The following is a 72,089-nucleotide window of genomic DNA, read 5'->3' on the forward strand; positions in this document are numbered from 1 at the left end:
AATCACACATGTGAATGTGAACAGGACTTTCTTTTTTATTTTAACTACATAGTTAACATTATTGACATATTTGATGGAAATTCAAAGGATCTTCCGATAATTTGATGGCAGTAATTTATCAATGTCAATTTCCTGATTTGATTAATGCATTACAGTTATATAGGAGAATGTTGTTATGGGACATATATACTAAAGTATCAAGGAATGACGAGGCAACAGATTAGACACTTATTCTGAAATGGTTCAGAATACAAGTTATTTTAATTTACTTGCACTTTTAGATTAAAATTATTTCAAATTAAAATGTATATTGTTTAAATCCAGTAAGTGACACATGGTATCATTGCACACACTTACTTTTCATTTTCTCATTAAAAGCCAGTTTGAGCCCAGCATGGTAGTGTGTGCCTGTAGTCCCAACTACTTAGGAGGCTGAGGCGCGAGAATGACTTGAGCCCAGCAGATTGAGGCAAGTCTGAGTAATAGTGAGACCCCATTTGGATTTAGTTTTATGTTTAAGAGTAATTTGTCTCTTTTCTGTGACCTTTCTCTTTCAAATTTTGTTTTATTTTCTTACCAGCCTTTGGTCTTTTTCTTCATCTATTTTCCTATTAGATATATTGGTGCATTTTCTGTGATACATTTGCTATAATCATTTCCTAGTTTGTCTTTGGATGTTATTTTTAGACATTTATTAAACTTATATTTAGTAGTATTTATCAATATTTTGACTTTCTGACTTTGAATTTTAGGAAATTTTGGACAGTATCAATTTTCTAGTTATAAGAAAATTTACTTAGGCTTTTCTTTATGTACTTACATGATTTTGGTTTTTGTATTTATATTTCTGATAAATCTTTAAGTTACTGTGACGTATCAGATATGAACACAATTTTATTTTTTTCTGAAAATAGATGTTCAGCTTTCCTCAGTATCATTTATTATAAGCTCATACTTTTGCACTGATTTCAAACATCACTTTTATAATACATAATAATTTAATATATGTCTAGATCTCCTTTCTCATCTTCTGTTCTGTTGCAACAGTACAGTATGTATTCCTGAGTCAACACCTCACTATGTTTAGTTATAAAGATTCATTGTTTTAATATTATGGGACTGGACCTCTCTGATATTTCTTTTTCTTTTATAAATTAGTCTTACTTGCTTATTAATATTTTTTCATATGGACTTCTGAATTAAATAATGTAGCTCTAGAAAAAACATACTGGTTTTTTTTATTAAAATGATGTCAGATTTACAAGTTAAGTTAGAGCTTTGTCATTTTATACTACTAAGTCTTCATATCTTAGAACATGGTATGCCTTTCCATTTACTTAAGTTCACTTTCGTGTCTTTCAATGATTAGGTTTCCTTCATGTAAATTTTAGAAATACTTTGCTGAGGCCTCAGTATTTGATGTTTTAATTGCTCTTGTTAATGAATTATTCTCTTTCAATGTATCTTCTGACTAGTTATTGTCTCAATAAATGCAGAATCTTAATGTCTGTGTATTAATTTTATAAATTGTTATTAAATATTAACTACGTTCCCTTTCAGCAGGTTTCTTTTTCTTATTGCTTGCTTTAGGCTTTTCATATAAATTATATCATTTTGTCAATAGAGATCATTTTATTTCTATATTCCAAAATATTATTTAAATTATTGCTTTCTCTAATCTAATTGCATTGGCTAATGGGAGACACTCCTCTGTATATCTCTTAGGCTCATACTCATCTTACCGATTGTGCTGCAAATGCATAGTCTTGACAGCTCATTACCTCGGCTTTCTCTTGGGACCTTTTTTGTGTTGCAGAAAGCAACTTGGAAAGATGGAAGTATCTTTTCCGAGGACAAAGAGTAGCCTTGCTTATCATTGCTATAAAAGTAGCCTATTCCCAAAGCAGCTCAGTTTTTCTTGCATACCCGCTGTGTACACAGCATTCATCTGGTCCACCCATGTCACCCTTCACCCCACTGTAAACTCAGAGGGCAAGGGGAATGGGTGTACTCATCATATCATGCAGGTTTCTGTGCTATAGTGACAAAATTCTCTGTCTTTAAATCAGAAGTCACGTATCTTTTCCCAACGTCCATGAAACAGAAGCGTATTAGCTCTTTTTTTTTTTTTTTTTTGAGACGGAGTCTTGCTCTGCCACCCAGGCTGGAGTGCAGTGGCCGGATCTCAGCTCACTGCAAGCTCCGCCTCCCGGGTTCACGCCATTCTCCTGCCTCAGCCTCCCGAGTAGCTGGGACTACAGGCGCCCGCCTCGTCGCCCGGCTAGTTTTTTGTATTTTTAAGTAGAGACAGGGTTTCACCGTGTTTGCCAGGATGGTCTCGATCTCCTGACCTCGTGATCCGCCCGTCTCGGCCTCCCAAAGTGTTGGGATTACAGGCTTGAGCCACCGCGCCCGGCCGCATATTAGCTTTTAAGTAGTATAAAATCAGATCTCAGACCCAATAGTTCTTTCCTCCAATGCAGTTTCAGATACTAGCAGTACCACAGACCATTTTATTTTACTGATTTTACTGGGAAAGCCTCATTAAGTATGATTTTTAACTGTTGTGTTGTACACATACACACAAACACAAACACAAATTAATCATACTATGGAATTATCTGCTGTCCATGTTCTTGAGCCTTTTTAAAACTCAGAATGTGCACTTTATTATACCTTTCAGAATCTGTGGCATTAATAATAAATTTTATTTTATTAGAAGTAATACAATAAATGACATTAAAATATTTCCTTGTTGAAGAAGCATTCTTGCATTTCTGAAGTACATTCCATTTGGTATGCTGTATCGCTTTTAAATGTACTGCTGAATTCTGTTTGCTAATATTTTATTTATGATTGTTGCATAGGTATTCATGAGTGAAATTGGTCTTTAGCTTTATTTTTAGTGCAATCTTTATCAGGCTTTAGTACCTTTAAAGACAGAGAAAATCACTTCATATAATGCAGAAAAATGTTTTAGACCTTTATAGAATATAGTGACTAAAAGTAAAGGTGGTAAGATTCAGAGAGTAAATTGTGAATAAAAAGATGAGACTTTGGAATATGCCTACTAAAACCGCATAATGTAACATCCCTTATTCAGAAATTTTTGTTAAAAATAGAAGTCACATCTCTCTAATTTAGGGCGGAAGTATATTTTAAAAGTTACTTCTTGAGATCATCCTAATATCTAAGATAATATAAGTTGAAATAATTGTCCCTGTGGACTGAAAAATGAGTCTTTGAGGCGGAAATCAGTACCATTTAAAAGCAAAATGCCAGTCCAAGGGCTGTGGCTCATGCTCTGTAATCCCATCACTTTAGGGAGGCCAAGGCAGGAGGATTGCTTGAGCCCAGGATTTCAAGACCATCCTGGGCAATATCTTTAGATTCCAACCTCTGTAGATCCCATCTCTACAAAACAAACAAACAAAACTGAAATAATACTAATAAAAGTACCTTAGACTTCAGGTCCTCAGGTTATTTTGTCAGAGCTAATATTGGGGTACCCATATAGCTTACACTTAGCATTCTATAAAAGCTCCATTTTTTTAACCAATTATTAATTATTTTCCAGATTAAAGAAAACGCCACAACTATATTTAAAACCTGCTTTCTATTTCCCTCCTATAGTTTCATCTCCCTTTTGTCCTGGATGTTTCTACTCTTCTGATGTTGTGAGTGCATTCTTCCCTGTTTTCACCTACTCTGTAACATGGCTTTACCTCAATCCTTCAAACCTTCCATTATGTCACAGAAGCTCATGACTCCTCCTCAGCCAAATCCCCTACACTCTCTATTCTTTCTGCGAACAGCTCGTTCACCTTATTGCTCTAACAATTCCCTGCCTCCCCTTTGAGTACATTGTTCTCCCACTAGAACTTTTCGGTAGAGGTACTCAGCATGATTAGTACAGACTGTTGTCCTCCTGACTTCTCAATACACTTTACAGGCCACTCCCACTCCTTCCAAAAACTGCTAGCTCTGAAGTTCATGTCCTCAAACCCTATCATCTGCTGTGCCTCTGCACTGTAGTCATTGATTCTCAATATTTCATTCCCTAAAAATGTTAATTTTGGCTGGGTACGGTGACTAACGTCTGTAATCCTAGCACTTTGGGAGGCTGTCCAGGAGGGGAGAACACCTGAGGTCAGGAGTTCAAGACCAGCCTGGCCAACATGGTGGAACCTTGTCTCTACTGAAAATACAATAATTAGCTGGGCATGGTGGCAGACACCTGTAACCCCAGCTACTGGGGAGGTTGAGGCAGGAGAATAGCTTGAACTCGGGAGGCAGAGGTTGCAGTGAGCTGAAATCACACCAGTGCACTCCAGCTGGGCAACAAAAGCAAGCAAAATTCAGTCTGAAAATAAAAAGAAAGACAGAAAATAAAATGTTAATGTCTATTTTATTTTATATTTTTACTTTTCAAATTAAAAAATATATTTGTACAAATTTGGGGTGTACACAAGCAATTTTGTTATATATATATATAATGATTAATTATCAAATCAGGGATGTTTACTATAATCCCCACTGGAGTACAATACATTTTTGTTAAGTGTAGTCACCCTACTCTGCTATCAAACATCGAGTTTATTCCCTTGATCTTACTTTATGTTTGTAGCCTTAAACCCACTCCTCTGCTTGTCTGCCAACCAACTCAGTCTTTACAGTCTCTGTCATCTATTTTTCACCCTATCTCCATGTGTTCAAATTTTTTAGCTTCCACATATCGGTGAGAATATGTGATAGCCCTTTTGCACGTGGTTTTTTTCACTTAACATAATGATCTCCAATTCCATCCATGTTGCTGCGAATTGCATGATTTCTTTTGTTGTGACTAAATAGTATTCCATTGACATGTGCGCCACGTTTTCTTTATTTATTCACACATTGATGAACACTTAGGTTGATTCCCTTTAACATTGCTCCAATCATAACTTTTGATGAAAATTTGATAATCTATCTGCCACCCAAGGCGACTTTGAGTTTCTCAACTTCCTTAATTTTTCTCCTGGCGACTCACTAACTCCCTAATTTGCCCCCAACGTTATATCCTAGAGTAATTTCATTACCAAAAACCTCATCTGACACAATTCCAAGCACTGTGTTCCCAGTCTACCACTTTATATGTTTTGAACACAACTCCAAATTGCTTCAATCTGTTAGGATTTCTAGTAAAATCATTCCTATTGAAGTTTCTTTGTTTCATCCCATGCATGCCCTCATTTTCTTTCCTTCCTTTTAGTCCAGTTTTCAGTCTATTTTGGTCACTCGTTTGCATACACAATCAACCACCTTGCTTCTCTCACCCTTTTTAATATTGGCCTAGAAACACCCCACCCTGGCTAAGTCCAACCTACCACCTCTGGAAGTCACTTGAATTGCCTATGCAACTGAAGGGACAAGGAATAAAATCATGTGGTCTCATTTCAAATTTCTGGTTACTTACCTTAATTGGTCTCTCAGTAGCCTAGCAATCCTACAACATTTCCTTAGTTTTTACATTTTCCCACTTTCCTAGATGGATTTTTCACACCTTGTCTTTACAGGAATACTTAACACCCCATATCTTTTCTCATTTTAGCTACTGACCTAGTTTCTTGTTTTATTGTGAAAAGAAATAGAAGATCATTTTCAAATACCCTCAAAGCACATACCTCCACTTACTTTTATCTGCACCCACCTACTCTATCTTTCTCTGTGCTATTATGAATGAACTGTCTGCAGCCTTTCATAGACAGATGTGGCTGCCTCTTCCCTTGTGAACTAAATCCTGCCCATTTTTATGTCCTCAATTATTTTACTTCAGCAGCTCTGTATTGTCATCTGTCTGGTCAGTTTCTTCCTCACTTCTTGATTGCTCTTATTATAATAAAACTACAATGTAACATCTTACTTATTTTTAAAAATCCCTTGATTCAACATTTCCCTCCAGTTAGTCCCTCCTTCATTCTTTTTTTTTTTTCTTTTTTCTTTTTATTATACTTTAAGTTCTAGGGTACATGTGCATAACGTGCAGGTTTGTTACATATGTATACTTGTGCCATGTTGGTGTGCTGCACCCATCAACTCGTCAGCACCCATTAATTCATCATTTATATCAGGTATAACTCCCAATGCAATCCCTCCTCCCTCCCCCCTCCCCATGATAGGCCCCGATGTGTGATGTTCCCCTTCCTGAGTCCAAGTGATGTCATTGTTCAGTTCCCACCTGTGAGTGAGAATGTGCGGTGTTTGGTTTTCTGTTCTTGTGATAGTTTGCTAAGAATGATGGTTTCCAGCTGCACATTCTTAACTCTTAAGAGCAAAGTTACTTAAGATAATTTTCTTTCTTTTTTTTTTTTTTAATACTTTATGTTCTAGGGTACATGTGCACAACGTGCAGGTTTGTTACATATGTATACATGTGCCATATTGGTGTGTTGCACCCATTAACTCGTCATTTACATTAGGTATATCTCCTAATGCTATCCCTCCCCAATCTCCCAACCCCACAACAGGCCCTGGTGTGTAATGTTCCCCTTCCTGTGTCCAAGTGTTTTCTATACTCACTGTCCCAAATTATATTTTCCTTGTCTCATTAACCTAGTCAAAACAAGCTTGTGTCCCCAGCAATGCACAAAAACAATCTCATCAATGACAACTATTTGTTTCTCTAAATTCAGTCTTACTTGACTTGTCAGTAATATTTGATAGTCTTGATCATTTTATTCATCTGGAATCATTTTCCTGACTTGACTTCTAGGGTGCCCCATCCCCTGGCTTTACTCCTGCCACACTGGCTGCTACTTCTTGTTTTTCCTTGCTAGTTTCTCCTCATCTCAGTTATTAACAAGTTTTAGAATGCCCTGTCTGGGCTCAGGACTTGGATCCTTCTCCATTGAAACTTGAATCCTCTTTGATCTCATTCAGTTGCATTGCTTTAAACATCATGTGTACACTGCTGCTTCCTCTATCAGGCAGAATTCAAAGAAGACTGCATCAAACATGCAATGAGTTAGGAGATAATAGATCTCCCTACATGCTGCTTCTGTAATCATTCCCAATCACAGTTAATGACAATTCTATTCTTTGCGTTGCAGTATGTATTGAATTCACTCATTTTCTCACTTCTCATATTCCATGTAGTAACAAATATTGTCAGTTCTACCTTCACAGTCTCTCCATAATATCAACACATCTCTTTATCTCCACTGTTACCACCCTAAGACAAGCTACTACTATCACTTGCCTGAGTCACTATGGTGGTTACTAATTAATCTCTCTTGTCTTCCTTCTATTAATTGCCCTCCTTCTTAACACCAGTGTGATAACTAAATTTCAAGTCAAATTATGCCATGCTGTGCTTACAATTCTTAAATAGCTTTCAATTTCTCTTCTAAAATGTCTTTGCTTTGGTGCGCAAGACTAAATGACATCCTATTTCACTTATCCCTCTGAAATTTTCTTCTTTTATATAAACTTCTGTTTTCAAGAACCATTATTGTTGATTCATTGAGAGATACTCCATTTGTTTTTAACTGCTGTAGAGTATATATTTTGTGAATATGCTTCATTACAGTTACCCATTTTCACAACTGGGATTTACATATTTCCAAATTTGTATCACAAATTATCAATATATTAGACTCTTCACTTTTTGAGGTATAACCATGGAAATGTATCTTACTAACTTTAAACACTGCTTTCAATTTTCGTAGGTGAAAAATTTCATTTTCCAGCCTTTTGTGAAATATGCAACAGATCCCATTACTTTCTGGTAACTTCAAACTGCTCTGGCCAATGTAAAGCTTTATACCCATATCCAGTTCAAAACTGGTAGTGTATCTACTTACTTTTGGCACTGCAGCAAATAAACATATTCTCAGTGGCTTTAAAGGACATACATTATTATCTTACAGTTTTAAAGGTCAAACTCCATATGGACTCTCTGCTTCCTCTGCTCTGGTTTTATAAGGTCAAAATCAAGGCATCAGCTGGCCATGGATTTTTTCTGGAGGCTCTAGGAGAGAATCCACTTCTGACATCACTCAGTTGTTGGCAGGATTCACCTCCTTACAACTGTTGTGCTGAGGTCCTGGTTTCCTTGCTGAAGACTCTTCTAGCTTTTTAAGGCCACCTGCATCTCTCATGACACTGCCCCTTCCATCTTCAAACCAGCAGCAGCATTTCAGGTCCTTTACACACTTCAAATGTCCCTGTCTTCCCCTTATGAAACATGTCTTCTCTAGCTGGAGAAAGTTATCTGTTTTCAAAGACTCACATGATTAGATTTGGTCCACCAAGGTAATCCATGATAATCTGCCTATTCCAACATCTGTGACCTTAATTTCTGCAAAAACCCCTTCACTATGCCATGTAACATATTCACAGGTTCCAGGGAGCTGGGTGTGGATTCTTTAGGAGGGTCTGTCATTCTCCTTACCACAGTCTTCCCTATATTGCCCAAAGGTTCATGTCTCTTCCAAATGCAAAATATCCCAAGTTCTCAAAGTTCTCATCCCATTATTGCATCAACTCAAAGTCTAAACTCCCATTTAAATTCATAAATTCAAAAGTCTCAAATCTCACCACCTAAATTATTGAAATCAGTGGAAACTGAGAATGTGAATATAATCTGTCCTGGAGCACAATTCCTCTTCATCATGGACTCATCATTCTAAAAAACAAGTTATCTTCTATCAAAACATGTCCTGATTTAATTTCTATTTTAAAAATATAATTGAATGCCACAATAAAGCTCAGACCCTCATGGCTGTGAGCTATATTAACTCATCAGCAATTCTAGTGCTCTGAGAGAAACAATAAATTTAAAAGGGTACTGGGAGACAAATACCCAGGGGTCGCTTGCATTTCTTCCTATATCTTGCAGTAGAGGCACTTTCATCCTTTGTTCCAGAGTATCTTTTCATGGATATTTGTATGTTCAACAGGTATGGAAGACACAGATAGTTTCTTTCTCTGAAGTAGAAAGCAGATTTGTTATCCAATGTAATATGTATATATGTAATGTCTCCATCCACTTGGGCAGATTTGCTTACACCCCTTTACAAAAGATCAGGGTTTCTTTATCTTGGGGCTCTTCAAATGTAATAAAATCTCACAGTGTATACAACATCCTCCTGAACCTGGCTTACCGTCACCTTCCTGGAACTTGGGGCAAGGGTAGGTTGGCAAGGAGAACCTAAGTGAATCTGAAGCTCATGCTGCCAGCTAGACTTTGTATTATAAAGTGCTGTTTTACTGACTAAGGAGTCGTGTATGTTTTGACAGCAAACTAACAATAGCTTGTAAGCAAATTCAAATCTCAGACCCTTACACTTCTTGTCAAATTTGACAGGGAGTTTGGATGCTTTCAGAGACAAGACTTTCTAGAACAGATGGACAAGAGCCATTTGTGAGCTTGGTGAGGGAATATGAGAAGGTGACCCAGGATCCTTTAGTAGAATCCTGTCCATGTGATGAACAAGGGATGGCAAGAGGTAAACGCCACTGGCCTGCCTATCAAAGGACTGTTTAGATGTTGAGGGGTGAGAGATGGGATTGAAACATGCAGTGAGATTGGTGCTTCAAATGCTGTGCACTCTCCTCCAGTGGCATGAAGAAAGGTTATGGAGTCACAAAAGTTGATGCAGAGCTTTGGATGAAATGAAAACATTAGAAGTTCATCTGGTTAAGTCAAGAGTGTCTATTTCACATCTCTTGAACTTGAAAGAGCCTTGCTTTCTGGAACAGAGATTCTCCCTCCCTCCATGGCTCTGATCCTTTCCTCCTGCTTTTCCTGCTTTTAGCTCTGTTTCAAGTTCCATTTGATTGAAAGTAACCAAAACCCACAGGGCTTATGAGAAAAGTAGAGTTCATTGATCCATAAAGTTTGTAAAGGATAAGGTTAAATACAGTGATACAATAATTTAGAACCAGATCCTGATAGCTTTACAATTATCTTCTTATCTCTCCTCTCTCATTTTAAATCCTAGATAATAGCTTCATTGTTTCATAATGGTTCGGCCATGATTATCAGTCCCACGTCTCACATCTTTAACATTTCACCATTAGAGCAATATTGAATTTTTAATTCTAGGTTGAGTTTGAAAATTTCAGGAAAATATTCATCAAGCCAATTTGCAACAAAGCTCAACCCACAGGATTAATCACCTTAGGTGAAGAGGCAAAAATATTATGATCATCACAGTTTTAGTTTTATAGCCATTCCTATGATCTGGGGCAGGACATCAAGCCATGATATTATAATAATATGCCAAGAACATTAGACATACAAAATGAATAGCCACTATTAATTGTTTCTTTAAATGATCTGCTTTATGGAATGTTAATTTTTAAAATGACAGAATAATCAAATATTGTATAAATATATATATTATGAAAGCATTATTATGAAGTAGACAAGTATTAAAATTGAAGTAAACTTGTTATAGAATTATTCTAAAATATAAGTAACTATTTGTATTCAAATACCAAAAGATTTATGATAAACTCTGATTTTCTTCTTCAAACATGAAAGTCAAATCACATATTAAAGGTAGTGTTAAAGAAGTATTTCCGTGTTTATAATGATCTGATCTTACTCTTTGTGTAACTATATAAATATCAATATTCAGCTACCTAGATAGTTATGCATCTAGTCTTTAAAAATGGAAATGGTGGGAATCTCTTCATTATTTAAAAATTACATATCAAAAGGCAAAATTATGAGTTGAACAATTTTCTTTTGTTTATTTTTTATTATACTTTAAGTTCTAGGGTACATGTGCACAACATGCAGGTTTGTTACATATGTATACATGTGCCATGTTGGTGTGCTGCATCCATTAACTCATTATTTACACTAGGTGTATCTCCTATTACTATCCCTCCCCTCTCCCTGCTCCCCACAATAGACCCCGGTGTGTGATGTTCCCCTTCCTGTGTCCAAGTGATCTCATTGAACAATTTTCTTACGCATGGGTTATCATTATGGTAGGGCAAATTATCAAAATACTTTAATCAGATAAATTTTTCACTCATGATTATCAAATACAATTTTCCTTGCTGCATATCCATAAGCCACAAGACCGAATACCATAATATCCACAGCAGTTTGGCTGCCAGTGGTACATACTAAGCTTTTCACATATTAATGTCTATTCCATGGGCATTATTCCAATAAAATGTTTAATAATTTAACCAATTTAAGTATCGTTTCTCCTCCCTCAGTATAGAAAATCCAGTTTGAAGGAGACATAAATTTATTTATCATAGAAAACAACATTCTATGGAATTAATAACTAAAGACATGAGAGAGTGTATGCATGCATATAGATATGTATGTAAAAATTAATGAGTGTTTGTAGACTCAAGAAAAATTAAACTTAACTTCAACTTTGTAGGCATAAGCATATGTCAGCATATGTCAATTTAAAAAATTATCCAATTTGAGTTAATACAATATGGGCCAAGGAAATAAAACAGAAAGGTCTAATATAGAATTAAGATAAATAAGAATTCTAAGACAGAAACCATCTTTTCAACCGCATTGCCCAGCAGCCATGCATGCCACAGCATGAGGCAAAATTGATTAGAATTGGTATTGAAGAACAAGAAAATCTATCCTCAACCATAATTTAAATAGACATCATGAAATAAGGAGAGTCTATAAAATAACATCCTTTTAAATTTTAATAGTTTACATGTATATGTATAATATATATGTGTATATATATGTCCATATATGCACACACACATATATGAGAGACAGAGAAAGAGAGATAAAGACACAGAGATATGGATATATCTTTTTTGAGAGAAACAAAACTCTTTTGTTTATAATAGAATCTAGAGGGTTAGGAAGTTCCGGGATCTGGGAGCAAGAGCTATTGAAATAATCATATAGTCAAAAAACAATCAATATGATTTTTCCAGCTTGAAGTAGCTTTGGTGTATTGTGTTCTTCAGTATTGTCTTTCATTAACTCAACTTGGAAAAGATACTTTAGCCATTTCAGAGTTTCTAGGGTTTTATATCTGTGTGTGTGTCTTGTGTATCTTACTATGCATGAACTGAAGAGTTTTTGGAATAAATAAGCTCTGAAATAAGATTGACTTTGTCATAACATATTGTCCTTACTTTCAGGGGACAAAGTTAAAGCTCCATATTTTGCCCCAAAGGTAAAAGTGTTAAAACTGACCTTTGAGTAAGCATAATGGCATTTAGATGATTATATTATGATTAAAATGAATTCTAATTTCAGAGGTATTATGATATCCTGACCTTTTTCTATATTGGCAATATAATGCCTTTAGAAAGGGAAAATAGTAGCTGTCTTGAGCTTGTAAATGACTATTCAATATGAGATGTCAATTGCTCACTCATTCTCTTTTCACCTGGGTGTGTAGCTGGTACCAGAGTCTTTATTGATCTCCTAGAAATGTAATAGATGTAAGCACATCAAATACCTACTTAGCATTCCACTTATCTTATAAAATTGGAATGAAGAATCATCTACAATGGTATATTTAATACTTGGAATACTATCTGCCTGATAGAATGTATCAGCTTTCATTAAAACAATCAATTAAGATGTACTTGTCCAAGCACATGCACATAAAATTAAAATGTTCCTGCTTGAGTAGTTTGTAGAAGCCAAATAGGATTCTTTACATACCATGCAGAACACTAACTGCTGTCTGATTTTAAGAAAACTTAGTAATTGCCCTAACATGCAAATTTTGAAAAGTGACCTCTTTATTAGGGCACAACCCTTCTAGGAGAGAATGTGTTGGAGACTAGCAGCAGGAGGTTGCTGTATATCCTCTTGCTCCCTTATCCCAGAGTCTCTGCTACTATAACAGAATAAGATCCTATAGCTGTTGGCTCTGTAACAATAATTTCCCAATCTGTTTCATGGGCCCTGTATCTTCTTTTCTGGGGTTTGCAGGATCCCAATAAATAACACCTCTCTATCTTTTTCTAGATTATGACATTGTTGTGACAAAAAATATTAAGTTTCAGGCAGGCATGAGAAAAACAAACATGTATTACTGATAAATGTGTTCTTGGAAGGTGTGGTTTTTTATCAGTAGACATTGCCTGTAGAGTTAGGACTCTGCCATACCATGCATAGAACAGGGCAAAATATATGTTCTTTACAGGTAGTCTTGCACCCAAAAGAGAGAGAAAAAGAGACCAAATACCCAAAATATGCATGCTCACTTCTCTTTGCAAAGTCACCAATCTGATGACGGAAGAGTGAAGAAGACAGAAAGAGGAGGGAGTGCTAGGCCAGATGAACTCCTTCCATGTGAAAGAAAAATTTCTTCCACTTGCCCCCTACCAAGAGAGTTTCCCAGTTTTCAATCCACTGTTCTTCTCCCTCCATGCTAGTTTTCTGGGGTGGTCAGGTCTGGACCCATAGTTTTGCCTATCATTGGTGTGCTTATAGCTATCAAACAATTACTTCCAAAGCTAGTTTCCACCATGAGTTTCAGATTCATCTATTTAAATGACAACATGATAAGCTGGTTTGGATTTTTTCATCAACATTTTAAACTAAATACATGCAGAATGACCATCCTGATGTGCCCTTAAAATATTCTGTCAAATTCCTCCAACTATTATTCCCCTAATTCTAAATCTCACTGCACAAAGCAGAAATTTGAATCAGTCTTGAGTCTTCCTTTTTCTCATGACACGCAGTGAACCATGTACAATTGGTTTCATAGCTCACATATTTGCTAATCTTTATCCTCTTTTTATTCCTACTATTTAAACCTTTTGCTTTTTGCTTAAAGGGAGCCAAGATAACTTTTGCACTTCTAGGCGTCATATGAAGGTGTCATGAACAGAGTCAGAAATGGCTTTTAGCCAGGAGCAGAACAGAATGAAAATCATAGACATGCAGTAGAATATGTAGACTCTATTCATGAATTGGTCACTCACTGATTAAATTTCCAAGCATTTTTTTGCTATTAAATAAAGTGGTTGGTTGAATAATATCTCAATTGCAGATTTAAGATGTTGGACTATCTGCAAGTAAAAGGCTTTGTAATTCCTGACAAAGTATAGTAGCAGGGGACAATGAAGTCAAAAATACAAGCAATGACTCCAGGAGCAACCAGAACATGTTTTCTCACCTTCTCCATTTTCTAACAGAACTATAGGATGACAACATTTAAAGGGAATTTAAAGTTCAGCCACCACAAGTACTTGGCAGTTCTACCAGATTCCTGACAAGAGGTCATTCATTCAACAAATGCCTAAGTCTCTAGTGATAAAAGACTTCAATATTTCCTCAGATGAATTAGAATCTTACTGCTCCCAGTTTCTATCTGATCGACTTATTTTGGGAACAACTTAGGAATCTTTCTTCTACATGCATAGTCACATAAATATTCCCACATTTTAATAAAAACAGTTATTACATATCTATATTGTTAGTTTTTTGAGGGACCTCTACATCATTTTCCAGAATGGCTGTGCTAATTTGCATTCACGCCAACAGTGTATAAGATTCCCTTTTCTCCACACCCTCACCAAAACTTATTACCTTTTGCGTTGTTGATAAAAGCCATTCTATCAGGTGTAATATGGTATCTCATTGTGGTCTTAATTTGCATTTCTCTGATGATTAGCAATGTTGAGGATTGTTTCATGTATCTGTCGGTCATTTGTATGTCTTCTTCTTGAGAATGTGTGGAATCAAAAATAATTTAACTAATAGAAGCAGAGAATAGAATGATGGTTATAGAGGCTGTGGGTGGGAGAATGGAGAGATGATGCTCAAGAGGTACAAAATCCTAGACAAGAAGAACAGGGGTTTTTTTCCCCCTTTTTGGAGGTTCTATTGCCCAACTTGGTGAATATAGTTAATAGTAAGAGTGCTGTAAATTTCAAAATTGATACAAGGGCAAATTTCAAATGTTCTCATCACAAAAATGTTACATATTTGAGGTGATGAATATATTAACTAGTTTGACTTTTAATTATTTCACATCTTATTAATTATTACCTCATTTTGTATGCCATAAAAATTATATAATTACAAATGGTCGATTTATAATAGGAACAAAGTATCAACTGGAATATCACAAAAAAATAATTTAAAATAAAAAGAGTTCAGGCCCCTCCTGGGACTTCTCTTTCTAACTTAAATGTCTCTTACTTTAAGATTTACACTTAGAGAATAACTTTATATTTTCAGAAATACAATTTTCTCTTTGAAAGTCTTTCATTTTATTTAGGTGTACATTAGGACATGACAAAAAGAAAAACTTAATAATTTACAATTCAGTTTGGTCTATCCATTCATCCATCCATCCATCCATCCATCCATCCATCCATCTATCTTTCATCTATCCACTCCATTCATGCACCTATCAAACTATTTTTGTAGTTTTTTTCGTTGTTCCACAAAATGTTTCAGCTGTGTTATTAGATAGGTAAGTAGGTAGGTAGGTAGATGATAGATGGATGGATAGATAGATAGATAGATAGACAGATTAAAAAAGAGAGCAGAACAGGAGTGTCAATTCCTTTGTTATTTCACATATTCTAAACAATAAATTTTATGCTATTACTTCTATTAATTATACACAGAAAAGTCTGTACAGAAACTAAATGTCAAATGCATTGTTCTTTGGCCACCTTCTTTAATAATCCAGCTCTCCCTGTTCAACTTGTCACAAATATAGGAGGAAAACAAATTCCAAATATATATATATACACATACACACATGCCTATTCATATCTATCACCTATAGTCCTATCACACTTTGTGGTAAAGCTCATTCAGTTAGTTTCGCTACACTTATGTGGACATACATTTGAGTCTATTACTCAGGTAATATTATGCTGACTTTAAAATTATGTTTTATTCTAAAATGTGTTTATTTTTAAAGCTAGCATTCATTGCAAATTTACTGTATACAAGATATAATCCACAGAAGTCATGTACCTTTTCAATGCTTACATAGTCTTTATGACACAGATCAGTATAACTGATGTCAGAAGCAGCATAGCATCATTGTTACCCTGAAATTTGGAGCCAGACTCCACTTTTCACTAACTATGTGACCCTGGGCAAATCATATATCATGTCTGTGCTTCCATTTGTTCACAGGTAAAATAGGAAAATACTTCAAATGTTTGAGAAGATTAAATTAGCTAGTATATCTAAAAATACTTCAAATGCTTATGAATATTAAATTAGCTACTATATCTAAATAAATATTATGAATTCTAATATTCATATTAAATAAATATTAAATTAGCTAGTATATCTAAACCCTGGCATATAGTTAGCTACATTAAAATAAATAAATGCTCTCAAGATTACACAATTATGAAGTAAGGGAGCTGGGAACCAGTTAAGATTAACTTATTTTTTAAATGTCAAAGATAAGGATAAATAAGGGAAGGGATTTCTAAAACAATTTTTAAAAAAAGTACCTTAAGCTAAATAATTAAACTTACCAACATGGTGATTTTTAGTATTGTCGAATTTGCAATCATACACATACTTTTTTTTTTTTTTTTTTTTTTGAGACGGAGTCTGGCTCTGGTCGCCGGGTGCGAGCTGGCAGTAGCCGGATCTGCAGCTCACTGCAAGCTCCGCCTCCCGGGGTTCACGCCCATTTTACCTGCCATCAGCCTCCAGCTCCGCCCGCGACGTGCTGGGACTACAGGCGCCTGCCACTCGCCGGCTAGTTTTTTGTATTTTTTAGTATGCACAATACTTTCCTTAAATCGGACTTTTCCCGCTGAAAGCCTTAGTATTTGATTAATTTATATTTTACTTTTTTTTTTTTTTTTTTTTTTCCAACTATAAATTCATTCTCAGTTGAAGGTAAGGCCGATCCTACCAAGGGCATTCCTCTTGTCCCAGCAGGGCTAGCATAATTCCGTACCTCAGCGTCTCAAATCTCACATGCCGGTGGAAATCTCCAGTTTCGTAGCTAAGTTTGGTGAAACACAGCCTTTCATCCAATCAGGTCCAGAGTAGTAACTTCACAATAAGATCAGTCCTAAACATCGTCCATTTCCTTTTACTCAATAAGAATATATGTGTGAATAATCTCTAGCTCCATATATTCGCACTGCCAAAGAAAACAAAACTACCTCCAAGTCACTTTAATTTGTGGAGCTGCATACACCAGAATGCATTGCAAAAGACTTTTTTTAGTTTTCTGAACATGAATTTATTCCCACGAAAGAGCCTGGCTCTTAGAAGGTAGTAATTTTGTTTAATAATCAATAAGAGGTTTTAATTCTAAAATTGGCTGGAGAAACTTGTTTGTAATGTTTAAGTCACTGACTGGGGGAAGGTGGGTCAACAGGTGGCAGGGTAGCATTCTGCCCTAACCCAGTTCTCTGCAGATTCGTCTGGGCTTTTCTACTCACTTTCACGAAGCTGGGCTGGCATTGTTTTCCAGGATGGGCATAGCATGGTGTTCCCAAATTGTTCTTCCTATCCGATCAACTGAAATTAGGTAAAAGATTTTCCTTCTTCTTTTTTTTCTTTTCATATATTTATGTTAGTTTTGAAACGGAACTCACTCTATTGTCCCAGGCTTGGAGTGCAGCGCACGATCTCGGCTCACTGCAAACTTCCCCTCCGGGTTCCCACACCATTCTCCTGGCCTCAGCCTCCCTGGGTAGCTGGGACTACAGGTACCCTCCTACCACTGCGCAGCTAAATTTTTGTTTTTTTTTTTCCTTTTTTTTCAGTAGAGATCGTGGTTTCACCCGTGGTAGCCAGGAATGGTCCTCAGGTCCTCCTGACTCGTGATCCACCCATCTCAGCCTCCCAAAGTGCTTGGATTACAGGCGCGAGCCACCCCACGACGGCCAAAAAGTTTTTAGCAATTGATGGTTGTAGGTGGTTTTTTTCCCCTAAATCGTTGGTTTTCCCATGTAGCTGTGATTTGATCACTTCACAGTCTGTACAGGTATTATTAGCGAGAAAGTCTGAAGAAGCTACCAAAGAAGGAACTTTCAATATGCATAATTCTAATTTAGAGATTAAGATGCTTTATTTTGACAAAAATAATAATATTCCGTCAGATTAATACCAACACCAGCTTATTTTGAGAATAGATGCTTATGCACTAAAAGCAACTTTAATCTGACATAACCAACAACATTAGATAATCCACTATTGATATGTTTAGGCAGACATTTTTGTCTAGTATAGAAATCAGAGCAAGCAGTAATATCAAAAAAATTTGGAAAAGAGTTCTTTTTTTTTTTTTTTTTTTTGAAGACGGAGTCTCGCTCTGCCGCCAGTGCTGGAGTAAGGTGGCCGGATCTCAGCTCACTGCAAGCTCCGGCCTCTCGGGTTCCCGCATTCTCCTGCCTCAGCCCTCCCGAGTAGCTGCGGACTACAGGCGTCCCACCACCACGCCGCGGCTAGTTTTTTGTAAATTTTTTAGTAGAAGACGGGTTTCACCGGGTCAGCCAGGATGATCTCGATCCTCCTGACCTCGTGATTCCGCCCATCTCGGCCCTCCCAAAGTGGCTTGGGATTACAGCTTGAGCATCCGTGCCGGCCTGGAAGAGTTCTAATAGTGAAATCATGGGACCTGCCATTTTTTTAAAAGATTATACTGGATTTTAATACGTTACACCGTTGAAAAAAATGAAAACAAGTAGTAACAAATACTTTCACACAGAAATTATGAAACACTGGCATTAAAACTAAAGGCACTCTTTCACATGCCTTCCAGGGTGTTCCAACCCCATGGGAAATTTCTGCATCTCAAAATAATAAGAACACCTTGGGTGAGAGGTTGCCATGACAGCACACAGGGCAGCAGGCGCCCCATTGTTCTCTCTCTACAAAGATTTCACAGCAGTTTCTATCTCTCACTTGAAAGCTACTGACCAGGATGCTGCCTGGTACAGGGGCTAATTCTTTGTTCAATTGCATTAGCACTAGAAATCCGGAGAGCAAATGGTCAGCCACTGGATCCACAAACACAATTGAATTTGATCCAAATAATGTTGGCAGAGCCCAGTCACAAACTGTGAAGAAAGTGACCAAAATTGCCACTTCACAATCTTGATGAATATTTACACAGAATACTTTTCTCACAATATTCAAATAAATGGCAACAGACACAGAGAGATTTCATTTGAAACATGGAAATATAAGGATTATCTTTATCTTTAAAAATTAACATAGACATTTCAAATTATTTTCAAGTTTATGTACACAGACATTTGAACTTGAACACAGTTTCTCTTCCTATGCCTTACCATCCAATACACTTTATCTTAACCTTTGACAGAACCAACTGTACTAGCCATTATTCATCAAAATAAAGTCCAGTGTTGAATTATTAGCAATGTGCCTAAATTGGGAGACATTAGGATAAAAAGGGAATATTAGATAAATAGGTAAATATTAGTTAATAAATTTAGCAAAAATGAAAGATTTATGAGGATGAGCATAGAGAGAGAAATAAATGACTACTATAAGAATAGAGGACTCTAGAATTCTGTATTATGCCAGTATTCTTTTTTTCTGCTCGCAAAAAAAGTGTTTTATCCTTGCATGGGTACTGTTATCATGTAGAGATTTTCAAATGATTTGGAAAGCAGACATATAAATTATTTAGAGGAGGAACCCTTTCAAATGATTTGGAAAGTGGACATATAAATTCTTTTTAGAGGGGGCCCCAGAGCTCCCATAGGAGTTATCATGAACAATAAGACCCTCACTCCAGCTCTCAGCATTTGTAAGTTAATGATAATTTGGAAAAATGAAAGTCTGCTTTAAAAATTTTGGAAGTAAGTCTTTACTTACTTTCTACTCACCTATAGGGCTCACTTATGGGGCTGTCTACTCACTTATACTAAAATCAGAAATAAATACTTAATATTCTGATTTCCCACATTCACTAACATTACCAGGAGAAACTGTGTTACATTATGGACATATGAGAATGAAATTGAGGTAGGTAGAAGAAGAGGAGTTTTTGGGTTCTTGCGTGGGTTTATATATATATGTAAGGGCAATGCTCTTTGATGAAGTTAAATTTCAAGTATATTCACAAAACTGCTGCAAATTATTTTGTGTTTCATATAAAGAGTCAATGCTTTGTTGAATCTTTCTGGGATCATGGATCTCTTTGCTAATGTCATAAAATTTATAGATTGTATTCTATAAGAAAAACAGAATCATCAAGCAATTTTATATGTAATTTCATGGTTTCATAGCCTATGAAGCTCATCCATAAATTTGCCCTGAATTCTGTGATACCAGGTTAAGATGTCCTATAATAGAGCACATTATAACAAATAATTTAGAATATTTTATTTGACCCACAAGTCCAACTCCGGGCAGCTGTTGTTGAGCCTACTCCCTGACTCTTGTCTTACAAACATGTCCTCAATTCTTTCTCAATAATAGGCCAGAAATAGAAAACTGTTTATTGCCAATTGAATATATAGTTTGGTCAAAATGTCTGCTACTGAGTCCCTGAGTCTTCCTTCAAATTCCACTGAGCAGCCTCTTCTCTGCACTTACCAGAAAGCCATGGTTGTATCAGCATCCTATTCTTGTGGCCAGAAGTATTTGGATTTTACCCAATTTGAGTAAGTTCAGCAATGTGAAGAGGAGCTAGAGGCAGAATCTCTCCTACCAAATAATTTTATCAGCTAGTAAATTACCCCTGAACCTTCTATGGACATTGACAAAAGACAAGAGACTACTGTCTCAGCCACACTAGACTCTCACTCAGGAAAAAACAGTAGCAAGAATATCAGCATAGATGCACGTGATTTTTGCGTCCCAACTCCCACCTGATGATGCAGTGTGTCAGGGGAGCCAATGTATGGACAGGGTTCACCACAGGAAAAACAAAACAAAACAAAAAACGGGTTTATGAAATCTACTGTAATACATTTCCTAAACATTAATGTGATACTAAGTGGTACGTTCTCCTAATGCATTATCTCACTTCTCAGGTTTCTATCTGCATAAACAAACCTGAAAAGTGGCTTGTATGAAAGAAGCTGAGGTCATAATTTTGCAATTTTTACACACTCAGAAAAAATGCATAGGAGTGTAAGAGGTTCATGGAAGATGCCTCTCAATAATACCATGAAACAAAAACTGCTAATAGTTTGAAAATTTTTTGACAGCTCAAGCAAACGTTTGTATTCTGTGAGAATACACACTATAGTGTCTTGGCCTCCCCATGGAGCATCTCAACAGCCCAACCTTTTCATGTAATCTTTGCAGGAAGGATATTGACTCTATGCAGCTTATTTTAAGAACTCAGGAATGGCATGACATTGATGACATTCCCCATTTCTCTAAGTTCTCAAGCCCTTACAGCTTCTCCCAACATTTGCAATACTCTGTGAACCAACATTCCTAAGTGACGAATGCGTACATAAAACAATCTATTCAAACTGCAAAATAGATCAATGAATTTTAATAGACCTGAGTTTAAAATATTACCATATATGTTTTCATATTACACATTAACTCTAAACTGTAAATAATTGCCACTTGTCTAGTTTTGCTGTGCATCATCAGCTATAATTATCTGATAAGGCTATTAAAATATTCCTCTCTTTCCCAACTATCTACTTGTGAGGAAAATTTTAAAAGACCTAAATAAATGAAAAAAATATATATTTCTGGGTTCAAAACCCAGTATTTTAAGATACACATTTTTTTTTTTTTCTTGAGACAAAGTCTCTCTTTGTCATCCAGGCTGGAGTTCAGTGATATGATCTCAGCACACTGAAACCTCTGCCTCTTGGGTTCAAGTAATTCCCATGCCTCAACCTCCTGAGTAGCTAGGATTACAGGTGTGCGCACCACCATGCTTGGTCGATTTTTGTATTTTTAGCAGAGACAGGGTTTTACCACATTAGCCAGGCTGATCTTGAACTCCTGACCTCAGGACATCCACCTACCTGAGCCTTCCAAAGTGTTAGGATTACAGGTGTGAGCCACTGTGCCTGGCTGATAAATTTTACTTATATATTCTTAACATATAAATAAGATAAAAATTTAACACAATTCCAATCAGAATTCTTATCAGACTTTTTAAATAAAAGCTGACAATCTAAATGGAATATTTCCATAGTAAAGCAAATCATCTAAAATAGTCAAAAAATTTGAATAAAGAAAAATCTAAAGAATCTACACTATCATATTAAAAGATGTATTATAAAATAAATAATTATGCTATAGTGGTACTAGCATAAACAACAGATCAATAAAAAAAGAGGACATAAATCAACACACATATGGTCAATAGATTTTTAATGAATATATCAAGCTAATTTTGTGAGAAAATGAGTCTTTTTAAAAAAATAAACAAAATGTTACAATTACTTCTAAAAGCATTTTGGAAGCTTTTTAAATGTGTAAATTTAAGCATGAATTAACCATGTACTCAAATTACATTGTCTCTACATTAAATATATACTAATCATTTGAACTACAAATTCAAGGTATTTACACAAGATACATAAAAACTTATAGCCAGACAAAACTTATACATAAATATTCATAGAAACTCTAGTAATATTTGCCAAAACAGGAAACTCCCCAAATATCCATCAATAGGTAAATAGATAAGCAAATTGTGATATATTCATATATTAGAATACTGTTGTGCCATCACTGCAGAGAGGGCACAGGGAAGAGGCGGAGCTGGGTCTGCACTCCACAGAGCCAGCGGGAGCCAGGGAACAGCAGGAGCCCTCCCTGAGGCTGCTGCCCTAGGGGCCGTTGCTATGGTGCTGAGTCCAGCAGCCTGAAGGCAGGGGAGCAGTGTGGTCAGGCACAGAAGGGTGGGCAGAGAGGGGCCCAGTAAGGACCAGGATCGCCACTCCAGGCTGCAAGGAGGTGCAGCTGGGGCTGCCTGCATGCTCCATGGAACGGGTGGAGCCTTGCCTTCCCAAGTGCAGGACCCAGGCATCTCTGCAATCTGCACCCTTGGGGCCTAGGAAGGCCCCCTTGCCCCTTCAGGCTCTGGAGTGTCTGCTGCTCCCACTGTCTCACCTCTCCCCACTGCTGGTGCCCACTCTGACCTTGGAGCAGGGTTGGGGCCAAGCCTGAACACACAGCACAGCTAGGTGTGCACACACTCAGGGCAGCACTGACACACCAGCCCCCTGCCACACTAGCCTGCTCCAGACTTTGAATGCCTACAAGCATTGGCAGGAAGTTGGGGAGGGGCTGAGGGCAACTCAGTGCTGGCCTGCAGGTGCCCCTTGGCATGAGCAGCCTGGGTATCATGGACAGCAGCAGGAGGCAGACAGGATCCTGTGCAGAAAAAGGTGGCTCCCAGTGAGGCCCCACCTTCGGGCCAGGGAGGGCCTCAAGGCAGGGGTCAGGCTGCCAGTCCAGCAGACTGGAGTGAGAACTTGCAGTGCCTTTCCCAGGTGCACCTATGACCACCCAGGGATCAGTCAGCGCACACTTCCTCCCCTTTGAAGCCCATAAAAGCCCTAGGCTCAGCCAGAACGGAATACTCACTGAGATGACCAGTTGCAGAGAGGAGCTACCCTCTCTGCTGGGAGCTGAACACCCTGCTGTGGAAAGGAGGTTCCACCTGCAGGTCTCCTCTGAGCTGTTCTATTGCTCCATAAAGCTTCACTTCATCTTGTTCACTCTTCATTTGCCTGCATACCTCATTTTTCCTGGTTGCAGGACAAGAACTCTAGATAAGCTGAATGGTGAGGTTAAAAGAGCTATAACACAAACAGGCCTGAAACATGCCCATTGTTCACCACATTGCAGGCAAAGAGAAGGAAAGAAGAGCTGTGGTCTTTTGGGGATCCCAGACATGGGACCTCCCTGAACCAGGGTTGAGACTCCCTGTTTGGGACGCCATGGTTCCTGGCATCGCCAGGCTTCTGGGCACCACCAGATTCCCCTGTGCCAGCTATAGAAACTGCTTTTGGTGTGCCTGGTCTAGCCACAGCCTCACAGAGAGCCAGTGCCTGTACCAGCACCTGGAGCTGCCTGCCTGGCCGCAGCAGCCAGCATGTCTGAGTGTGTTCAGTGTCTGAACCCCACACTCACTCACACACCCCTTTCCGCTCCACGCCTGACTCATCCTTGGCAGGCATGGGATCCAAGCCCTTGGCAGGTGTGGAATCCAGGCTGGTAGCGTTAGCTGAGCACAGCCTGCCAGGCAGAATGGGTGAAACAAGCCCAGTGGACCCAAGCTTTGCTTGGGCAAAGGTGCTAGTGGCCACAGAGGCTTCTGCCCAGAAAAGTGACACCTCAAGGATCTTGTAACAGTAAGTCATACATTAAGTCACAAAAATCAATAAACTACTAATGCAAGTAAAATCATGGGTAAATCTCAATAACATAGGTGACTGCTGACTTGGAGAAACTAGACCAAAACAGTATACACTCAGTGATTTCTTTGTATGACATTTTAAAAATGGCAGTGATTATCTGGGGTCAGCAATAGATGATAGTTTGGTGTGAATAACTGCAAATCTGCATGGGAAAACATTTGAGGTTGATAAAATGCTTCTTCACCTTGTGATTGTGCTTCCGTGGAGTTATGGACTGAATTATGTTTCCCAGAATTCTTATGTTAACTCAATAATCCACAATGTGACAGTATTTGGAGACAGGGCCATTAAAGCAGTAATTAAGATAAAATGAGGTCACAGGTGTGGGTCCTAAATACAATAGGACTGGTGTCCTTATAAGAAGAAAGAGACACACTAGGAGTGCAGTACACAGAGAAAGGGCTATGTGAGGATAGCAAGAAGGTGGTCATCTTAAATCCAGGAAAAGAACCTTCGGGGAAGCCAACCTTGCTCACAGCTTGACCTTAGACTTCCAATCTTGACTGTAGAAAACACATGTCTGCAGTGTAAGCCACCCAGTCTGTGCTCTTTTGTTATGGCAGCCCTAGCTGAATAACACGCACAGTTCTAAGCATCTGCCAAAACTCATCAAACTATACATTTAAGATGGGAGCATTTTATTGAATGCAAATTATACCCCAATAAAGTTGATTTATAAAACTTCCTTAAGGAACGACAAAAAGAGCACTACATTGAATGCTGTATACATTCAATTGCATTCCCTAAATTAGAAACAGGATACTTGTCCTCTCTTTAGGATTTCTACAGGATGACTATAAATTTTACAAAAGATATAGTACTCTCACAATGGCATAAATATCCTATATCTAGAGTGGAAAAATTACAGTGCGCAAGGACATCTGGCTTTGAAACGGTTTTGTTGGCAGCTTTGAAGTGTCAGCAGCAATAAGTGATATTTCTCTACAGCTCTGGAAGCAGAAGAAAATCACAAATGCCACTGTCATAATAGGTGCATTCCTTGTGTAAATATGATATACTCCCGGAGGATGCCTGAAGTAATTGAGAGAAATTAGAGGAAGATGTAGTTCTAGCAGGGTGAATACAGTTAGAGCCAGAGAAATAGAGACTTGATTTATTATCATTATTTTGACTTGATATATTTCCCCATATAATTGTGCCCTGGGAAAAATAAGCTAAGATAAAAATAGAGCTAGAGCTGGAGGTTAGAGACATATGCATATTAATACAGATAGGTTAATAGATAAATAATAGATGTAGATAATATATGGATATATATGAAGTTATGTTAATACATAGGATTATAAATGCATAGATGTATAAATATGTAGATATAAAGACAGACTCAACTGGTCATTTTGGGAGTGGATTTGTGAGCGATTTTTAGCTAAGTACTCATACTATACACACAATTAAACTATAATGCCGAGTGTTTCCTTATGGGAAACTTCAAAATTCAAAAAAAGGGTTTTAAGGGGGAGCCAAGATGACCAACTAGACGCAATCAGGAAGAGAATCTCACACTGAGAGAACAGATCATAAAGAAGACTGGCACACTCCAAGCCGATCTTCAGAAGGGAGGCATTGAGAATAATCAGAGGATGTAGACTCTGGGCTGAAGTGGGAGAAAGCTGGGAACTCTGCACAGGGCTGCTGAGCACTAGGACTAGCTCCTGGTCCCAAGTGGCTCCTGAGAAAGAGGTGAGTTAAGTAGGTGAGGAGTGGCCTACTCTGACCACAGACTTCTGAAATCCTAGCTGCAGGAGACTACACAACTACCCAAAGACATTTGAGCTGACAGGGAGAGCTGCAGGGAGAGGTGGCAGGCACAGGACTCCAATCTGAGCAGAGCCCAGAGGATTTGGCAGGGGAATAGCTGGGTGAAGCACAGCCAGAATGTCTGTCTCCTAAGGCTTGCCATGCTCCCCCAGGTGGTTTTGGGCTTTGATCTGTCAGACCTTGACAGGGCAGAACAGTCTTGGGAATATAATGGGGCTAGTCTTATCTGAGCACTGCCCTGTCTGTTGGCCTCTCCCAGAGTCCCTACCTGTCTGCACCTACTTGCAGTGCGGCCTCGGGTACCCAACCAGGGTACTTCCTGGCAGCTACCATCATAGCTCCTTTGCTGGCATACTACATTTGACCAAACAGGAGCTTCAGCCAGTCACCCCTCATCAGTGCATACCCATTAACCTGCAGCTTTCCCCCACCACAAATGCTACCCAACCATTTGCTGGTGCACACACATCTACAGCCCCCACCCCCACCACTTTGATAGTGTATGTACATAGCCAGACCTCACTGCCCTGCTTTCACTTGTGCAGACACAAACAACTCATCACTCTACTCCTGTCAGCATGAGCACATGTGGACACCAGCACTCCATCCCACCAACATGCATGAACCCCATCACCCCATCCCCACTGACATGTGTGTATCCTGCTGCACATTTCTGCTGCTCTCATGCATGTGTGAGCTTGGATCCCATTGCCACTGCCACAACAAAGTGCTGTGACTGGCAGCCTTCATCAGAGTATTGCTACCAGCAGATTAGGAACACCTCAGCCCTTCTAGCACAGCAGGTGCTTAATATCAGGGAAACAGGGAACAAAACTGTGAGCCTGATAGCAGACCCACAGGGTTAGAGCACACAGCACAGGTGTGTTGAGCTGAGACTTGCCCCCTGAAATCTTCCCTAAGTGAAATCAGTTGACCGAACCCACCTTATACCCCAGTCAAACCCTCAAGGGCATCAAAGAATATAAAAGCAAGGAAAAAAAATATCCAAAAGACAGCAATTTCAAACATTCAAATATTAAAGGAACATCATTAGATGAGAAAGAACTAGCTCAAGAACTCTAGCAACTCAGAAAACCAGACTGTTTTCATACCTCCAAATGGCCACACTCGCTCCCCAGAAATGGTTCTGAACCAGGCTGAAATGGCTGAAATAACAAACATATGATTTAGATTCTGGATAGGAACAAAGATCATCAAGATTCAGAAGAAAGTCAAAACATGTGCCAAAGTATCTCAGGAATCCAATAAAATGACACAGGAGCTGAAAGATAAAATAGCCATTTTAAGCAAGAACCAAACCATACTAACAGAGCTGAAAAAATGCACTATAAGAGTTTTGTAATACAATCAGAAATATGAAGAGCAGAATAGACCAAGATGATGAATGGATATCGGAACTCCAAGACAGGTCATTCAAATGAACTCACTCAGATAAAAATAAAGAAATAATAATTACAAGCATGAAAAAACTTCTAAGGAATATGAGACTGTGAAAAGAGACCAAACCTATGAATCATTGGCATCCTTGAAACAGGAGGAAGGAGCAAGCAATTGGAAAACATTTGAGGATATTGTTCACGAACATTTCTCCAATCTCACTAGAGAGGTCAGCATTCAAATTTAGGAAATGCAGAGAAGCCCTAAGAAATTATATATAAGACAAGCATTGCCAAGTTACCTAGTCATTAGATTCTCTAAGGACAATGTGAAAGAAAAGATATTAAAGGAAACTAGAGAGAAAGGGCAGAATACCTACAAAGGGAATCCCAATAGGCTAACAGCAGACCTTTCGGTAGAAACCCTACAAGCCAGAAGAGATTGAAGGCCTATTTTTAACATTCTTAAAGAAAAGAATTTCCAAACAAGAATTTCATATCCAGCTAAACTAAATGAAGGGAAAATAAGATCCTTTACAGACAAGAAAATGCTAACAGAATTTGTTACCACAAGACCTAACTTACAAGTAGTTTTTAATGGAGTGCTAAATGTGGAAATGAAAGGCCATTATCAGCCACCAAAGGAAAACACACACACACACTTATGCACATAGATCATTGTGATGGTTAATACTGTCAACTTGATTGGATTGAAGGATGCAAAGTATTGTTCCTGGGTATGTCTGTGTGGGTGTTACCATGTTACCAAAGGAGATTAACATTTGAGTCAGTGGATTGGGAGAGGCAGACCCACCCTCAATCTGGGTGGACACCATCAAATCAGCTTCCAATGTGGTTATAATAAAGCAGGCAGAAGTTGGAAAGAACAGACCTGCTGAGTTTCCTGGCCTTCAATTTTCTCCTGTGTTGGATGCTTCCTGCCCTCCAACATCAGACTCCAAGTTCTTCAGCTTTCAGACCTTTGGACTTACACCAGTGGTTTGCCATGGGCTCTCCGGCCTTCAGCCACAGACTGAAGGCTGCACTGCTGGCTTCCTTACTTTTGAGGTTTTGGGACTCAGACTGGCTTCCTTGCTCCTCAGCTTACAGATGGCCTATTATGGGAATTCACCTTATGATCGTGTGAGTCAATACTCTTTAATAAACTCCCTTTTATATATACATATATATCCTATTATTTCTATCCATCTGGAGAACCCTTAGTAGTACAACCATTGACACTATAAAGCAATTACACAATCAGGTCTGCAAAATAACCACCTAACAACACAAAGATAGGACCAAATCTGAACATATCAATATTAACCTTGAAAGTAGATGAGCTAAATGCCCCACTTAAAAGACACAGCATGGGAAAAAGATGTAGGCTGGGAGGCTAGGCCCATCTCTCTTTTCATGTTTTCTGCCTGTTTTATATCTGCAGGCAGCTGATTAGATTGTGCCCACCAGATTAAGGGTGGATCTGCCTTCCCCAGGCCACTGACTCAAATGTTAATCTCTTTTGGTCAAAACCCACATAGACACACCCAGGATTAACACTCTATACCTTCCATCCAATCAAATTCACAGTATTAACCATGCAAGTCCACCTCTGCATCTCCTGAGATCATATGTAATCTTCAAATAAAGACAATATTGAGGTCATAATTATGCTTAACATAATGTAACTATCCTTCATACAAGGGAAAATGCACCAATCCCCAACCCAAATACTATTACATAAAGTTAACAATACTTAAATGCTGATATGACATCAATAAATCTTATGTCACATGATAAAGGGAAAGGAAATAACATGAAGATATTTCCTTAGTACAAGTGTACACATGCACAAACATGTTTTTAACACAGGAAGGAGGAAATACTCATGACAATTACAGTCCTCGTTTCTGCAACTGGTCATGTGGTTGTAGCTGGTACTGATGACTACCTTCTTCTACTGCCCATTCTGTATTCCCTTTGCCTTCAGGAAGCACCTCAGCAGGTGGTGGTTTTCTTCCTGGTGGAGTGACCCAAACCTTAATTCCTGAAGGGTCTGGATCATTTGTAGTCCTGTCTGGATTTGGCTGTTGTACTTTCCCATTGACTTCAATATCCATTCCCATGCCTGTTCTCTAGATTGCTGTTTATATAAATTAGAGAACTCAAACAGTTCTTTTTGAGTGTAGGGCATCTCCTCATGGGTCACACTCTCAACCCCACCTCTGGGGGCCCACCAAGACTTTAGACTAGTTACAGCTCTAGAAGCAAACAGAGGTGTTGGGTGTGACTTCTCAGGAGAATCAACATTATCTTCCTGGCAATTGCCTTTGGAGAGGCCATTACTGTTGCCTCAGACAGTGTAGGGTATTTTTCCTCAAACAAAGGTGGAAAGGCTGATGGCAGCATGAGTCAGAGAGAGGATGTTGCCACTACTGGGGATGGGAAAGATGTTCCTTCTGGCAAAGAAGATTCATCAGAGTTTGCAAAGTTAGTATCCGCAGCTTCATCAGGGTCCTCCCACACATCCCCATTCCAAGTTGCAAGGTCTCATTCTTTTCCAATGAATGCCCTCACTTTAACAGTAGACACCTGGCGAGGCTGTGCATGCATCTTTAATTCAGGTCAGCCACTCTCATGGTAAAAGCTTGTCTCTTTTTCCATAAATCCAGCTCTTTCTCTACAGTAGATAACACTCTCACTCAGGGCAATCTTAGCAGATTTGAGGCTCAGTATCTGCTTCTGAAACCTTGAGACAGAATCCTTGAGTTCATCATTTGCTTTCACCACTTTTTCACTGAAATTAGAAGCAACCAACCAGCTTCATTATGTCCCTTTATTCTCCACAAATGGTCAAAGGTATTATGTACAGAGTCACTGAATTCTTTGCCTTTCATGAGCAGTGAATCAGGAGTGTCAAATGCATTTATTTTGCATAACTCTCCAAACAGTTCATTCCAAGGACTATCAGTGTTCTCTATAATATTAGAAGTAGAGTTGTTAGTATTTTTGGGTCCAATCATATTAAGCAGTCAACACCAGAAACCCCAAAACCAATGAAAGAACTCCGTCCTTAATATTCTGTTCATTTAGAACCACTCCTGGTACCAAAATCTGTATCATTCAGGGTTCTCTTAGAGGGACAGAGCTAATAGGATATTTATATGGATATATCCTGTGTGTGTGTGTGTATGTGTGTGCGTGTGTGTGTGTGGCTATATATGTGGATATATATATATATAGAGAGAGAGAGAGAGAGTTTATTAAGTATTAACTTACATTATCATAAGGTCCTAAAATAGGCATTCAGAATTCAGAATTCAGAATCAGAATAGTCATTGACTTAATGGTCAGAATATTATGCTTTGTTGTTTAGACATGTGAAATATGGGAATAACTGCTAGAATGAGAATGGAGGATACAAGGGCCAATAAGCCTCCTGATTTGTTAGGGATGGATCACAGGTCTGTGTAGGCAAACAAAAAGTACCACTCTGGCTTAATGTGGGGTGAGCTGTTGAGGGGGTTGGCTTAAGTGTGTTGTCTGGGTCGCTCAGGAGGTGAGGCAAAAATAGTACTAGAGTTATTAGAAGGAGGAGGAGAAAGATTAAACCTATAATATCTTTACTTGTATGGTAGAGGTGGAAGGTAATTTTGTCAGGGTCAGATTAAGCCCCTGAAGGGTTGTTAAAACCTGTTTCATATACGAATAAAAGGTGAACAGCTGTTAGAGCTGTAATGATGAAGAGTCAGATGAAATGGTAGGTGAAAAATCGTGTAAGGGTGGCTTTGTCAACTAAGAATCCACCTCAGATTCATTGTACAACGTCAGTTTCCACATATGGAATTACTGATAGTAGATTTGTAATTACTTTTGCACCTCAGAATGGTATCTGGCCTCATGGGAGCACGCAGCCTATGAATGCTGTTGCTATAGTTGTATTAGTTGCAAGCTGAGGAGCAAGGAGAGCCAGTCTGAGTCGCAAAACTGAAGATCTTGGAGTTCAATGTTCAATGGCAGGAAGCATCCAGCATGGGAGAAAGATGTAAACTGGGAGGCTAAGCTCATCTCTCTTTTTCACGTTTTACTGCCTGCTTTATATTAACTAGCAACTGATTAGATTGTGCCCAGCAGATTAAGGGTGGATTTGCCTTCCCCAGCCCACTGACTCAAATGTTAATCTCTTTTGAGCAGCACCCACATAGACACAACCAGGATTAATACTCTGTATCCCTCAATCCAATGAAGTTGACACTAGATATTAACCATCACAGCAGGGGTTGCCTTTCTAATTTCAGATAAAACAGACTTTAAAGCAACAATGATGAAAAAAGACAAAGAAGGTCATTACTTAATGGCAAAGAGCTGAATTCAACAAGGGGACTTAACCATTCTAAATATATGTGCACCCAACACTGAAACATCCAGATTCATAAATCAAGTTATTAGAGACCTATGAAGAAACCTAGATAACCACACAGTAATAGTGGGAGACTGATATGGTTTGAATCTGTGTCCCCACCCAAATCTCATGTCAAATTGAGGGAAGGGCCTGGTGGGAGGAGGTGATTGGATCAGATTTTCCCCTTGCTTTTCTCATGATAGTGAGTTCTCATGAGATCTGATGGTTTGAAAGTGTGGGGCACTTCCCTCCCGCTTACTCCTTCTTCTGTCACCATGTGAAGAAGGTTCTTGCTTTCTCTTCACCTTCCACCATGATTATAACTTTACTCAGGCCTCCCCAGTCTTGCTTCCTGTTAAGCCTGAAGAACCGTGAGTCAATTAAACCTCTTTTCTGCATAAATTACCCAATTTCAGGTAGTTCTTGGACTAATGCAGGAACCTCAACACCCCACTGACAGTACTAGACAGATCATTGAGACAGAAAGCTAAAAAGATATTCAGGACCTGAGCTCAACATTTGACCAAATGGACCTAACAGACATTTACAAAACAGTCCACCCAACAACAACAGAATAAACATTCTGAATAATATCCTGAAGCATATTTTCCAAATTGCTTGCTCTTTTTTCCATGTTTCAAGAATGCCAATGATGTGTTAGTTTGGTCTCTTTTTACATTCAGAATATACAATATTCTCATCTGCACATGGTACATACTCTTAAATCAACCACACAATTAGCCACAAAACAATTATCAAAATTTTTAAAAATTAAATTATGCCAACCGCAATCTCAGAAGACAGTGCAATAAAAATAGAAATCAGTACTTAGAAGATCTCCCAAAGCGATACAACTAGATCTTCTAAGTACCGATTTCTCCTGAATGAGAAATTTCTCCTGAATGACCTTTGGGTAAACAGTGAAATTAAGGAATTATGAATAACAAAATCAAGAAATTCTTTAACAATAATGAGAACAAAGATACAATATATCAAAATTTCAAGAACACAACTAAAGCTGGATTATGAAGAATATTTATAGCACTAAATGCCCACATCAAAAAGTTAGAAAAGTATTAAATTAACAAACTAATATCACACCTAAAGGAATTAGAAAAAGAAGAGTAAACCAGCAAACCAACTCCAAAGCTAGCAGAAGAAAATAACCAAATTGTAGCTGGATTTAAAGAAATTGAGATGTGAAAAAACACGTAAAAGAAAAATGAAACTAAAAGTTGCTTCTTTGAAAGAAAAAATTGATGGGCCATTGGTTAAACTAACAAAGAAAAAAAGAAAGAAAATCCAAACAAACACAACCAGAAACGACAAAAGGGACATTATCACCAACATTACAGAAATACAAAAGAAAACAACACCTCAGAGACTATTATGAACATCTCTATGCACAGAAACTAGAAAACTTGGAGGAAATGAGTAAATTCCTGGAAACACACAACCTCCCAAGATTGAACCAGAAAGAAATTGAAACTCTAAACAGACCAATAATTAGCTCCAAAATTGAATAAGTAATAACCCCCCCCCAAAAAAAAACCCTGTACTAGACAGATTCAAACTGAATTTCACCAAGCACATGAAGAAGAATTAGTACCAATAATATTGAAACTATTCCGAAAAATTGAAGAGTAGAGACTGCCTTAACTCGTTCTCTGAGTACAGCATTATTCAGATACCAAAGTCTGGCAGAAAAACGACAGCAACAACAAAACTTCAGGCCGACATACCTCATGAAAATGGATGCAAAAATCCTCAACAAAATACTAGCAACCCAAATCCAGGAGCATAGCAAAAAGCTAATCCTTCACAATCAAATAGGCTGTAATCCTGGGATGCAAGATTGATTCAACATAAACAGAACTAAAAACAAACATCACATAATTATATCAACAGATGCAGAAAAGACTTCTAATAAAATTCAATATCTTCATGCTAAGCACCCTTGGTAAAGTAGGTATTGAAGGAATATACCACAAAATAATAAGAGCCATCTATGACAAACCCACAATCAGTATCATACCAAACATGCAAAAGGAGCAAGCATTCCTCTTGAGAACTGGAACATGACAAGGATCCACACTGTTACCAGTCTTATTCAACATAGTACTGGAAGTCCTTCTCAGAGCACTTAGGCAAGAGGAAGAAATAAAAGGCAATCAAATAGAAAGAGAAAGAGAGAAAGTCAAAATGTATCTCTTGGCAGGTAACATAATCTCTGGAATACCTAAAAACCCCATATTCTCTGCTCAAAAGCTTCTAAATCTGTTAAACTATTTCAGTAAAGATTCAGGATACAAAATCAATGTATAAATATCAGAAGCATTTCTATACACTGACCACATCTTATCTGAGAACCAAATCAGTAATGCAATCTCACTTAGAATAGACCCCCAAAACATAAAATACCTGGAAATACAGCAAAACAGGCAACGAAAGAGCTCTACAACAAAATGTATAAAATACTACAGAAAGAAATCAAAGACAACACAAACAAATCAAAAAATATTCCATGCTCACAGATAAGAAGAATCAACATTGTTTAATGGCTGCGGTGTCCAAAGCAATTTATAGCCCTTACATGATATTTCCCTCAAACTACCAATGACATTTTACAGAGAATAAGAAAAAACTGTTCTAATTTTCATATGCAACCAAAAAATAGCCCCAAGACCCAAAGCAATCCTAAGTAAAAAGAACAAAACCAAAGGCATCACATGACCCAACTTCAAACTCTACTCCAAGGCTACAGTAACCAAAACAGCATGGTACTGGTATAAAATATAAATAAAAATAGACACATAGATAAATGGAATAGATTAGATAACCCAGCAATAAAGCCACATATCTGCAACCACCTGATCTTTGATGAAATCAACAAAAACAAGTAATGAGGAAAGGACTCCCTATTCAGTAAATGGTGGTGAGATAACTCACTAGCTATATGCAGAAGACTGAAACTGAAACCTTTATTTTCACCATATACAAAAATCAACTCAAGATGGATTAAAGACAAATGTAAATCTGAAATTATAAAAACTCTAGAAGATAACATAGGAAATACCATTCTGGACATAGGCCCTGATGAAAATTTTATGACAAAGACACCAAAAGTAATTGCAACAAAAACAAAAATTGACTAATGGGATCTAATTAAACTAAGGAGCTTCTGCACAACAAAAGAAACTATCAACCTACAGAATGAGAGAATATATTTGCAAACTATGCATCTGGCAAAGGTCTAATATCTAGAATTTATATAAACATAAATCAACAAGCAAATAGTGAACAGCTCCATTAAAAAATGAACAAAAGACATGAACAGATATTTCGTGAAGGAAGATATACATACCACCAACAAGCATATGAAAAAATGTTCAGCATCACTAATCATTAGAGAAATACAAATCAAAACCACAACAAAATACCATCTCACACCACTCAGGGTGGTTACTATTAAAAAGTAAAACAATAGCAGATACTGGTGAGACTTTGAAGGAAATGGAACGTTTATACATTGCTTCTGGAATGTAAACCAGTTCAGCCACTGTGGAATGCAGTTTGGAGATTTCTCAAAGTACTTAAAACAGAGCTACTATTCAATCCAGCAATCCTATTACTAGGTATATAACCAAAGGAAAATAAATTGTTCTCCCATAAAGATACATGCACATGTATGGTCTACCATAAAGACACAAGCACACACTATTCCTAATAGCAAAGACATGGAATCAATAGTAAATGCCCATTAATGGTGTACTGGATAAAGAAAATGTGGTACATATACACAATGGGATGCTGCAAAGGCATAACAAAAGAATGAGAACATGTTCTTTGAAGCAGCATGGATGGAGCCGGAGCTCATCATCCTAAGCAAATTAATGCAGGAACCAAAACCAGATACCTATAATTGGGAGCTGAACATTGAGTACCCATGAACACAAAGAGGGTAACAATAGACACCAGGGCCTCCTTGACGGTAGAAGTTGGGAGGAGGGTAAAGATCAACAAGCTGCCTATTGATTACTATGCTTATTACCTGGGTGATGAAATAATTTGTACATCAAACTTCCATGACACACAATTTATCCATGTAACAAAACTGCACATGTACTCCTTGAATCCAAAATAAAAATTGGAAGGAAAAAAATAAAAAACAATCCAGTATCTTCTAAAAAACATATTTCTCCACTCCATATTCTAAAAAACATATTTCTCTACTCCATATTGAGTAGAGTTAATTGAATAAGTTAATTGAGTAATTTATAATGTTGCATTTTTTTATTAAGATTTTTTCTTGGGTTTTTCAATTTGAGACATATACTGTAACAAAACTAGTAACTCAATGGAAGGCCTGTATATTTCTAACTATATTTATCTCCTTTACAATGTTATAGGACTTTTAAAACTATCACATCTGTCCTACATTAGCCACATTTTACTCTTACATTGCTAGTAAAACAATACTACTTAATGATAATCTGAATTATTTCTAAAGCTTTCCAGGGTTCTTCCCATTCTTTCTTTTTGTTTGGTTGTTTGTTTAGACAGGGTCTCACTTTGTTGCCCAGTGTGGAGTGCAGTGGCATGATCTCGGTTCACTAAAGCCTTGACCTCCCAGGTTCAAGCAATCCTCCTGCTTCAGCCTACAAACCAGCTAGGACTACAAGCATACACCAACATGCCCACCTAATTTTTTGTGTTTTTAGTAGAGATGAGGCCTTACTATGTTGCCTGGGCCAGTCTTGAACTGCTGAGTTCAAATGATTCACCCACCTCAGTCTCCAAAAGTGCTAAAGTTACAGGCATGAGCTGCTGTGCCTAGGATTCATTATTTCTGTAACCACTAGTCTTCCCCTTCTTGAATTCCTTTGTGATTTGGAGGAATTAATCCCATTATTATATTCCCTTTTTAATAGATAAAATCAGATTCACTAATTCTGTAAAGGCTAATATTTAAGTAATAATGAATATAAATGCCCTTTATATTACTAAGATATTCCTAAACACTGACTAGAAAAGTTAGAAAACTATAGTGATCAGATTGCAAATACTATAGACCTTTAAATATAAAAATTCTGGCCACTGGACTTCATTAGAACTTAAATAAATTTACAAGAAACAACCCCACAAAAAAGTGGGTAAAGGACATGAACAGACATTTCAAAAAAAGACATACACATAGGTCAACAATTATATGGAAAAAAGCTAAACATCTCTGATCATTAGAGAAATGCAAATCAAAAGCACAATGAGATACCATTTCACACCAGTCAGAAAGGTGGTTATTAAAAAGGCAAAAAATAACAGATACTGGCAAGGTTGTGGACAAAAAGGAATGCTTGTACACTGTTAGTGGAAGTAAAAGTAGTTCAGCCATTGAGGAAAACAAGTGATCTGCAAAGACCATTTTACCCAGCAATCCCATTACTGGGGATATACCCGTTGAAATAGAAATTATTCTATTATAAGGACACGTGCACACATGCATTCATCGTAGTACTATTCACAATAACAAAGACATGGAATACACCTAAATGCCCATCAATAATAGACTGGATAGAGAAAATGTGGTACACATATATCATGGAGTACTACGCAGCCATGAAAGAGAATAAAATCATGCCATTTTCAGGGATATGGATGGAGCTGTAGGTCAATATCCTTAGCAAACTAACACAGGGACAGAAAACCAAATATCTCATGTTTTCACTTGTAAGTGGTACCAAAATGATGAGAACATGTGAACACCTAGAAGGGAACAATACACACTGGGACCTCTAAAAGGCTGGAGATTGGGAGGAGCGAGAGGATTAGGAAAATAACTAATTCATACTAGGTTTAATACCTTCGGAGTGAAATAATATGTAAACAACCCCCTTGACACAAGCTAACCTACGTAACAAACACACACTTGTACCCCTGAACTTAAAAGTTAAATAAAAGAAGCTAAAGAAAAGAACGCTATTGGGAAGTTTTTCATATTTAAAAAAATGAGAAAAAAAGTCTACTTCTTAAATTTATGGAGCAGCAATAGTGGTTTACAACTGGAAATTAATGTTTAAAAGAAAACTGATAGAGACTTTAAAATAAATCTTGAAAGAGGATAAAGGAAGGTGAAGATATTGAGATAAACTTTTATTTTATAATGGGGAAATAAATATTTATGTTGATAAATTTTAAAATGTATGTATAAAATATTAATTATAATTACAGACTCAACCATCTGTAAGAATGCAAATGTACAGGGGTAGATATCTCTAAAATTGAGGCCTGTAGTTTGACATGGTTTGGCTCTGTGTCCCCACCCAAATCTCATTTTTTAGCTCCCATAATTCCCAAGTGTTGTGGGAGGGACCCAGTCGAAAATAATTGAATCATGGGGGTGGGTATTTCCCATGCTGTTCTCATGAGAGTTAATAAGTCTCACAAGATCTGGTGGTTTTGAAAGTGAGAATTTCTCTTTACAAGCTCTCTCTCTCTTTGGCTGCTCCATCCGTGTAAGACGTGACTTGCTCCTCCTTGCCTTTGCTATGATTGTGATGCCTTCTCAGCCATGGGGAACTGTGAGTCCATTAAACCTCTTTCTTTTATGAATTGCCCAGTCTTGGGTATGTCTTTATCAGCAATATGAAAACGGACTAACAAAGTAAATTGGTACCAGTAGAGTGGGGCACTGCTCAAAAGATACCCAAAAATGTGGAAGTGACTTTGGAACTGGGTAACAAACAGAGGTTGGAACAGTTTGGAGGACTCAGAAGATAGAAAAATTTGAGAAAGTTCAGAACACCCTAGAGACTTGTTGAATGGCCTTGCCCAAAATCCTGATAGTAGTATGGACAATAGAGTCCAGGCTGAGGTGGTCTCAGATGGAAATGAGGAACTTGTTGGGAACTGTAGCAAAGGTGACTCTTGTTATATTTTAGCAAAAGACTGGTACCATTTCACTCCTCCCCTAGAGATTTGTGGAACTTTGAACTTGAGAGAGACAATTTAGGGTATCTGGCATAAGAAATTTCTAAGCAGCAAAGCATTCAAGATGTGACTTGGGTGCTGTTAAAGGCATTCAGTTCTGTTAGGGAAGCAGAACATAAAAGTCCAGAAAATTTTGCAACCTGACAATACAATAGAAAAGAAAATCCCATTTTCTGAGAAGAAATTCAAGCCTGCTGCAGGAATTTGCTGAAGTGATGAGGAGCCAAATGTTATGCCTCAAGACCATGGGGTAAATGTCTCCAGGGCATTATCAGAGGACTTCATGGCAGCCCCTCCCATCATAGTCCAGGAAGCCTAAGAGGAAAAAGTGGTTTTGTGGGTTGGGACCAAGGTTCCTGTGCTGTGTGCAGCCTAGGGACTTGGTGCCCTGTGTCCCAGCTGCTTCACCATGGCCAAAAAGCGCCAATTTAGAACTTGGTCTGTGGCTTCAAAGGGTGCAAGCCCCAAGCCTTGGCAGCTTGCATGTTATGTTGAGCCTATGAGTGCACAGAAGTTAAGAATTGAGGTTTGGGATCCTCCACCTAGATTTCAGAAGGTGTATGGAAACGCCTGGATGCCCAAGCAGAAGTTTGCTTTAGGGGCAGGGTCCTCATGGGGGACTTCTGCTATGGCAGCACAGAAGGGAAATGTAGGCATGGAGTCCCCACACAGAGTCCCTACTGGGGCACTGTCTAGTGGAGCTGTGAGAAGAGGGCCACTGTCCTCCAGATCCCAGAATGGTAGATCCACTGACAGCTTGCACCATGTGTCTGGAAAAGCCACAGACCATCAATGCTAGTCCATGAAAGCAGCTCGGAAGGAGGCTGTACCCTGCAAAGCCACAGGAGTGGAGGTGCCCAAGACCATGGGAGCCTATCTCTTGCATCAGCATCACCTGGATGTGAGACATGGAGTCAAAGGAGATCATTTTAGAACTTTAAGATTTGACTGAACTGCTGAATTTTGGACTTTCATGGGGCCTCTAGCCCCTCCGTTTTGGCCAGTTTCTCCCATTTGGAATGGCCGTATTTACCCAATGCCTGTACCCCCATTGTATCTAAGAAGTAACTAACTTGCTTTTGATTTTACAAGTTCATGGGTGAGAGGGATTTGTCTTGTCTCAGATAAGACTCTGGACTGTGGACTTTTGAGTTAATGCTGAAATGAGTTGAGACTTTGGGGGACTGTTGGAAAGGCATGATTTGTTTTTAAATGTGAAGACATGAGATTTGGGAAGGACCAGAGTCAGAATGATATGGTTTGGCTCTGTGACCCACCCAAATCTCATCTTGTAGCTCCCATAATTCCCACATATTGTAAGAGGAACCTGGTGGAAGATAATTGAATCATAAGGGTAGGTCTTTCCCATGCTGTTCTCTTCATAGTGAATAAGTCCCACAAGTTCTGATGGTTTTAAAAATGAGTTTCCATGCATAAGCTCTCTCTCTTTGCCTGCTGCCATCCATGTAAGATGTGACTTGCTCCTCCTTCCTTCTGCCATGATTGTGAGGCCTCCCAGCCATGTGGAGCTGTGAGTCCATCAAACCTCTTTCTTTTGTAAATTGCCCAGGCTCCAGTATGTATTTATCAGCAATGGGAAAATGGACAAATACATAGTTGCAACTGAGGTTTTCAAAAAATACATTTTACTTGAAAATTTGATAGTATTAAAAATTTATTAAATGTTTTACTTTATTATAATAATATTAGTTATATCTTCTAAAATAAGATTAGACATTTTACTAGATATTGCACAACTGAATTCCTTCCTTCTAATTTCTGAGAAAATAGATAAATATATTTCAAGAAAACTTATATTAGGTATTTTTCCAATGCATTTTGTTTGAGTATAGGCTTAGCTTTAATCAGACATTATTTATGGTTGTGCCAACATGATTATAGTATTTATAATACTGACCTTTGATGAAAGAAAACTTTACACTCTATTCATTTTATGAAAAAAAGTCAGAGGGTTTTGGAAAGAAGGCCACAAAAATAGGTACTTACATAGTTATACTTTGGAAACAGAAAAATTTCACTGGTGTCCTCTCTCCCAGCTTCAAACCCACAAATTTTTAAAATGTGTTTCCAGGTGATATTAATAATGATATAAAATAATAATTCTCACTGATTTTCAAGAAGATTTGAATTTTTATGTAGGTGATAATTGTAACTTTGATTTATCTATTTCTATAAATAAATGCATACATATTTTATGTATAATTCCATACATCATACATAAGACATCCTGGTAATTTTGCTGGAATTTTTGAAAGAAAATCACTGAAAATGTTTGTGCTGGCTTCATATAAATGTCTGTAGTTATACATATAGAATTTATACTTACATGTTTAAGTTATAGATTAAAGTAATTTTTAATACTTTCATCTACTTAGTAATCTCTGAAGATTTTCTCAAGTTTATTTCAAGACAAAATCAATCCCAACAGATTCAATATTTGATTCAATTTCTTAGGTATTACTATATTTTCACTTAAAGACATTGTTAATAATGATGTATTTTATTAAATCTAATTTAATGTTCTATGTTGCAATCTCAGCAGGAATTCAAATGAAAACTAATGGTAAAAGATCATTAAAATTCACAGTTAATTTAATTTGTTAATTGATCTGATAAAGCTGCTCTCTCATTCTCTATTATAACAAAAATATTAACATTTCTTTGACAAACAAAAGTCAATTTTCATTTGCAGCATGAGCTACATCTTATTTTACAGAACACACATTCGGTGTGAATAAGCAGTAGTAAAAATGAGCCTGGTATCTGGAAATTACTACTTAGCGTATTGCTCTTTTATGTGTATATTTTTTTCCTGACTGAGAACATAGTTTAATTGCTCTATAAAATTTAGAGGGTTCAAAAAATTGCAATAAAATTAAATGAGACAAAAATGTATGCTAACTAAAGTGCCATTGCATTGCACTATATTTTTGTTTTGCTTTATATTTTGAGAGGTGAAATAAAATGGTCAGACCCATTAAAATTCTACAACAACTCAAATCCAAGTTGACACAGTGTTTTTTAATAAGTTTTAAAAATTCCCTAGACTCAGTAAAATGTGAATCAAAATTAGGAAAACAGAGAAATGGAAAAGCAGAAGTTTCAAAAAAGGTTGCGTTGAATCCCGTCCTCACAGGAGAAGTGGTTGCTAAATTTCTCATCAGTTGTGGTTCTCAGCTTTTTTCCATTTTGTAATATAGGATAAAATCTGTGAAACTTCAAGATTATCTTTTCAAAAAGGCAACTATTTTTTTTTAAATAAAAGATGATGATAATGAATTAAAGTTGTTGACAAAAAAAGAGTCAAACTCTGTAAAATATTTGAAAGGATTAATTCTAAGACAAATGAGTTACCAAGTCTTGAGGAGCAGTCTCAAGAAGTTCTGAGAATATGTGCCCAAAGTGGTTGGCATACAGCTTGATTTTTATACATTTGAGAGGGACAGAAGTTATAGGCAGACATCAATCAATACATGTAAAGTGTACAATGATCCTGTCCAGAAAGACAGGACAACTTTCAGTGGAAGCTTCCAGGTCGTAGCTACACTCAAAGATTTTCTGATTGCCGTTTGGTCGAAAGAGTTAAGTTATTGTCTAAAGACCTGTAATTAATAAAAAGAAATAACGAGTTTAAGATAAGGGATTGTAGAGATCAAGGTTCTCGTTATGTAGATAAAGCCTTCAGGTAGCAGACTTCAGAGAGAATAGATGGTAAATGCCTTCTATGAGACCGAAAACAATGCCACACTCTTAGTTAAATATCTCCTGGATCAGGAAAATATCTGGAAAGGGAAGAGGGTTCTCTACAGGATGTCGATTTTCCTGCAAGAAACAGCTTCACAGGGCCATTTCAAAATATGTCAAGGATATTTTGAAGTAAAATACTACAATTTCTTTCAGGGCCTGCTGTCATGTGATGCTATACTAGAGTCAGCTAGGAAGTTGATACATTATTCCTACAAAGAGTCTTTTTTTCAGTCCTAACATCTTATTTTAATGTTAATACTGGTCAGTTGCTCACAAATTCCAAAGGGAAGAGGGTATAATAAGGCATTTCCAACCATCCTTTCCCCTCAGGGCCTGAATTAGCTTTTCAGGTTTATTTTGGAGTGCCCTCAGCTGAGAGAGGGGTCCATTCAGTAGGTTGTGGGACTTAGAATTTTATTTTTGGTGCACAAAGTAAATTGTTTAACAAACAATTGATAAGTATTTGTGATAATTATTGATGCAATAGACATTCATTATAAGTAAGATTTGTTGTCGGCTATGAACACAACCTAGTGATCACTAACCGTGCTTTCACTGTTAAGAATTTATTATATAAATTATTTTGAATCCACTCTTATTTATATGTTAAAACACATTTATAAATCACATATATATTTCCCAACTCATCCATATCATTACTGGATTTTCTAGTCAAGAGAATAAAAGCTTATCTCATTAGAAATGGTCAATTTCACTACTGGAAAACAATGTTGTAAAGAATTTGTACCTTACAAAGAACTATTTTGCAAAGGTGACAAATAGTGTAAAGTACACAAATCAGTTCCACCCAACACATGTCCTTTCCTCTCTTCCTTATTTCACCCAACACTAATCCTGTGTAGTCAATTCACTTTCTTTGTGTGGTCATACATTTCACAGGAAGCAGATCCCATATTTAACCTTGGAAGAAACAATTCAGGTGACCTAAACTAATCATGTTGGTCTTATATCCTTGCTGAAAATTCATTCGGGCAAGGGCCAGTAATGTGTTTCAGGTACATCAATGACAGATAAATAGGGCATAATGTAGAAGGAGATGCCCAATCTATTATCTCTAAGCAGATTCCTCACCTGGTAATTCAGTACATTTGGCCTCATTGACCAGATTCAGATGTCTTTGCAAACCAATTTATATTTATAGCCTCATATTGTTGGAGTATAAATGCAAAACTTTACTGGAAAATGATTTAGCAAAGATAATGAAAACCTTTAAAAATATATGTTCCCTTTAACCCACAAACTCTTTTGTATTGAGAATTCACTGTAAGGAAATAAACAGAGACTGTTAGAGCATTTGCAAATCTATTCATTGCCCATCAACTTGTAATAGTTCAAAAATGGAACGATATAAAGGTTCAACAATAGGTGTTTTGTTAAAAAGAATTCTATGATAGCCATATGAGAGATTAGTATGTAGTTATTTAAAGTCATGTTTTGGAAACAGAAGGTATATCATGAAATAAAGGAAACAAGTTATGCAAGAGAATAACCTTGTGATTACATTGATATGTAAAGAAAAGACAAACAGAAACTATGTACAAAAGTAACTGTATTTTATCAATGTAACATAATAATGAAAGATTCTTACTTTCATTGTTATATTTTCTGCATTTCAAAATTTTATATTAAATAATTATTTTACTAAGAAATAACTTTCTCAAAAGAATAGTTTCTGTATTGAAAATGTGGCTTAGTTTTCATTCCAACAAATGAAGAACCTGGAACTCATCACTCTCATCCCAAAAGAAAAGTGTCAACAAACAGAAAACAACAGCTCTTCTTAGATTCTTTGTAAAGCTGAGGTCACAAATTGAATAAAATAAGCAAATACAGAAAAATTGTAGCTTCCTGGGAGCAAAAGCCAACTTCTGGGTACAGCACTAAGAAATAATATAAACTGTGGCTGACAAATTGCTGCTGGAAGTTTAGTGTGGAAGAGCTTGAGAGTTAAAAAACTCCCAGGGTAGGGATATTGCATTAAGGGAGATATCACAGTTGTGTATCTTTTACTTTTGGGAACCCATTTATATTTTCAAAGAAAAATTCCCCAGAGTTTCTGGCAGAAAGAGGAATAAAAGTGGTCATTTTGAAAGAAGTACAAAGCCTTCTGTTCTCCTTAGCAAAGCCTGCATTTATCGTAAACGATGTTGCCAAAGTCTAACCCACATGGAAATTACCAGAGCTTAACTGACTTGAGGGAAGGAAAATACACAATTTCAGACCCTTGCAATTCTTCTGTCTCATCTCAGGGTGGTGGAGATGCCTAGAAGGGGTTGCAAAGGTTCCATTCCAAGGGCCAATTATCACTAACAGACTGAAAGCTAATCATAGAACTACAGAACACTGCCTTTCCTTCCACACCAATAAAGCTCTGGAATAATAACAGGGGATTACAATGCAAAGAACTGCATGTCTCAGATACTACTAAGTAGGGGTCTCTAGGGGAAACTAAAGCCAACAGGAGAGGTAGAAAGAAAAACATGAGGTAAGTTTTAGCCTCTGCTATTGACAGATAAAATAAACAGTAAACACAGCATAACCACTAGCTAAGTAAAAATAAAATTACACACTAATGTTCTCTTTAATTCAGTTCCTTTCTCCTGATATGTCATGTTCAGCTATCAACAAAAAATTACAAGGCATGCTGAAAGAAAAAACACAGCTTAAACAGACAAATCAAGAGTTAGAATCATACTTCAATATAGCAGAGACTTTGTAATGATAAGATGTAAGTTTAAAATAATTGTCTTTAATATACTAAAAGATATCATGGAAAAAGCATACACCATGCAAGAACATATAGGTAACATAAAGATTATTGGTGATTTTTGCCTCCGATAAACCTAAGAAAAAAGGAAAAGGAAATAATAGAATTCAAAAGCCATGTACAGAAATGAAAGATGGCTTTGATGGACTCAAATAATCGTCACAGCTGAAGAATCAGTGAGCTTCAAAATATGGTAATAGAAATTTCAAGAACTGAAAAGCAAAGAGAGAAAAGAATAAAAGAAAAATGAAATAGAAAATCCAAGAGCTATGGGATAATTACAAAAACTGTAATATATGCATAATGGGAATAGCAAAGAAGAGGAAAGAGGAAAAGGAACAGAAATTATTTGTGGCAATAATGACTGAGAATTTCCCAAAATTGCTGACAGATACAAAACAGCAGATACAAGAAGCTCAGAAAGCATCAAACATGATAAATAATAAAAAATTACACCTATGCATAGTTTTTTCAAACCACAGAACATCAAACACAAAGGAAAAGGTTAAAAGAAGCCAGAAAGAAAATTACCTTGCTATAGAAGAATAAGAATAATAGTTACATTGAACTTGTCTTCAGAAAACTAGAAAAAGTGAAGTAAATTAAATCAAATGTAAGAATAAAAGAAAGAATAAAAATTAAACCTGTAGCCAACTAAATGGAAAACAGGAAATCAGTAGAGAAAATTAATGAATCCCAAAGTTGATTCTCTAAAAAAGATAAATACAATTGATAAAACTCTAGCTAGGCTAATGCAAAAAACATAAAAGAAATAAAGAAAGATAGAGTGAGAACAAGGACAAAAATTACCATTAAAAAACAACAACAACAACAACAACAATCGCTATAAGTCCCATGGATCATAAAAGAATAATGAATAAACATGGAAAACTCTAAGTTGACAAATTTCATGAAAAAGAAGAATTCCTGGTGGCATGGTTTGTCTCTGTGTCCCCACCCAAATCTCATGTTGGAATGTAATTCCCAATGTTATGAAAGGGAGCAGGTGGAAGGTGATTGAATCATGTGGGTGTATTTTCCCCTTGCTGTTCTCATGATATTGAGTGAATTCTCATGAGATCTTGTTGTTTAAAAGTGTGTGACACTTCCCCCTTCACACTCTCTCTGTCCTGCTCCACCATGGTAAGGTATGCTTGCTTTCCCTTCACCCTTCTGCTGTGATTATAAATTTCCTGAGGCACCTCAGCCATGCTTCCTATACAGCCTGAGGAACTGTCAATTAAATCTCTTTTTATAAATTACCCAGTCTCAGGTAGTTCTTTATAGCAGTGTGAAAACTGACAAATAAAAAATGGTCCCAGGAGTGAGGCATTACTTTAAAGATACCTGAAAATGTGGAAGTGACTTTGGAACTGGGTAATGGGCAGAGGTTGGAACAGTTTGGAGGGATCAGAAGAAGAAAGAAGATGAGGGAAAGTTTGAAACTTCCCAGAGACTTGTTGAGTGATTGTGATGAAAATGCTCATAGTGATATATACAGTGAGGTCCAGGCTGAGGTGTTCTCCAATAGAGATGATACAACTTATTGGAAAGTGAAGAAAAGGTCACTCTTGTTATGCTTTAGCAAAGACGCTGGCAACATTGTGTTCCTGCTCTAGAGACCTGTGGATCTTTGAACCTGGGACAGATGATTTAGGAAACATGGCAGAAGAAATTTCTAAGCAGCAAAGCATTCATGATATGGCCTGGCATATCTTGAAACTTCTAAGCAGCAAAGCATTTAAGAGATGGTCTGGCATATCAAGATAAGCACATTTGAATAAACAAATAAATGATCTGAAAATTAGAACTTATATTTTAAAATGAAGCAGAACATAAAAGTTGGAAAAATTTGCAGTCCAACCATGTGGTAGGAAAAAGAAAATCTGAGGAGAAATTCAAGCCAGCTGCAGAAATTTGCACAAGTAAAGAAGAAGCAAATGTTAATAGCCTAGCCAAGGAGGAAAAATGCCTCCATGGCATTTCAGATACCTTTGTGGCAGCCTCTCCTATCAAAGGCCTGGAGGCCTAGGATGGAAAAAGGGTTTCTGTGCTAGACCCAGTGCCCTACTATTCTGAGGAGCCTTGGGACATGGTACCCTGTGTCCTAGCCACTCCAGCTCCTGTCATAGTTAAAAGGGGCCAAGGTACAGCTCAGACTATTGCTTCAGAGAGCTCAAACCCCAGGCCATGGTGGCTTCCATATGCTGTTGGGCCTGCAGATTTACAGAAGGCAGGAATTGAGGCTTGAGAACCTCTACAAAGATTTCAGAGGATGTATGGAAATGCCTGGATGTACAGGCAGAAAATGCTGCAGGGGTGTAACCCTCCTGGAGAAACTCTACTAAGGCAGTGCAGAGGGGAAATATGGGGTTGGAGCCCTACACAAAGTCCCCACTAGGGCACTGCCTAGTGGAGTTGTGAGAAGAGGGCCACCATCCTCCAGACCCCAGAAAGAGAGATCCACTGACAAGTTGCACTATGTGCCTGAAAAAGCTGCAGGCACCCAATGCCAGCCTGTGAAAATAGAAATGGGGGCTGTATCCTGTAGAGCCACAGGAGTGGAGCTGCCCAAGACTTTAGGAGCCCATTGCTTGTATCAGTGTGACCTGGATGTGAGACATGGAGTCAAAGGAGATTATTTTGGAGCTTTAAGATTTAATAACTGCTCTGTTGGGTTTCAGACTTGCGTGGGGCCTGTAGACCTTTTGTTTTGTCTGATTTCTCCCTCTTGGAATGGAAGAATTTGCCCGAAGCCTTTTTTTTTTAATAGGCTCATAGGCAGAAGGGACTTGTCTTTTCTTGGATGAGACATCAGACTTGGACATTTAAGTTAATGTTGGAATGAGTAAAGACTATGAGGGACTCTTGGGAAGGCATGATTCTGTTTTGAAATGTGAGGAGGATATGAGATTTGGGAGGCACTAGGGGTGGAATGATATCGTTTGCCTCCATGTCCCCATCCAAGTCTCATGTCAGATTGTAATTCCCAATATTGGGAAAGGGATCTAGTGGGAGGCTGGATCATAGGGGTGGATTTCCACCTTGCTGTTCTCATCACAGTGAGTGAGTTCGGACAAGAACTTACTGTTTAAAAGTGTGTAGCACTTTCCCTTCCCTGTCTCTTTTCTGCTCCACCATGGTAAAATGTGCTTGCTTCCCCTTTGCCTTCCTCCATGATTGTAAGTTTCCTGAGGCCTCCCAGCCATGTTTCCTATACAGCCTGTGGAACTGTATAAATCATTTTTCTTTCATAAATTACCCAGTCTTAGTTATTTATAGCAATGTGAAAATGGACTAATAAACCTGGAAATACAATCTACAAAATCTCACAGAAAGAGGAATAAGTTATCTCAACAGGCTTATAACTAATAAAAAATTTGAATCAATTATTATTAAATAGCCCAGGTCCAGATAGGCTAACTGATGAGTTCTACTTAATGTAAGGAAGATATTACATTAATTTTTATAAGTCCTTCCAGAAAATAGAAGCAGAAGGAATACTTCTTAACTAATTTTATAAGACAAACATTAATTTAATGTCAAAACAGATAAAATATTTCAAATACGAAAACTACAGACCAATATTTTCATGAACATAGAAGCAAAATTCTCAACAAAATGTTAGGATATTGACTATAGCAATGTACACATAAAAGAATTATACACCACAATTAAGTGGGATATATTCTAGATGTGCAAGGGTGGTTAAATATTCAAAAAGCAATGTTATCTAGAACATCAATAGGCTAATAACTAAAAAGTCATACAATCATATCTATAGATGCAGACAGTGTATTAGACAAATTGAACATCCGTTCATCATAACAACTCTCAGGAATGTAACAATGGAGAAGAACTTTGTCAATTTCATATAGAATAACTCATACAAAGAGCCTAAAGATAACACTATAATTAATGGTATAAAAATGGAAGCATTTCCACTCACATCAGAAGCAAAGCAAGGTTGTTTCATTTACCATTTCTGTTCAGAATCATACTAAAAGTTTTAGCTAATGCAATAAGAAAAGAAAAGGAAAATGAGGCAAATGATTTGGGAAGGGAAAAATAAAGTTTTTCTGCAGATACCATGATTGTATATGTAGAAAATTCCAAAGAATCAACAAAAATATTTCTCAAACTAAGAATTAGCATACCTCGGAGATAATGAGGGCTTGATTTCAGACTGCCATAATGAAGCAAATATCACGGTAAAGTGAGTCACATAAATATTTGGTTTCATAGAGCATACAAATGTTATGTGTACACTATACTGAGTCTATTAAGTGTGTGAAAGCATTATATCTAAAATACTAAATATCTTAATTAATAAAATATTATTGCTAAAAGTTGTAAATCATCATTTGAACTTTTGGCAAGTCATAATATTTTTGCTGGCGGGGGTTCCTGCCTCAGTGTTCAATGCTGCTGACTAATCAGCGAGCTGCTTGCTGAATATTGGGGTGGCTGTGGGAATTTCTTAAATAAGATAACAATGAAGTTTACCATATCAATTGCTTTTTCTGTCATGAAAGATTACTCTGCAGTATGTGACACTGTTTGATAGCATTTTGTCCACAATAGAACTTCTTTCAAATTATTCTCTCAAACTCTGCTACTGTTTTATTAACTTTATATAATATTCTAAGTACTTTTTTGCCATCTCAACAAAATCCATAGCATCTTCACCAGTAGATTCCATCTCAGGAAACTGTCTTCTTTGTTCATTCATATAAAGCAATTCCTTATCTGTTCAAGTTTTAGCATGAGATTACAGTAATTCAGTCACATTTCAAGGCTATAATTCCAATTCTAGTTCTCTTACTGTTTCCACCTCTTCTGCAGTTACTTCCTTGCCTGAAGTCTTGAACCTATCAAAGGCATTCATGAGGGTTAGAATCAATTTATTTAAAATTGCTGTTAATGTTGATATTTTATCCTCTTTCTATGAATCATGAATGTTCTTAATGGTATCTAGGATGATAATTCCTTTTCAGGAGATTTCTAATTTACTTTGCCCAGATTCATCCACAGAATCAAGATCTATGGGAGCTACAGCTTCTAATAAGACTTGAAAGTCAAAATCTCTCCTTCATCCTTGAGCTGCCAACTGGATGTTGTGTTTGAGGCCATGAAAACAATATTAATCTCCTTATAAATATCCATCAGAGCTCTAGAGCAACCAAGTGCATTAAAACCTGAAGATTTTAATCACGAAGGGATGCTGGATTTTGTCAAGTGCTATTTTCTATGTCTATTGAGATGATCAAATGATTTTTGTTTTTAAGTTTGTTTATGTGATGCATCACATTTAGTGACTCATGTGGGTTAAAATACCCCTGCATCCCTGGTATGACACCCACTTGATCATGGTGTATTATCTTTTTGATATGCTGTTGAACTTGGGTAGATCATATTTTGGTAAGGAATTTTGCATCTATTTTCTTTCTTGGTTTTGGTATTAGGGTGATACTGGCTTCATGTAATAATTTAGGGAGAATTCCCTCTTTCTCTATAATAAATATCCATACAAGGAAATACATAAATTTGTTTTAGACATCTGAGGGAAAGAAATCTGAGGATTAACTGAAGACAGAAGGATTTTAGAGTTGCTGGGGCTTAGCCTTCTGAGAAGCAAGGTGGGATGAAGATAACTAGAATATGACTAAATCCTTCTCTGCACATTCCTCATATTTTGTTCTTCATTATTTACAGCTTTTATTTCTCTACTTTTCTCTTCTCCCCTTCTCCATTTTATGCAGGCTGAAAATGAACTCATGTACTCCCGTTGCATTCAAGCTTATAAATATATGCTGGTGGTTTTTAAACTATATTTCCATCACCGGAATTTTTACTGTGTTACTAAAACTAAACTCACTCCCAAAACTTTTCCTCCTCAAAGGTTCCCTATGCAATTTCCACAGCACTAAAACTCTCTTCTTTTCCTTCTGCCATTCTCATACCTGTTGTTTAGATCAGGTTGTACATTCCCTCGTTTTAGGAGCTTGTCCTTGATTCCTAAACCACATAAGATCCTCTTCTTTTCTTTTCTTTCTTTTTTTTTTTTTTTTTTTTTTTTTTTTTTTTTGAGATAGAACCTCGCTCTGTCACCTAGGCTGGAGTGCAGGGGCATGATCTTGACTCACTGCAACTTCCACCTCCCAGGTTCAGGCGATTCTCCTGCCTCAGCGTCCGCAGTAGCTGGGACCGCAAGCGCCCGCCACCACATCCAGCTAATTTTTTGCATTTTTAGTAGAGACGGGGCTTCACCATGTCAGCCAGGATGGTCTTGATCTCCTGACCTGGTGATACTCCCGCTTTATCCTCCCAACGTGCTGGGATTACAGGTGTGAGCCACCGCACCCGGCCCACATCCTCTTCTTTATGTGCTTTAAGTATTCCGTGTCTTCCACCAAACATATCATACTTTATGACTTTCAAAAGCATATCACATTCTGCATAATATTCAACCTTAATGCACAGATTCAAACTGGAAATGCCATGATACGAAGTATTTACTCATGCTAACTTCCTCTTTCATAATTTGTAGGACTGAATTGAAAAAAGTAACTCATAAGTTTGTTGGAAATTAAGCAAAATAATATTTTAACAATGTTGAACTATATCTGCCCCTCGTGTTCCCAGAAAGCATCTAAGTTTCAGAATTCTACCTACTTTTGCTGTGCTCCAGAAAACAGGTAACCACAAAGGGCCACCTTGTCCTCACATATTCTAAGATAAGATCCATGTCGATCCTTTCCCAATGACTCAGATAAAACTCATCTCTATCGTTCCTCATTGCACTCATAGGAGTGTCCCCCATTTACTTCTTTTTATAAACCCCTACTCTTCCTTCCTTTCCTTCAAATATTCTCCTTATTGCAATATCCTCTTAATGAGACATCTCCCTATTGCAACAGCCTGAATGAATCATGTCCTCAATTGTATGAGACATCTGTCTTCCACAGTTTTGGTGGCATTACTTGAATGGGATTGAGCTTTATCACCAGATCCTCATTTAGTCCATATGGTTAACAACATCTCTTGGAGCCCTCTTGGCCTGTACCTGACTGACTGTGTGGGACCAAATAGTGAGTCTAACTCCTAATTCTATGCTCAGATTCTGCTCATTAATAGCTAATAATCCATGGTAAGTATTTGATTTTGATTCTTCTTGAGTACTCACTTGATTTCTGATAGTTCTATACTCTGATCATTTGATAATTTGTAAATAGATTAATGGCTTATAGAGATCTTATCTCTGTTAAGCAAAAGATGACAGAGATTCTGGTGTGTTAGTCTTTTCTATTTTTTGGTCTATTTTAAGCTAAAATAGATTAAGAACACATATCCATTGAAAAGAGATCAGGTCTTTGATATACACCAGTGAGTTTTTAAATTCTGTGTTTACTTTGACCCATGGCTGAAATGTGTGTTTACATGTTTATGCAATTCATAAGGATGTTTGCATCTTATTATGTGAGTGCACAATATTTTTCTTCTTGATGATGTTAATAAATTAGATTATAAATCTCTTAAATTGAAGGAATTCGATTCTGTTTGATTTAGATGAAAATAAGTGCTTATATAGATTGAATGTCTCTAAAGATTTCCAGGCATACATTAAACATATTATCAATGTGCCAAAAGCATGGATTCTTATAGTAACTAACTTAGCTTTTAAGTTTAAATTCACATAATTTTAAACTTTTTATAGTTTTAATTTTTAAGTGACAAATAATTGAACAGATTCATGGGGTACATAGTGATGTCTAGACACATATATAGTGAACAGGACAGGGTAATTAGCAGGTTAAATTCACACAGTTTAGGTAAATCTTTGGTAAATGAGACTAGTTTAATATTGTTGGCTTAATAAAAATAGCTATGACTTTTCTGATTTATTGGAACAAATTATAATACAAACTTACATATTTATTCTACCTGAGTATGTGCTTCCTAAATTTATACAGATTGACTAATTGAGAAATCTGGCATTACTTCTATTTTAAAGGTTTAATATTATTTTAAAACGTAAATATTGTTTAGCTATACTGAATCATTATTCTGACAAACTTTTTAAAATACCAATTATGTTCTGTAGTATGTCAAGTTGAATATAATTTCCTAAATCTTTAGGGTAATTTGAATACTTGAACTAATAATAAATTCAATTTGTTAATGGGTATTCTTTAGATACTCAGATAATTTCTAAGCAGGATAGAATACTGAAACATTAATTACTAAGAACAATTTTAGTTTTATATCCATTCTCCCTCTTATTGTTATACAGATTAGAGGAACTATACATATTTGCATCTAATGGTAAACATATCCATTTTTGCCACTTTGAGAAGTTGTAATGTAAGAGGTGTGGATGGCTATAAAAAGTGTGAGTTGTTTATGAGCTTTGTTATTCTGTTTTAAAATCTTGATGTGTTACAGTGTAATTCTCCTAGGCCTCATCTGACACCACCCCACATTATTATTTCAGGTGCAGAAATCCAGGCTCTTTGTGGTTTCCATTCACCATATGCTGGACCATAAAACAAACCTCACCAAATTTAAGAGAAATGATATCATACAGATTGCATGCTCGACCACAATTGAATCAAACTAGAAATAATAACAGAAAGGTAGCAAGCAAATCTCTCAATGTTTAGAAAATATAAAATACTCTTCTAAGAATTCAAGAGTCAAAGAGTTACTCTCAATGGACCTCAAAATATACATCAAACTGAATGAAAGTGAAAATAAAATATAATCAAATTTGTGGGACACAGCTATAGCAATACTGAGAGGGAAATTTATAGCACTAAATGCTAACATTAGAAAAGAGAAAGTCTCCAGAAAACAGTTGAAGCTCCAATTTCAAGAACTTTGAGGAGAAAAAAAAATCTAAAACCACAAAAAAAGAAAGAAAGAAATATTAAAGATAAGAGCTGAGACTAATAAAATTGAAAACAGTAAAAAAAAAAACAATGAATACATAGCTTATTGTTTTAAAATATCAATAAAAAAAGAGCCTCCAGCAAGACTGATGAAGTAAATAAAAATACAGATTACCAATACTAGCAATGAAACAGCAAATATCAGCACAGAACCTGCAGAAATCAAAATAATAATAATGTTTCTACACACAGGAATTTACCAATTTAGACTTCCTCATAAATTATGAACTAAAATACAGTGGTTTTGATTTCTGTGGTTTCAGTTGCCCATGATCAACCACAGTCCCCAAATATTAAGTGGGTAATTAATAAAATAAATAATTCGTAAGTTCTAAATGGTACACCATTCTGAGTTGCAAAATGAAATCTTGCAGTCAGTCCCACTTCATCCTGCCCAGGACGTGAATCATGCCTTTGTCTAGCATACCTATGCTGTATAGGGTACTTACCCATTAGTCCCTTAGTAGCTGTCTAGGTTATTAGATAGAAAACACACAGTATATATTCGGTCCAGTACTACTGTGGTTTCAGGCATCAACTTGCAGTGTGGAATGTTTTCCCCATTAGGGATGTTGTCATTTCAATGTTTCAAATTGTTCTAAAATGTGATGCTAAAAAATGAAAAAAATCATGTTCTGAATTAGAAATGTAATGATCTGAATCGCAATGGATGTGTTTTATTTTGTCTATATGGAATTTTCAGTTTTATGTGAAGAATTTTAATTGTTCTAAATTATCTTTTAGGTTTATATTAGATTTTCCTAAATAATTGTAAATATTTTAGAAAGTTGTTTGCATTTAAAGTACAAAAGAGAATGCNTTTCAATGTTTCAAATTGTTCTAAAATGTGATGCTAAAAAATGAAAAAAATCATGTTCTGAATTAGAAATGTAATGATCTGAATCGCAATGGATGTGTTTTATTTTGTCTATATGGAATTTTTCAGTTTTATGTGAAGAATTTTAATTGTTCTAAATTATCTTTTAGGTTTATATTAGATTTTCCTAAATAATTGTAAATATTTTTAGAAAGTTGTTTGCGTTTAAAGTACAAAAGAGAATGCAAAATTATTTAGAAAATAATATAATTATTTAGCAAATAATATAATTATTTAAACTTTCATTAAAAAATTGTGGAAATCATGGGAATAAGAAGCAGAAAGAAAGGAGAATCTAGCTGAGGCAGTAACAGCAATAAAGGTGACACAGACTTTGCTCCTATCAAGTTTGTATGCTACAGGTAGTAAATAAGCAAAAAATGTAATTTTGTATAGCAATAAACCTCATGAAGTAAACAAAAGAGGATAATAGATAGGGGTGACATACAAGCTGAGACCTAAATGACAGTAAACAAATGCCAGGTAATTTGGGGAAATAATTTTCTAGGTAAATGGGACAGCAAATTCAAAAGCCATGAGGTGGGCACAAGCAAATGTGGTTTAAACAGTGAACCTGAAGTACACAGGTGTAAGATAAATTCCAAAATGCAGGCAGGGGCCAGAACATTGGCTCTAAAATGATGAGTTTGTGTTGTATTTCAAGTACTCTGCAAAGTGAGTATAATCAAAGTTGTATCATGGCCTGATTTACATGCTAAAAGGATTTCTCCTGCTGCTGCCTGGAAAATGCATTGTAAGGAGGGGCAAATTTGAAATCTGGAAAACCAATTAGAAAGTAATTGCAGTAGTCTAAACAAGAAGGGAAGGGATTTCTGTTTAGAAGAGTAAATAGGGAGGGCATAGACGGCACAAGGCATAATTTGACATCATTTATCAGAAAAATACAACGATTACTATCTTTAAGTACAATTTCAGATATTAAAGTTCTAAAATACCATACTTTGAGTTGACTGAATCCAGTTATCTAATCCAGTTATTTGTATTTTATGAATTTTAGATGTTTATAATATAGAAAACTTATGAACCTTCTATCTTGATGCATAGGATAAGATTAAAATTGTGTGTCTGCTTGTTTTTGCCCTAGTCTTTTCTTTTAAATCCTAGTGAATTAAAGTTCCTAGCTTGTTGTAACCTCCATGACAGCAAAATTGTGCCCATTAAATAAACTCAATTTTAGTACATAGAGCAATGTGTTTTCAGGGTGTTTTACGTCATGAAGGGTAACTGAGAATTGTTCCATATGAGGACAACGCACACTATTGAGAGTATATCGTCATTGGAAATATAGTTTAAGGGACAAAAAGGAAATTATGGTGAATACTAAACTTCTCTTTGAAGTGCCTCATGCTAATAATCTACACTTTAATTGTATGCTCTGGTTCCCTACATCCACATGGGGAAAAGTGTTTTATTGACTCTGGTGCCAAATATGTTTGGGGTGCCATAGAAGATAAGCTGACATTACAATATATATTGCGACTTCAATTACTAAAAGTATCATGAGTCTATTTTTAAGACTAGAAATTTTCTCTTATTGAAAGGAAGAAATTAGAAACAAAACAGTTAAGCGATTTTCTACAGGTCACATCCCAAGCTAATTGGATATTTGGTAATAGAATCACAACTGAAACTTGAAATTCATCACCAGAAGATCATTTTCTCTTTTAAAATAAACTGAAAAATCTTCAAATGATATGTATTATTAGCTCTCTTAGTACATTTTGTCTTGTTTTAATAAACCTTATTGAGGTATAATTTACGTACAAGAAAATACAGCCAGTTTAGTTGTACAGATCAATGAATTTCTAGAAATATTATCACCACAATCAGTTATAGAACAATTCCATCACCATCAAAAGTTTCCTACTGACCCCTGTAGTAAATTCTCCTTTCCACCAGTCTTAGACAATTATTTATGTACTTTCTATAAATATAGATTGGTTTTATCTTTTTTGGAAGTTCATATAAAAGGAAACTATAGATTATATAGTCTTCTTTATCTGCTTTTCCTTCACTCAGCATACTGCATTTGATATTTATTCATATTATTGTGTGTATCAGCCAGTATTGCACATTTTTGTATTGCCAAGCAGCTCTCTCATACATGATTATACCAACATTTTTATCCATTCAGTTGTCGTTGCGCATTTGAGTTATTGCCACTTTTACCAGCTTTATAAATAAAGTTGCAAAGAACAATCATTTATAAGTATTTGTGTGGACATGTGCCATCATGGATCTTGAGCAAATACCTAGGAGCAGAGTCCTTGGATTATATGCTGAATTTATGTTTAACTTTATAAGAACTGTTAAAATATTATACAGTGATGTGCTCCTGCTAAAAATGTTAAAGTTCCAGTTGCTCTACATTTTTATCAATACTTGGTATTGCTAGTGTTTTTTAAATTTAGCCAGTGTATTGGGTGTGAACTTGTACCATATTTTTGGTTGCAGTTCCCTGATGATATAGAATATCTTTGCGTATGCTTTTTGGCTGATTTGTGCATCTATTTTTAAAGCATATGTTTAAATATTTTTTCTCTTGAAATTGAATTCTTTTCTTAGTATTGAATTGTAAGGATTCTCTGTACATTCTTGATGCAAGTTATTTGTCAGATACATAAATTATAAATATTTTTTTCTAATTTGTAACTTGCCTTCTACCTTTCCTATGAAAAGGTAACATTTAAAGATGTTTATAATTGTGATAAAATCCAGTTAGTTTTATTTTACAGTTCATTCTATGACATTTTGTGACCCATATCTAAAATTTTTTTGCTTGCTTACAGTTGCAAAGGTTTTCTCCTATAGTTTTTTCTAGAAATGTAAAAAGTTTATCTCTTACATTTACATCTATGATTCATTTCATGAGAAAGTTGTATATGATTTGAGAGAAGGGTAGAGGTTTACTTTTAAAATATGATGATGTTCTAGTACTATTTCCTGAAATATTATTTTTCAAACATTATATTTTCTTGTTGCCTTTGTTGAAAATCAATCAACTTTATATGTGTTGGTTTATTTCTGGATTCTCTATTCTGTTACAGTGATCTATATGTCTATCCTTATGTCAATGTCAAGCTGCATTATTACAGTAACTTTGTACCTAATCTTGAAAACCATGCAATTTAAGTCATTCAACTTTGTTCTTCTTTGAAATCATTTGTGCTCTTCTAGTTTCATTGTGTGATCATATATGTTTTTAAATAAGCTCGCTTGTTTCTGTGAAAACTTTTCCTGGGTTTTAACTGGCATTGCATTGAATCTATAAGTCAATTTGGGAAGAACGGATACCTTAGCAATACTGAGTCTTCCAATCCATGAACATTGCATATTTTCAGATTTCTAGGTCTTCATAAATTTATATCAGCAAAGCTTTGTAGTTTTATATGCACAGGTTTGGTGAATATTTTACTAAATTTATCTTCAAGAGTTTTATGTTCTTGATGCCATTGTAAGTCTTCTTAAAAATTTCATCTTCCAGGTTATTATTTCTAGCATATATAAATAAAAAATGAACTTGTGTATTGAGTTTGTATATTGTGCCTCTCTCGAATTTGCTTCATTGTTCTAGTTTCTTTTGTGTGCATGTGTTAGAATTTCTATGCATAGGATTATAGATATACTTACCTATTTTTTCTAATTTTTACAAATTTTATTTCTTTTTTATGATCTATTGCACTGCACCTCCAAGATTCTGTTGGAAAGAAATAGAGAAAGTGTACATCCTTTCCTTTTTTACAATTTCATAATGAAACACTCATTTATTCCCCCATTAAGTATGTTGGCAATAGTAAGATTGTTGTGGATATCATTTTTCAGGCTGACTCTCTTCTTTATTTACTGAGTTTATTGTTATTGATGGTTTAAAATGAATAACCATGTATTCTGCATTTATTCAAACTAGCATATACTTTTACCTTTTTATATTAATATGGTCAATTAATTTCTTGAAGGTTAAACCAAGCTTGCATTCCTATGACAAACCACATGTATCATTTTTTGAAATAATTGTGATTAATTTCAATTGATTTCTTAGTGTATTTTAAGCAAATACGCATCTTAATTCATGAGAAATATTGTTATGCAGCTTAATTTCCTTTTAACACATTCCTGGGTTTCAGCAGTAGGTAAACACTGACTGCAAACAGAAAATGACTTTGCTAGTTTTTTTTCCTCTATTCTTGGAAGTTTGTGTAAGATTGATACCTTTTATCACTTAAAGATTTGATGGAATTAGAATCTACCAGATAAATCATCTGTACCTAGAGATTACTTGTGGTAAGTTTTTAATTACATATTTAATTTTTAATTAATATATTGATTCCTAAGTCTATTTCTGTAATATTTTTCCACTCAAGTAGTTGCCTATTTTATCTAAATTATAAAATTATTAGAAAAAATTGATGCTCATAATATTCTTTTACAATCCCTTTAATGTCTGCAGTAACTTCAGCAATACCTTCTTTTCCATTCTTGATGTTTATAAGTAGTGACTTCTCTCTTATTTTGTATGACTATTCTAGCTAAAGATTTATGAATGTCACTTATCCTTCAAAAACAAGGCCTTTAGTTACGGTGATTTTTTTTCTATCATTCATCTGTTTTCTATTTTATTGGCATGTGCCTTTGTGCTGTTTCCTTCCTTCCACTTACCTTGGAGTACTTTGCCCTGCTTTTTCCAGATTATTGAGGTGGAAGTTTGAATAATTAATTTTAGACCTTTGGTTATTTTTAACACAGGCATTTAAAACTACAATTGACCCTTGAAATATGTGGAGATTAGGGACACTAAGCTCCCGTGAAGTAAAAAAAAAAAAAGCACGTGTACATCTTTTGACTCCCCCAAAACTTTACTAATAGTCTACTGTTGATCAGAGGCCTTACCCATAACATAAATAGTCAACTAACACTTATTTTATACATTATATGTATTATAGAGTGACCTTTGAACAACACAGGTTTGAGCTGCCTGGATCCACTAGAATCACATGCAAATTTTCTTTTACCTCGCCATCCTTAAGACAACAAGAATAATCCTTCCTCCTCTTCCTCCTCCTCGTCAGCCTACTCAGTATGATTATGATGAGAATGAAAGGCTTTATGATGATCCCCTTCCACTTAGTGAACACTAATGATATTTTCTCAAATGCATGGGTTGATTTCCCCTAATCCCCACATTGTTGAAGAGTCAACTGTTAATTATATTCCTTCAGTGAAGTAAGCAAGAGAAAAGAAAATGTTAGTAAGAAAATCATAAGGAAGAGAAAATATATTTACTATTCATTAAATGGAAATCAATTATAGGTTCTTAATTCTTATCACGGTCATGTTAATCAGGTGAAGAAGGAAAAAGAGGACGTGTTAGTCTTGCTGTCTTAGGGGTAGGTTATGGTAATAAACGATAAAATAGACTAGTAGCTACATATATTTTATGAATTTATGACATAGCTCTTTCTAACTTTTAAAATAATTTCTGACCTTGAATAATTTGGAAGTTAGAGGCACTGCACCTTCGTGCTTAGTTTGTCTACAAGATTTTTCAAGTTGTCACTTCTCTCCAAAAATGTTTCAATATATTTATTGAAAAGATCTGTATATTATAAACCCATATTTTCAAGGGTCAGCTGTATAGTATTTCCTGTAAGCACTGATTCAGCTATATCTCACATTTTACTGTCTTTATATATTTTCAACTTTGCTCCAATTATTTTATAATTTATTTTGTGATTTTTGAGCCCTTGTTGATTTAAAATCTGGGTGAAGATTACCTTTTTTTTTCCAGATTATTTTATTGATTTCAAATTTGATTACCCTGTGGTCAGTGAACATACTATATGTGATTGTTGAAGCTTTTCCCTCTGCATGCCCTCAGGAAAATGGTCTATCTTGGGAAGTTGCCCATATGTACTGGAACAGAATATATTCTCTGCTGTTTTGGGATGACAGTATATTATTTTGTTTTTTGTTTTCCACTTCTTTCATAGATTAGTCTGCTTGCTCCAGAACTTCATATAGCTGGAATAAAATTCAAATTTCTAGTTAACTCTAAAGTATAATAAACTCTGAAATTAGTACTCCCAGAAATCTGTAAAAAGAGAGTTCAACTGTTTTGGCAATATTTTAAATATTTTATTTTAAAAATCCACTTGATGAATACATGAGTGTTTAATTATTACTTGTGCCTTTGATGTTTTAAATGCTTCGTTTAAATTAAAATATCAATAAAGTAGCACATATATTTCAAGGTAACCACCCGTTGCTTGTTTGCAAACCTAAGTAGCCTTATAAGAAATATATCTAGGGCCTTGTCTGCATAAGTGCATTAATCTGCATAAGTGCCACAACATTTTGAGGAAATTAAAGCACTCACAGAAAAATGGGTAGTTCTTGCCATACTTGAAAAGTGCTAGGAATAAAGGGGTGATACCGTAAATGAATTTAGAAGTTTATGTGAAAGCAGAATATTGGAGCATGAGTGGAAAGGTCGTAGGATATCTAGTAATATAATGTAATATGATGTGCGGTTACAGTGATTTCCTTTGCTGATGTAGTCCTTGAAAGAGTGGTACAGACAATAGTGGTCCTTTGAGAGCTCACTAGGGTTAATCTATAGAGCTTTCGTCTTACAATGAACGGGGGACAATTACTGAGTTAATGACCTAAGAACTTTTGTTTTACCAAGAAATATGGTAATAATGAGGGAAAGTTGAAAAGTAATTATTGTGGAAATCATTGAAAGTTGCTGTAACCAGGAGCAGAAGTTGCCACCAATAAGTGATTTAGTATAAAATGTTAGGCAAAGGACTAGCAATAGTGAAGCATACACACATTTTGATTAATTATGAACAGCTAATAGGATTTTTTTTGAAAGCATATTACCGCTGCTTAAGCATATTATCGCTAAAGCTCAAACGTAGGAAATGTATACTATATTTACATAAATAGTAAGCTATGAATCCACACCTATGTGCCTCATTTTTTGAAGAATGATGTCAGAAACATGGCAGACTAGGACATATCAACTTTCTCTCTCCCTACAAAAACACAACAATTTGGAAGCTATTCACAAGCAAAAATAACCTGGAAGAGTTCAAAAGTCCACGTAAAAAGCTACAACAATAAAGTGCAAGAAAAATCTTGGGAATAACTACACAAAATGGGTGGAAATAACAGTTTTATTTTGCATGAATCTCCTCATTCTCCAGGGAGGTACTGCTTAGCAGAGAGAGAAAACTTTCTGGCTCCCAAGTCTCCTTTCCAGAGTAAAGGAGAGCAGAGTTGATAACCAGCTTTCCGTGGCTTTTGGAATACTGACCAGACAAATAGCTTCAGTTTCACCTCACCCAGATCACTGGGGAGAACAGCATAGTTGAGGCATATAGAGATGACTGGAAACAAAAAGGAAAGACAGAGATTAGCAGTATCCACCATGCAGCGAGAAATCACCTCAGTCCTCAGTGACCCATTCTGCACAGATTACAGCCGTCTTCTCCACTGAGTATCAAAGTAGCTCTCACAGCTGCTGTGCACCTTGCACAGCTCTCATCACCATGAGTTCTGCAGCACATTCCATGGTGGACCGCACTGGTGTGCTCCACAAGAGAACCTGAGCAACTTCCACTATTGAGGAATCCAACAAATGGCAGAGTCACAAGGGACTCCATGTAGAGTTTGTCACTTAAGGTTTTTGCCATCAGTTTCCAGGTGCTTAAGCCACTCCCCTTTTCTCTGTCTCCTTTTCAGAGTGATTGAATCTGTCGTTATGAATGCCCTAGTCCAGGTGCCCAGCACAACCATTGCACACGTGCCTGAAAATGGCTCCAGTCCCTCTGTCACAGGCAGTGATCTTTACAACTGTATATATGTCTACTTGTGTGCAGCTAATCCCTGCTTCCAGGTTTGTGCACACTGCCAGCCCTGGCCGTCACAGCTATGTATGTGCAAGCAGCTGACCCTTCACCCAAGTATCTCCCCCTACCTCTGTGCTTTCACCTTCAGCCAGAACTTTCAGTTGTGCACATGTGCACAATTCCATTTTGGGTCTGTAGCTGCCCAAGAACACATAGCCAGCCTGACTCCCGTCTTTAGTAAACAACTGGTACCTGTAGTTGTGCATGAGTACATTGCCAACCCTCATCACCATGTGTGTATGTGCAGTTGGCTGAAGCCCCTTTTTACTTCTGGCCTCAGCCCTTGCCACTGTGCATAAGCCCACATTTGGCCTCTGCTACCAGGCACACTACTGTAGTCAAACCCTACGTCTTAGTGTGTTCAGAGCACAAGGTCTAGCCCCCACTACTGCCTGCGTAAGTCCCTTTTCACTAGACCCAGAGGTGTTGCTCAGGACCCCAGTATCCTTCATAGCTAGCTCAGGCCTTCCACAGCTCTTGCAACCAAGGAAAACAAATTTGGTAATGTTAAAGGCCCACTTGTCTGAGTCAATGAGACATCCCGTGTTCCCAGACCTGGAGCTTTCACACATCCACACTTGTTGCTCTGTACCATTACACCTAGTGCTACAGTGTCCTCTTCCTTCACCCACCCCACTCCCAATCCCCCATACATGCACAGGAGGTCTTTCCTTTCTGAAGTGAGTCTATAAAGTCTGAAAAAGGTGATTTCTCATTTACAATGCTATAAGGATTACGGAAAACCAGGGACACATGACACCACCAAAGGAACACAATAAACATTCAGTAACTGACCCCAAAGAATTGGAGTATTACAAATACCCTGACAAATAATTAAAAATAATTGTTCTCAGTGAAGTTAAAAAAGCTACAAAATCACCCACAAACAATTTAATAAGATCAGTAGAACAATAAGAACAAAACAAAATCAACAAAGAGAAAATATAAAAAAGAACCAAACAAATTTTAGAGCTGGAAAATACAACAACTGGGCTAAAAAGTACAAGAGAGAACTTCAACAATATACTAGACCAAGTAGAAGAAAGACTAAGTGAACTCAGACAGGTCATTTGAGATCATTCAGTCAGAAGAGAAAAAAAGACAAAGAATAAAGAAGAATGAAAAAAGCTTACAGAATCTGTGAAACATCATAGAAAGAACTGAGTTTCACCTAATAGGTCTTCCAAAAGAAAAAAAAAAAAAAAAAAAGGAAAGAAACAGAACGCTTATTAAACAAAAATAATGGCTGAAGACTTTCCAAATCTAGGAAGAGATACGAACATTCAAGTACATGAAACTGAAAATTCTCAAATCAAATTCAAGCCAAGGAATATTTTACCAACACATGTTATAATCAAATGTTCAAAAACCAAAGTCGAATAATTTTGAAAGCAACAAGAGAAAAGAATATCATATGTAAGGGAGCATAATAAAACTATCAGCAGATTTCTTAGCAGAAATCTTGGAGGCCAGGAGAGAGTTGAATGATATATTAAACATTCTGAAAGAGAAAGAAAACTATTTATAAAACAAAAGAAAATTTTCACAAAACAAAAGCTGAATGAGTACATCAACACTAAGTCTGCCCTATAAGAAATACCAAAGGGATTTCTTCAAGCCAAAATCAAAGAGACGACTGGTAACATGAAAACCTATGAAAGTATAAAACTCACTGGTAAAGGTAAACATATAGTCAAATTCAGAATACTCTAATACTGCAATAGTGGCATATATCATTTATAACTAGTACGTAGTTATAAGACAAAATGATTAACAATAACTTTAGCCACATTAACTTATTAGTGGATATACAATATAAAGATCTATAAACTGTGATATCAAAAACATAAAATGAGGAAGAGGGTAGTAAAAGTGCAGAGCTTCAGTACGCAATCAAAGTTCAGTCATTACCAGCTTAAATAAAGTAGACTGCTATAACTATAAGATGGTTTATATAAGCTTCATGCTAACCACACATCAAAAACCCTTAGTATATAGGCAAAAAATAAACGGTAAAGAATTAAGATATATGATAGCAGAAAATTAACAACTTACCAAAAAAGACCAAAACAAAGGAAGAATAAGGATAAAAGATTAGCAAAACCAGAAAACAATGAATAAAAGGTAATAGGAAATTATTATTTATCAATAGTTACTGTGAATAGGATTAAAACCACTATGTAAAAGACATAGAGTTACTAAGTGGATAAAAAAGTAACACCAACTATATACTGACTACAGAAGACTCACTTTGTTTTTAAGGACACACATAGACTGAAAATGTAGGCACAGAAAAACATTCCATGCAAATAGTGATAAAATGAAGCAGGGGTACATATATCAATTAAAATAGAATTTAAGTTAAAAACTCTCACAAGAGATAAAGAACGTCAGCATACAATGATAATAGGATCAATACATCAAGAAGATATAGTAATTATAAATATATATATCTCAACACCAGGGCACACAAATATATAAAACAAATATTAACAGAACTAAAGGGATAAATAGACAGTAATACAATATTAGAGGACTTCAGTACCCCACTTTTAGACTATATAGATCATCCAAACAAAAAGTTAATTAGGAAATCTTGGATTTGAACACTATAGACCAAATGTATCTAATGGACATATACAGAATATTTCATCTAATAGAAACAGATTATAAATTTTCTCAAGGACACATTGAGCACCTTCTAGAATAGGTCACATGTTTGGCCACAAAATAAGTCTTAACATTTCAAGAAGACTGGAATCATATCAAGTACCTTTTTTGACCACTGTGGCATAAAACTGGAAAACGATATCAGGAAACAAATAGAAAATTCACAAACATGTGAAAATTAAACAACATATTCCTGAACTACCAATATGTCAAAGAACATATCAAAAAGGAATTTAAAAATATATTGAGACAAGTGAAAATGGAAACATATCCCAGCAAAGACTGTGAGATGCCACAAAACAGTTCTAGAAGGGAAAGGTGTATTGATAAATATTAACATTAGAAAGGAAGGAAGGAAAGAAGGAAGGAAAGAAGGAGGGAGGGAAGGAAGGAAGGGAGGAGGGAGGGAGGGAGGGAGGAGGGAGGAAGATAGGGAGGGAGGGAGGGAGGAGATAGGAGGGAGGGAGGAAGAAGCGAAGGAGGGAGGGGAGGGAGAGAGGAAAGGAAGGAAGAAAGAAGAGAGAGAGAGAGAAGAGAAAGAAAAAAGAAAGAAAGAAAGAAAGAAGAAAGAAAGAAAGAAAGAAGAAAGAAAGAAAGAAAGAGAGAGAGAGAGAGAATGGAAGGAAGGAGATCAAAACACAAACTTATGTTAAACTGCAAGCAACTAGACAAAGAACACATGAAACCCAAGTTAGCTGAAGGAAGAAAATAATAAACACTGGAGCAGAAGTAAACCAAAGAGGGGATAAAGAAACTATAGAAAAAATCAACAAATCAGCCGTTGGGTTTTTTAAAAAAAACACACCACAATAAAATCAAAATTGACAAGCCTTAACTAAACTGACTGAGAACACAAAAAAGAGAGAAATGCCATTAAAAATTATAAATTAAAATGAAGACTATAATCAAGGATGCTTCAGAAATATAAAGGAATCATAAAAGACTATTAAGAATAATTACATGCCAATAAATTGGGTGACCTAGAGAAAATGTATAAACCTAGAAACATAAAATTTGCCAAGACCTGAATTTAACAAGAAATAGAAAGCCTATCAACAAAATAGTCACAAATAAGTGATTCCAGAAGTGATTAATAACCTTCCTCTCCACAAGAATATACCAGGCCCATGGACTTTACAAGATATGATACTGGCGGTTTCTCACAAGTTTGAAAATTCTTGACCATAATAATTACAGGAATAAAATAAGCATATCCCCTTCTTAACGCACTTTCAAATACATTAGCTATGATGAGGATTACTTCCATATGTATACATATATATAGACCGAGTGTTAAACAGCGCGATTAATATATGATCATTCACATATTTTCCTTGAGAAATATTTGGCGAATAGTGACACTCTTGTAGAGAAAAAGTAATCTTCTACCTGGGATAGTCTCCCTGTAAAGATCTTCTTGATATGATATTATCTCATAGGGAGGTTGATATATATATTCCAATCATCATGCGTAAGTACACACTTTAACATACTATAGAATACATATACATCATATAAAGATTTGACATCTCTCTCTATGTATGATGGAGCTCTGTGCGTTATAGTGTGATTCTTATGTTCACATGGAGTTCTTCGAAGGCTCATAATTCATACAATATGTGTATCTAGAGACAATGTGTAATTACATTATTTCTCTAAGAGATACACCTCTTACCAAAACGAAAGAGTAGAACAACCAATACCTAACAAATCAATAGAAGCAGCAAAAAAGCATTTGAGACAAAGTTTTAACATGCTTTCATGATTGTTTTAAAAAACCTCTTTAAAAATAGATATAAAGAATTTTTCAATATAAAAAAGAGTATTTATGAAAAGCCTATAGGTAGATATCAATAATCAACTGGGGAATCATTGAACCTTTTCTTCTAAAAACTGGTACAAGGCAAAGAGGCCCACTCTTACTAATTCCTTTTGACATAGTGTGGAAATATCGCAAGAGCAATGATACAAAAAAGAGAATAACAACAATCCAAATCAGAAAGGAAAAAATAAAATTAAATCTATTTGCCGATGACATGATTATATATGTAGCTGAAATGGGGGGGCCCCATAAAAAAAGCTCTACACATATAAAAATGTGGCAACTAATAAGGCGAATTTGGTAAAGGACGAGGATGCAGAAATCAACCCATACAAAGATTAGTGCATCTTTTACATCAAAATACCCTAAGCTCCAAAAAGGAAATAAGTAAACACTCTCATTTCCTAGAGCATAAAAAATAATAATACTTAGGAATACATTTAACCAGGGATGTGATACAGATCTCTACATTAAAATTATAAAACGCTGCATGAAACAAATTGAAGGAAGATACAAATAAAATAAAAGATACATGCTCATAAACTGGATAATTAATTTATTAAAATATTTATACTAGTTGAAGATATATACAGATTCAGTGTTAATTCCTGTCACATTTTCAATGGCATTTTTCAGAGAAATAGATAAAACAATTCCAAAATTTATGGAACCACAAAAGATTTTGATAGCCAAACCATCTTTGAGAGCAAAAATAAAATTGGAGGCTTTACCTTTCCCATTTAAATTATATTATAAAAGCTCTAATATCAAAATAGTATGACACCTGAACTGATGGGTTTGGCTGGGGTTGTGTCCCCACCCAAATTTCACCTGAATTGTATCCATGACAATTCTCACATGTCCTTGGAGGTGATTGAGTTATGGAGGGCAGGTGTTTCCCTGTGCTGTTCTCATGATGGTTTTAAAAATGGGAGTTTCCCATGCACAAGCTCCTTTTTTCTTTTTTTTTTTTTTGCCTAATGCCAATCCACATAGATGTGACTTGCTCTCCTTTGCCTTCTGCCATGATTTGTGAAGCCTCCTCAGCCATGGGAACTGTAACCTCCTAAAAAACATCCTCTTTCTTTTTGTAAATTGTCCAGTCTTGGGTATGTCTTTATTTGCAGTGTGATGATGATGAACTAATTACACTGACCTAGAAATAGATAAATCAAACAATGGAAACAGAATAGCCTAGAAATAAACTCAAGCACATAATGGCCAACCAATCTTTTGACAAATGGCACAAAGATAACACAAATTGGAAGGATCATCTCTCAATAAATGATGTGGGTGATACTTGAAATGGGAGCGCCTTAACATCTTCACACCATACACAAAAGTCACTCAAAATGACAAAACTTCCAAACATAATACTTGAAACTTTAAAACTCCTGGCATAAAACCAGGGAGAAATCTTTCTTGCACCTCACTTTGGTCCCGTGATTGCGTTGAAATACCATCCCCAAAAAGCTCAGGGAAAAGAAAACCCAAAATAAACAATTGGAATTACTCAAACTATAAACTTCTTCCAATGAAAAGGAAACAATCAACCAAAATGTAAAGATAGTATCTGCAGACCCTATTTCTGACAAGTGATTATACAAAATATATAAGGAACTCACACAATCAAAGTTTTAAAAAAATTCAAAACTCAAAATGGGCAAAGGATCTGAAGAGACATTTTTTCACAAAAAAAAAGTACATAAAAATGGTTCACAGGCATATGAAAGTGCTCAGAATCACTAATCATCAGGCCAAATGCAAATCAAAACCTAGTGAACTTATTACCTCATGTCCATCAGAATGATTACCTTAATTATCAAAAAGACAAGAGATAAGTACTGTTGGGGGTTTTGGAGAAAAAGAAAACTTTTGTACCTTGTTTGGTGGGAATATAAAATTGGCAACAGCCATTACAGAACAGTATGGAAATTCCCCCAAAAAATTAAAAATAGAATTACCATGTGCACTTCAGAAATGCTTTTCTGGGAATATACCCCAAAGAAAACAAATCAACACCTCATAAAGAGATTGTGCTCATGATTTTATGGAACATTATTCAACATAATCAAGATAGGAACAAACCTGTTGATGGAAGAATGGATAAAGAAAATTGTAGTGTGTAATAGATGAACATTATTCAAGTATTAAAAATTAAGGAGATCCTGCCATTTGCAACAACATGATGTACCTGGAGGACATTATACTAAGTGAAATAAGGCCAAGCACAGAAAGAAAATACTGCAATTATCTCACTTATAAGTAGAATTTTTTAACAGTTGAATAAATGAGAAATGAGAGTAGAATGATAGTACCAGGGGCAGTTGGGAAGGGCAGGGAAATGGGGAGATGTAAGACAAGATACAGCTTGCCATTATGCAGACTGAAGTCTGGCGCGATATAATGTAGAGTATAAGAATATAATTAAAAATATGTGTATCATATGATCGGAAATTTACTAAGCAAGTAGATTTTAGGTGAATTTATTTCAAAACGGTAACTATGTGAGATGATGAATATGTTAAACTTTGCTTGACTGTAGTAATCAGTTCACTACTGTACAAGTATATCAAACAACATCACATTTTACACCTTAAAATATATACCGTTTAAAAAAGGACCGGCCCGGCGCAGTGGCTCACGCCTGTAATCCCAGCACTTTGCGAGGCTTGAGGCGGGTGGATCACGAGGTCAGGAGATGCGAGACCATCCTGGCTAACCGTGAGAACCCCCCGTCTCTAGTAAAAATACAAAAATTAGCCGGTCTGGTGGCGGGCGCCTGTAGTCCCCAGCTACCAAGGAGGACTGAGGGCAGGAGAATGGCATGAACCCGGGAGGCGGAGCTTGCAGTGACCGAGATGGCGCCACTGCACTCCAGTCCTGGGAGACAGAGAGAGACTCCTTAAAAAAAAAAAAAAAAAAAAAAAGGACCCAAGGGCCATCAGCCTCTTTTTACCAATGTGAATGTTTTGGAGTGACCTAGAATGTATTCCTCAGACTTCTATTTTTCCATCTGCGTTTTTATTTTTTAAGGATTTTCAGCCAATATTTGTTTTTTGTCGATCATTCACAAATATCTGTCTTCTGTCTAGGAATCTCTCTCCATGATATCTACCTTTTAATTGCCCCCACTTGTACATTAATAAGCATTTCAAATATACTTAAAAGGTATTATTCACATACACCCTTATCCTACTTCTTTTCTAGAATTTGCCATTTAAGAAAATGGTACCACAATTGACACATTAGTTTAGACTTAATGCAAAGACCATTATTGATCAATCTCTCTCTCTCTCTCTCTCGCTCACTTGCTCCTGTCTCATATACAACACATGAGCAAACCTCTGTGTTTTATAATTTTAAAAAGTATTTCGAATGCAGCATCTCACTCATTACCTTCCTTGGTGCAAAGCACATCATCTTGTACCTCAATAACCTCAAAAATCTCTTTGCCTTACCCCTCATTCCCATGATCTTTTTCCATTTTGCAGTCCGTTATCTTTTCATAAAGTTATATTAAGTAAGTTCACTTTCCTTCATCAAAGCTTCCAATGATTTTGCATCATAGGTAGGAAAAAAATATTTTCATTAGTCCACATGTGGGTCGGGTCCCTACTACTCCAACCTCAACTCCAATTTCTCTAGCTCTCTCTTACACTGTTCCAGTCACACTGGCCTACTTGTTTCTTTTGCATACCATGCTCATCCTGCCTCTAGGGTTGATTTTCAATTTGGTTTGCCTCTAGCATTATTACCAGAGTCCTCCTTAAGAACATTTCTTGGAAATGCCATTCTAGCTAACATCACTAACGCCTGTTTCCTATCACTCACTTTCTGACCCTTATGTTGTTCTAAATTAGATTGTGTGCATCTTTATTCTTTCTGCATACACTTTATTCTCTCTCCATACACTGAAGTAAGAACATCATTAAATTGTGAATTCAGACTGGTTTATTTCACCACTATGGATAATACATGATAATGCTTACCTGTTGTAGACAATAAGTATGTTGAGTGAAAAAATAATGTTGTGAGCAAATGCTTTCAAACTTGATGTATTTTGATTATCCTGTATTTCATCGAGAAGCTACTAATAGGCACTACTATACTTCAGAACCAGAAAGCAGAAGGTATCATCAAACCTGAGAATCACTGCAAGCTATGAGGTACACAAAGCAACTTTGAAGTTGCTTTAACATAGATAGATATATTTGAAATAGGAACCTTCATTATTACTCCATTAGGATCAAAAAATAGAAAATGGGTTTTCTAACTCCATGTCAAGACAGGAATTTTGAAATGAAATTTAAAATCTCTAGAGCTGGCTCAAGGTACCCTAATTTTTTCACTTTGGGAAATTACTCTTGCT

Source organism: Rhinopithecus bieti, unplaced genomic scaffold (genome assembly GCF_001698545.2).
Source record: "Rhinopithecus bieti isolate Rb0 unplaced genomic scaffold, ASM169854v2 scaffold_2917, whole genome shotgun sequence".
NCBI lineage: Eukaryota > Metazoa > Chordata > Mammalia > Primates > Cercopithecidae > Rhinopithecus > Rhinopithecus bieti.